At 37.6% G+C, this 60,948-nt stretch overlaps 5 protein-coding genes and 1 non-coding gene across 6 annotated transcripts; 1 reads left to right on the top strand and 5 right to left on the bottom strand.

Annotated features, from left to right (window-relative positions):
• Nucleotides 1-318: 318 nt before the first annotated feature.
• LOC145765218 (translationally-controlled tumor protein homolog) lies at nucleotides 319-25,874 on the top strand. The gene is made up of 6 exons (XM_082577002.1): nucleotides 319-455; nucleotides 17,507-17,577; nucleotides 21,681-21,874; nucleotides 22,351-22,459; nucleotides 23,636-23,764; nucleotides 25,552-25,874. The coding sequence occupies exons 1-5, from the start codon at nucleotides 428-430 to the stop codon at nucleotides 23,753-23,755; spliced, it is 522 nt and encodes a 173-aa protein (XP_082433128.1). The 5' UTR covers nucleotides 319-427; the 3' UTR covers nucleotides 23,756-23,764; nucleotides 25,552-25,874.
• On the bottom strand, nucleotides 7,576-8,203 carry LOC145765645 (uncharacterized). Its single transcript, XM_082577475.1, has 2 exons — nucleotides 7,924-8,203; nucleotides 7,576-7,798 (listed from the first exon to the last, which is right to left on the bottom strand). Exons 1-2 carry the CDS (start codon nucleotides 8,201-8,203, stop codon nucleotides 7,680-7,682), a joined length of 399 nt encoding a protein of 132 aa, XP_082433601.1. The 3' UTR covers nucleotides 7,576-7,679.
• On the bottom strand, nucleotides 10,181-11,997 carry LOC145765349 (uncharacterized). The gene is made up of 4 exons (XM_082577153.1): nucleotides 11,960-11,997; nucleotides 11,285-11,455; nucleotides 10,978-11,130; nucleotides 10,181-10,819 (listed from the first exon to the last, which is right to left on the bottom strand). Exons 1-4 carry the CDS (start codon nucleotides 11,994-11,996, stop codon nucleotides 10,443-10,445), a joined length of 738 nt encoding a protein of 245 aa, XP_082433279.1. The 5' UTR covers nucleotide 11,997; the 3' UTR covers nucleotides 10,181-10,442.
• On the bottom strand, nucleotides 15,102-16,958 carry LOC145765644 (uncharacterized). Its single transcript, XM_082577474.1, has 3 exons — nucleotides 16,669-16,958; nucleotides 15,826-15,940; nucleotides 15,102-15,257 (listed from the first exon to the last, which is right to left on the bottom strand). The coding sequence occupies exons 1-3, from the start codon at nucleotides 16,917-16,919 to the stop codon at nucleotides 15,102-15,104; spliced, it is 522 nt and encodes a 173-aa protein (XP_082433600.1). The 5' UTR covers nucleotides 16,920-16,958.
• A 560-nt stretch (nucleotides 25,875-26,434) lies between the features above and the next one.
• On the bottom strand, nucleotides 26,435-58,114 carry LOC145765217 (centromere protein I-like). Its single transcript, XM_082577001.1, has 18 exons — nucleotides 57,963-58,114; nucleotides 52,757-52,833; nucleotides 43,171-43,283; nucleotides 41,807-41,969; nucleotides 41,006-41,093; nucleotides 35,347-35,512; nucleotides 34,614-34,745; nucleotides 33,067-33,214; nucleotides 32,294-32,408; nucleotides 31,896-31,978; nucleotides 31,487-31,554; nucleotides 30,983-31,095; nucleotides 30,547-30,700; nucleotides 30,028-30,152; nucleotides 28,615-28,695; nucleotides 28,009-28,170; nucleotides 27,286-27,364; nucleotides 26,435-26,703 (listed from the first exon to the last, which is right to left on the bottom strand). The coding sequence occupies exons 1-18, from the start codon at nucleotides 58,073-58,075 to the stop codon at nucleotides 26,617-26,619; spliced, it is 2,067 nt and encodes a 688-aa protein (XP_082433127.1). The 5' UTR covers nucleotides 58,076-58,114; the 3' UTR covers nucleotides 26,435-26,616.
• LOC145765770 (U6 spliceosomal RNA) lies at nucleotides 37,482-37,584 on the bottom strand. Its single transcript, XR_014288644.1, has one exon. It is a non-coding gene; the product is annotated as a U6 spliceosomal RNA (small nuclear RNA).
• Nucleotides 58,115-60,948: the final 2,834 nt, after the last annotated feature.

Here is a 60,948-nt window from a genome sequence, read left to right as displayed (position 1 = left end):
CAATTGATTTATGGCTTCATCAAATTCAGATTCCAGTATTGGTTCACCTTCTTCATTATTAATAGCAGGAATATTTCCTCTCTCATCTCCATACAGGTCGCTAATATACTCTTCCCATCTTTGCGTCACCAGATCTCGGTCGAAAATCATTTGTTCGTCTTTATTCTTGATGCGATTGTTTTGTCTAGCTTTTGACTTTCTAGTCAGAACATAAAGATTCAAAATCAACCAACCAAACTGAATCAACTTTCTTTTTTCAGAAAGACGAAGTTGGAGTCCTTTTTATTTTTATCATTTGAAAGTTTGTGGACACGAGATTAAACTCCCTTTTTTCAGTCCAAAGTTTTTCAGAAAAGGGATTCTTTTTCGTTGCAAGTTTTGGTTGTTCGGCTTGATTTTTGTTAGTGGATTGCTTTTAAACAACAAAATGATCATTTACAAAGATATTTTCACTGGTAAGTGGTGTTAAAAACAATTGTGGTGACTACAGTGATATATTCATATTATAACACATGAACTTTACACCAATATACAGTAGGTGTAACAAGGAAGTTGACACAGCACCCCACAGGTATAGCCGGATGCAACCTAATTCGTACCATGAACAATTCGTACCGTCAGTTCGTACCTTGAAAAGATCAAGAGAGAAAATTAAAAAAGCTGAAGTCACTGATTGCAGTTTCCACAAACAAACAAAAACTCTTAAGATCATTTAAAGAAATTTTAAAATGTTTGCGGAAACTCCAATCAACCCTAACCCTTGTAAAATGTTTGCGGAAACTGCGATCAGCGACTTCGGCAAACTCTTCTTGGGATCATTACCGAAAATTTTAAAATGTTTGCAGAAACTGCAATCAGCGAATTCGGCTTTGTTCTATGTTTTTCTCTCGATCTTTTCAATTTGTTTGTTTGCGGAAACACCCTAGCCCTAAACCTTAACCCTTTTAAATGTTTGCGAAAACTCCGATCAACCCTAACCTTTTTAAAATGTTTGCGGAACTGCGATCAGCGACTTTGGCAAACTCTTAGGAACATTACTGGAAATTTTAAAATGTTTGCATTACCGGAAATTTTAAAATGTTTGCGGAAACTGCAGAAAAACAGAAACTGCGATCAGCAATGTTACAAAATACCGATACTCAGATACTCTAACCCTTTTAAAATGTTTGCGGAAACTGCAATCAGCGACTACGGCTTTTTTTAATTTTTTCTCAATCTTTTCAAGGTACGAATTGACGGTACGAATTGTTCATGGTACAAATTAGGTTGCACCGGGTATAGCCGACTAGCCGTTCCATATCTTTTTGGCAGTGGCTATTTGACCGGCTCCGGTCTTTGAATCTGAAACACTATTTGACCGGTCATGACGTCACTACATAAGCACTTTTTTCTCTTTCAAAGCAAAAGACGATAAGCGCCTTAAGTTTTAAATTCAACACGTTTTCATCAACTGAGTCCGTGGCGCATACGTAACGTCTCGGGCTTCCATTCTAGAGGGAATGAGTTCGATACTATCCGGAAGCGTTCTTTTTTTTTTTCTTTTTTTTTATCTACAAAAGGATACAAACTGATATGAATCTGAATGAATCAACAAGTGAATAAAAACGTTTCAAAACGAATTAAAAAAGTTTTTTCTAGTCTTTTTTTAACAAATTCCTTTCATTTCTTAGCACAAATTCTCTTAAAAAATCACACCTTCTAATAGGCTGTAAGATTACGTTTCGCTGAAGTCCGAAGTTAAAAATTAAATCCAGTCTCATTGTCGCACAACAATCAGTCAAGTTTCAAATCATCATCTCAACCAACCCTTCAAGACAACTTTCCACTTTCACTTTAGTACTTTACTACGCTACGGCTACGCTGAAGAGGTCAGGAGATCGAAACACTGGCCTTTGTCCGTAGTTGCTTTTCATAATGTCTTTTTAGACATTCTTTTTGGGTCAATAATGTCTTTTTAGATACTGGCCTTTGTCCGTAGTTGCTTTTCATAATGTCTTTTTAGACATTCTTTTTGGGTCAATAATGTCTTTTTAGATATTACTTTTAAAGAAATAAAAAGGAGTCAAAAGGCATGTAAATTTCACTCTGTGTGGAGCTACATGTACTTGAGAGGTTAACTGTTATTCTTTTATTCACAAATTAAAAAAACTTAACTTTATTACTCACATTTGGAAAGATTTAAAAAAATGGGTTGTAGGCTACTCAAATTAAAAATTAACGACAAAAATGCACTTTGGGTCAAAATTTAGTTAAAAAAAAAAAGAACGCTTCCGGATAGTATCGAACTCATTCCCTCTAGAATGGAAGCCCGAGACGTTGCGTATGCGCCACGGACTCAGTTGATGAAAACGTGTTGAATTTAAAACTTAAGGCGCTTATCGTCTTTTGCTTTGAAAGAGAAAAAGAAAAAAGTGCTTATGTAGTGACGTCATGACCGGTCAAATAGTGTTTCAGATTCAAAGACCGGAGCCGGTCAAATAGCCACTGCCTATCTTTTTTCTTATATCTACGGCACTTTTACTGTGCGTGGCGCCGTTACTGGGCTTGCATGAAACTATGGTGAAATTATCAGTTACCGTACTACTCACACCAACAGTTAGGGCTGGCACAGCAGTTTGATTGACAGTTTGGTCAAGGCAGACGCTCTAGGTCAGGGGTTCTTAACCTTTTTTGTCTCGTTTACCCCTTGCCAAATAAAAAAAGTAAAATTTACCCCCACCGTTTTGGTGGCCCCTTGTGATGTCATTGTGTCCGGTCAACCATGCGAAGAAATGCAAAATATCTTTTTGTGTCTGGATTTACCTTGGCAAATATCAAAATCAAGCTGTTTGTTTGCCGAAGACACGATTGTTCTTGACCGGCTCCTATGAAAAATAATGTCTACTCAAATGTCCTAAATAACTATAATAAAAGCACACAAGAATGTATAAGTTTTTTTCTTTTATTAACAACTGGTCAACACGCAATTTCAACAGTCAATCAGTGAGACTTTTGTGCTTGCTTTCCACAAACAATTTTGGAGATTCTTGGAACAGTCGTTGAAAGAGCTACTCGCATGTCTTTGGAAACTAAGCGAGATCGGTGTTTTGTTTTAATAGTCAACAATAAAGAGAACCCTGCTTCACATAGATAAGTAGTTGGAAAAGGTATAATTACTTCAAATGCACGCTTAGTCAGCGTAGGAAACTCTTCGACTAATCCACACCAAAACTTGGAAAAGTCACCATTGCACGATAATAATTTGGAACAAAGCGTTGTTAAACATTAAAGATCAATCAATTCATCTTTACAAAGATCATCGTCAGCAATACTTTCTAACTTGGCTTTGAAGGGATGAGTTATCCAAAGAGAAGTACTGTTGAAACTTTCACCTTCAAAGTAACCGTCAAAGTTGTTTTTAAAGGTGGCAAGGTGCAGGCACATTTTGACTTCGAGATCAGAAATCTCGTTGCGACTTCTACTGACTTTCCAATCATCAAATGTTGGAAAAATTTGCGTTAATTCTATTTTGAATTCTTCTACTCCACCAGATCTAATTTTGTCTGAAAGCCCTGAATTTTATCATGTACATCTATAATGGTAACACTTTTTCCTTGCATTTGCATATTGAGCTGGTTCAAACTTGAAAAAAATGTCTCGTCAAGTATCAATCAATCAATCGTTTATTTATCAAAAAACAAAACACAAAAGTGACATAAAACAATAATACATACAATGTTTAGGTTTTGTTATTGATAGGGAGACAACGAAACGACCATACGGTCAACTAGTCAATTGCCACCCTGGGTAAGTAAGCTAATGCATCAATAAATTTGTGGTCGCCAAAGTGCTTAGGCCTACTCAACGGGGATTTGTGTTCTGGAAGAAAAATCTCCATTTCACCATGTAGTTCGAAAACTCGCAACAAAATGAAGTTTGCTTTAATTTATGATTCAGTAAATTTACCCCCTCGGTAAGTAAAATTTACCCCCAGTTAAGAACCCTTGCTCTAGGTTGATAGCTTAACGAAGTCAGAGTTTTTTTGATTGGTTGTGGGTTATTTATCCAAAAGAAAAATTACTGAGATAGTTGGACAGCTCAGTGGAGGCAGGTGTTATTTTTGATTGATTGTGTAATTTTGCTCAGCAAAAATGTGTTATTTATACAAAAAAAGAATAGGCCTTTGAACTAAGGTAGTTCGACAGCTTTATTTTAAGGTAGTGGCTATTTGACCGGCTAAGGCAGTGGCTATTAGGCTCGAGTCTTGCATGCAAAGCCAGTTTGTGAGAGGCTTCTTCCCTACGGACATGAGCAGGAGCGCGTGCTAGAAGTAGGCTACCGGTACTCCCATCAATTCTTAATGAAGAATTCACCTTCGTTGCGCTGATTCAATGTCATCAACCGTTTAAAAATCGAAAGTTTTCCTGCTTGAATGGAAGCTAAGGGATACAGTTTTCACATTTTCTAGATGCACGGGAAATTATATTCTCGAAACAATTGTTCGTGCTATGCAATGACTATTTGTATCGCTAGTTCCTGTGTTACTTTTCGGTGGACAAATATGACCGATCTAGATGGTACTTTCCACATACATCAGTGAATTTCGAGGCCTGTATTGTACACGCTGACTCAGTTAACTAAAACTGCTGATTTAAAACTTACATAGGCACTTTTTTCTTTTTTTCTCTTCTCGTCTTTTGCTTTGAAAGAGAAGGTGAAATAAATAAATATGTGATGACTGGTCAAATAGTGTTTTAGATTAAATGACCGGAGCCGGTCAAATAGCCACTGCCTTGTTTTAATTAAGCTTTGGTAGAGAGTTTGCTGTGTTGAACCGTAGACAGACAAAACAAAGTAACTTTAACAGGTTTAACATGTTTATTACACAAAGCGATTTAATAAGACTAATTTAAACTCAAATTTTTCTACCCGTGCTTACTCCCTCATTGCAGCAATTTCTGATAAGAACATTAGCACGTATCGAAAACGTTGTTTATTTCAATTATAATGTTAGATGTCTCTGTAATAAAACCTGTTAAAGTTACTTTGTTTAAATGTCTTTGTTTTGATTGAGTGTGAAAATTTTATTGAACTAAGAAATAGCAGGGCAGCAATACCAACCTTTGAAATTTGGGTGGCGACGATGTCTTCCCTTCATACATCAGGGCGCGCAATAATTTGCGCCGCCAAAAAAGCTTCATATGCTGCGCGAGCTGTTAGATTCCGGCTTGAGCGTCAATGCCCATGTCGTTCCCTGTGAGTGATTATGAATAACGCTGCGAAAAAGACTTCGCTAGCACATTTTTTGTGGCAAAATCATTGCTGACGTAAAATTATACATTGTGAAATGGCAACTTCATTAAGTTATCAGCCTAGTGTGCTTGCCTTGATCAGACTGTCAGTCAAACTGCTGCATCAGCCTTCAGTGCTGCGTGTGAGTAAAAGTTTCACCATAGTTTCACGCAAGCACAGTAATGGTGTACACATGCATTGACTGTGTAGTAGAGATAAAAAAAGAGCATAGAACGGCTATACATGTTGTGCTGCAAACAAAGTCACTGCCATAACAAAAGTACCATGTATGCATGAAAAAGTTTTTATAAAACATCATCATTAATTTGTAGAGCCATTAAATTGTTCTACAGTGAAAACGTAGTGTGTATTAAAATTAATACCCATAATTACAAATTAAACTATATCATACCCCAAATTAATCTAGTAAATAACTATAGTATACAAAAATTTTTAGGGCTGGTGTAAATGTGTGGGTGCAACGTATTCCGTCTCTTGAACACTTCGTCCCTCGTTTTCGTTCTCAGAAAAGATCAAAAAAAAAAGGAACTAAGCTAATGTCGCTGATCGGAGTTTCCGCAAATATTTAAAAATGGCTGTGGCTATTCTTACAACATATTGTAAAAATAGCCTCAGAGGCTATTCTTACAAGCACCACTCAAGCATTACGTTTGACATCAATATGCGCTCATGCGTGATCAGGAACTGGTATACAAGTCGCCACCCTGGTTAAAAAAGCGATGACGTCACACAGGAGGAATCCACCATAAAATGGTGGAAAAGTGGGGTGAAATTAGTCAACCATGACAAAAAAAAGCATGTAAGTGTCCGCTTTTACCTAATAGCTATGTAACACAGGCCCGAAAAACACCACATATCTCCTTAGAAAAGAGTTAAACTTGACCAAGTTTAACTATTTATCCGAAGAATACTTCTAAAGATACCAGCATTTAATCAATAATATATCTTTGTCGTTTCTGCTTCGATTTTTACAATTGAACCATTGCTGGAAAGCGCAAGCTATCGTTTATCCAAAGGAAGGTCAGCCAGACTCTAAAAGTTAAAAATATTTCTTAGGTAAAGAGTTGAACTTGACCGACTTTAACCATTTATCCCAAAAATACTTGTAAAGATACCAGCATTTAATAAACGCTAATCTAAAGAACATATCTCTGTCTATTGACAAGCAAAAGTTGAGGTTGATAGCTTTTTCACAAAGCGAGCAACCGGGCTTCAAACACAAGCAAATAGCGCCCGATGACTCGTTGCATTTCCGAATCGAAGCAAGTATACAAGTCTCCCCGGTCTGCGATCATTATATGTCTTTATTAAATTAGTTGTAAGTTGCTTGTTTCTGCTTCGATTTTAACAATTGAACCATTGCTGGAAAGCACAAGCTATCGTCTATCCAAATTAAGGTCAGCCAGACTCTAAAAGTTAAAAATATTTCTTAGGTAAAGAGTTGAACTTGACCGACTTTAACCATTTATCCCACAAATATTTTTAAAGATAACAGCATTTAATAAACGCTAATCTAAACAACATATCTCTGTCTATTGACAAGCAAAAGTTGAGGTTGATAGCTTTTTCACAAAGCGAGCAACCGGGCTTCAAACACAAGCAAATAGCGCCAGATGACTCGTTGCATTTCCGAAAAGCTAGGCTATTTACAAAAAGTGAATACCGCACATGTTAAACAAAAACTGTACATATTTTGAGCACAGCACAGTAACTGTTAGGCCAGATCATCACCCATGTGTCCCTCCTCTCCTTGCCTAGATGAGACCTGCCATTTGTCCTCGCAACCCTTTTTGTTTCCCGACCAAACTGAGAAGTTTAGAGTTTCGTTATTTGTTGGATGCAAATAGACGCATGCTTACATTTTTGACCACCTTAAAACACTAAACCAGTTTCTGCTCGACATAGCCTACAGTGTTCAATTTTTGTCCCAGGAATCAACTCTTCAAGCAATACTTTCCCTACTTTGTGTGCACTAACATCCTAATTTATATGCCATTGTTAACAATTGCGATATTCGTGAATTCATTTGAGGCTTTGGGTACCGGAATTAATATACTTATTTGAACTAGCAAATTCAATCCACAACACTTTCCACTAGGCTGTTACTTAACACTAAGCACGCATATGCGCTGCGATTTGTGGCCGTGTTAGCAACTGAAAAAAAGCCTTGGTGTGAAGATCACAGAATTGTTCAAAATGTGAGCTCAGTAGCCTATTACTGTGCTTGCAACTGCATGGTGCTATCAACGTGCAAAACAACTCGGCTCCAGGTCCCCTGCGGTCACAGACACGCATATTATCCCTGAATAGGGGGGTATCGCGTTTGCCATTCGCTCATTGTCGCCTGGTTTGATTGCAAACAAGTCTGTTCTATGTAGTTGCTTTCCTCATTGCGTCCAGTATGTCAGCACAATTGCTTTATCATCGCGAACGCCATTGTCACTTTTCCTCATCCACCTTTCCCAGGCTTGTTCGCGATGAAAGGCACAGAGTAACACGTAGCAATCTGCGGAACAAGAAGTCGTGGGCACTGAGTGGTAAAGTACAGTAGCAACTTAACAGTGACGACACAAATGCATGAGCAATGGAGACAGCACACAAGCAACGAAAATGTTAATGCAATTCACTAACTTGAAAAAACGCTTTCGATGGCCTTGATTTCCGCCTCACATTTATCGGTCATGAAAAACGAAGGGTTCCAGTTTTCTGACCACCCTTTTACAACAGAAAGTGCTTCTGCTATGTCCGAAGCTTGTTCATTTTGGATAATAAACGTAGCAACAACCTGGTAACCAACATTCGTTCTGACGCAAAGAAAAAATAGAGGAAGGGAATACTTGGACGTCTTGTAAGTTGCATCCAAGAGGCAAATGCCTTGGCCGCAACGATGCAACAATCGTATTATCTTCATCTAAGACAGGGGTTTTTAACCTTTTTTGTCTCGTTTACCCCTTGCCGAATGAAAAAAGTAAAATTTACCCCCACCGTTTTGGTGGCTCCTTGTGATGTCATCGTGTGCAGTCAACCAAACATCCACTTTTGTCTGGATTTACCTTGGCAAATATCAAAAACAAGCTGTTTATTTGCCGAAGACACGATTGTTCTTGACGGGATCCTGTGAAAAATAATGTCTTGGAACAGTCGTTGAAAAAGCTACTCGCATGTCGTCTTTGGGAACTAAGCGAAATCGATGTTTTGTTTTAATAGTCAACAATGAAGAGGACCCTGCTTCACACAGATAAGTAGTTGGAAAAGGCATAATAACTTCAAATTAATGCACGCTTATTCACTTCAGCGTAGGAAACTCTTCGACTAATCCACACCAAAACTTGAAAAAGTCACCATTGCACTATAAGAATTTGGAAGAAAGCGTTGTTGAACATTGCAGATCAATCAATTCATCTTTGCAAAAATCATCATCAGCAATAGTTTTTAACTTGGCTTCGAAGGGATGAGTTATCCAAAAAGCAGTAGCATACTCTTTAAACTTTCACCTTCGAAGTAACCGTCAAAGTTCTTTTTTAAGGCGTCAAGGTGTATTTTGACTTCGAGGTCAGAAATCTCGTTGTGACTTCTACTGACTTTCCAATTATCAAATGTAGGAAAATTTGCGTAAATTTCTTTTTGAACTCTTCTACTCCACAGATCTAATTTTGCCTGAAAGCCTTAATTTATGATTCAGTAAATTTACCCCCTTGGTAGGTGAAATTTACCCCCAGGGGGTAAATTTACCCCCGGTTAAGAACCCCTGATCTAAGATGAGTTACAATCAACTAAATTTTCATCTTATGATAGTAGCCTACAGAAATAATATACGGTACTGTACGTAACATTGAAAACCACCAAGCCTACTACGTGAATATGGTAAAAAATAAATTGTCTCAAAAAGATTGGTTGTGACCCAAACCCTGCCTTTGGTTACCGCTGGACATGTCACTTGGTCCAATCAATAACACCACATAGGCGTATGGATTTGGCACACTAGATGGAAAAAATACAAAAGAGGTCAGTGAAGTAGGCTAGGCTACTTTGAATCAACAAAGCTTTTACACCTGAAAACTGAGTGTCTTTAAGAAACGAGATGAAAAGTTGATGAAACAGAACACATTTACATATGTTTATAGCATTTTTTGCAGTTAGTAAACCGTTTCCTCTTTTATGATGCCTAACCTCCACTTTGGTGAAAACACTGTGCTTTGCAGAAACCTTTTCAGAATCTTTGTCAACAAAGAAAAGGCTTATTATTGTAGTATGAATATCAACACTTAGTACACTAGTGAATTACAATGACAGGATGTTAAAAATCAACATTAACATGGCACCGTATGCTCGTTTCTGAACAACAACAAGCTTCGTTCCTGCTTTTGCTTCGTACTCTTCAATGGATCTCATGGCATCTTCAACTGAAGCCAACCACTTTCAACAATAAACAATTGATTTTTTACTGTTATAAACTTATGGATCTTCATCACCCATTTTTTGCCATAAGAAATCAAAGCATTTATGCCATAGCCTAAGATTACAGTGAAGAAATGTAAATACTACACACATGCAACAAATCTGGATTTAGCGAGTATAAGGTAGCTGATAGTTTGAAGCTCCAGTTTTTCTTCTTTCCTTCTACTATAAGTACTTCACCACATTTAGGTTTGTTTTATTCTGATGACAGCTCCTGATGAGTCAGTCAAAAAAAAAACTGCCGCTTCGAGCTACCTTTTACTTGCTATTTTCAAGTTCTGTACCACCATTTGCTATGAAAGAGTTCAACATACGTATACTAATTGTGTTAAGTTGGAAACAGTAAAATAGTTGAATATTGATGAACTGTTGAAGGTCTTGTTGGACCGTAGTATATTGCAGTAACTACATTACAAACCTGTACTAGTCCATGACTTTCAGCCAGCTCTCCCAAAGAATGTTAAATGTCCTAAATGCATCAGAACTTTTAATGCCAGGATTGGACTCATTAGTCATTCAAGAACACATCGTTAGCGTTTTATGTGAGGACCATTGAAGAAACGATTTTTATCAAATGTTACAAGTTTCAAGCATAACGCGTCAAGGCCAATAAGTCTTTTCGTAGTTCACGGTTTACATAACCTTGGTTTAATTGACAAAGCGAGATTGCAGTATCACCTGAACATTCAATGTCACTTCTCCATAAGGTTGCATTTCCTGCAGAACCAAGACTTCGTTTTTGGCGGCATTGTTCTACCAAGACATCTCAGATGGTGCCAATCCAGACACGAGTCGCACATGATGCTGTCGCCTGCATCAAGATCTAAATAACAGGAGATGCACAACCAGCGGCCTTTATTTCGCAAAGTGGTCAGTAGGTTCTCCATCAACTTCCAACCGTCAAAAGAAAAATGTCTTCGCACAGAAGCAATGGCAATGTTTTCATCTAAACACTTCATTGGAATTCTTTCGGGCAACGTTTCAATTTCATTTTCTTCGATCAGTCGATCGCTGAATGGACGCAAGACCTCTTCTACTACCTCAGAATCGACAAACCAACTGAGTATTGCTGAAAAATATGACCATGGGTGACTTTGTTTGATGTAGCCTACGTACGCTTTGACGTAGCCTATCGGCTAGGCAGACCCACAGAAGTCAAAGTGTAGTTTTTTAAACTAACGTAGGCTATAACAAAAATGAAGTCACACAAACATAAATGCAACAAACCTGCTTCTTTCTGAAAAGACGACTTCAGTCTGAATGGAATTGGTCCGCTCTTTTTTTGTCTCTTGCGTGGTAACCCAATGACTGTCAATCCAGCTCCTTTTGGCCTGCCACGTTTCATCATCTTCGGTGGAAATTTAATTGATCCTGCATCATCTGTTAATAAACACAACGAGAATCGAATATAGGCTACAACGTAGAAAACATCACTATTTCAACGTTTTTATTAAAAAATTAATAAACATAATGCATTATGCAATGCAAGAAAAAACAACTAATCAGAAATGAATGTTTCAGAAACAGCACATACTTGTAAAAGACTGAATAGAACTGGACGGTGTCTGCATCATAATCGCACTGGTATCAACGGTCGACAAGACGTCACCGGGTGTGTGCTGTGAACTACTACTTGAGACTGTAGGAAGTGCAATTCCAGGATCATTGCTGGAAGATGTTGCAGCAGCACTTCCAGTATCAGTGCCTGAAAAGGATCACCTCTGAGCAATGAAGAAACAATAGAAGCGTCGCACGAGTCTTTACTGGACAATTATTGGATGTGTTGCACTGTTGCAATGGGGGCCAAACTGACGAGGTTACGGTCCTGGGCGGAACATAATGTCGTATAATCGTAAATACGTGCACTGGCAGTAGATATTGTGATATACCGTATTTTGAGTTGGAAGCGAGCACTTGAGGTGTCAACAAATCTACATTAACCTTTTGAAAACAAGATTTTGTTGCAGCCAAAACATGCTTCTGGCGTGGTTACCGAATGCCAACCAATCCAGTATCTATCAAAATCTGCTAGGTGTTTCTCGATGATTATTTGCACAATGCTGCATCACCTGCCAATAAACTCATTACTTATCAAATAATGCAGACCGTGCTATAATCTTAAGAAACATGAAACGTAGTGTAAGCGCAGCATGCAATGCAAGAAAAAAAAAACAACTAATCAGAAATGAAGCTTTCAGAAACAGCATACTTCTAAAAGACTGAACAGAACTGGACGGAGTCTGCATCATAATCGCACTGGTATCAACGGTCGACAAGACGTCACCGGGTGTGTGCTGTAAAGTACTGTTTGAGACCGTAGGAAATACAATTCCAGGATCATTGCTGGAAGATGTTGCAGCAGCACTTCCAGTATCAGTGCCTGAAAAGGATCATGCAGTTGTTCACAAAAGCAGAATTACTGAGCATCTGCAACCTTGTATAATCGTAAATTAGTGCGCAACTGCGCATGCAGTACATATTAGCCCACATATTGGATAGCTCAACGCCATAAAAATCATTGCTCAAAAAAAAATTGACTGCAAAATCACGACGCAAGTTGCAGTAACTAACCCATATCTCTTCAGATATTTGAAAAAGTAGGCTAGTTTTTCTGATTTAGTAAATAGTGCTAGCATATAGGCCTACCTTTCTGAGTTTGACCCAAAAAGTTCACAACTTGGAATTTCTTTCCTTCCTGCAAGAACTCTGCAATTTGTCGTAAATTATCCAGGTTGTATTGGAATTCATCCATTCCTTGTTCAGATATCATTAACGCAAACTTCTGGGAAATATCTTGAACACGGCGATACTTTTGCTGTTCTGATAAAACACATCTTCTTTGAGGCTTGTTAAGAATCTCAACAGCTGGTAATGTGGATGCAGGACCGTTGTCCAGTGAGTTTCTTGTCAGGCGATGGGATTTAAGAAAATATTGCATTGTCCACCGTTCTGAACAAAGATTGGGATTGTACTCTGACATATGGAGCTGCCTTCTAACTGCCAAGACATGCCTACAAGGTAGCAGCATTGATGATGTGAATCCACAAGGACATGCTGTTGTTGTGACTGCCAATTCCCCATGGACACGAGATTTTACTATGGCAGAATCATTCAAAATCTCTGACATGACAACCTTTTCCGCTAACTTGAATTGTTGTTGCACATGAATATATGCAAATGGTGTCAGTAGCTGTTGGTATTGTCTCTCCGCCACACTTGAAATCGCATCAATTGGAACCTTAAGGAAAGCATTTGACGCTTTGTGGTCACGTTCGGTGGAAAGAGATTGGATACATGCCATCAGATCTTTAAAAAACATGGTCATTCCTGAGTATCTTGTTATGACACTTTTCAACTTTCCATTGATGGATTCCAGTCGATTATTAGTTCTGTTCAAAAAATTAGCTTTCAAGTTGCTCAGTCCATCCACCCATTGATGTCGAATAGCATGCCAGTTATCGTTATAATATGTTGTGACAGCAATTGGGACTGTGTCAACGAATTGGTTATACAGTAAATTATAAGCTGACTCATTTTTGGCATTTGCCAGTTTTCCTAAAATTTCCAGTGATACCTGCCTTTGGGCTGAAGAAATGCCTAATTTTTCCATGAAAACTTCTCTACGAAAAGTGCGAAGAGTATGAAAATAGCAAATTAAAATTTCTGCAGTAGGCAGCATTTTCATCATGGCATCCCGCTCTGTCATGTCTTTGTCAGCCATTACAACCTCCACTTTATCCCAAGCTGGATTGTGGAGTTTAAACTGAGTTAACAGCTTCCTGATAGTCAGTTTGTCTTCAGTGGCTACAAGCCACAGACACACAATTTCACTCTGACCTAAGCCATCAACATTCAGCATCACATATAATGGCATTCTCAAGTCATTAAGTTTGTAGGTTGCATCAATCAGCAGCATTTCGGGATATGCCGCAAAGGTTTCCCGCATGTCTTTCATTTGAAAGTATATCGCCTGCAATTGTTTGTCATCATCTGCAAACACATCTACTGCAGCACCTAAAATGAAAATAAACTGAGGATTAGTACCGTATACCCTACAAAGCAAGAATCTTGACAATCCTGGGCCAGACTAAAATAGCGCAAAACAATTAGGCCTATTAGGCACTCCATCAGATTTAAAAGCAAAAACATCAACTTTTAGTGAAATTTGTTTTCTATTCTATGTTATTTTAATTATTGGCCAGAGGAAGGATGTTTAGGCCTTTGGTAATATTTACATCATATAATCAATGTTCCAACTGAGCGGTTGTATACCACTCTCACCCCATTCTCTAAAAGATGCCACATTGCAATGCTTAGGGTCCGTTAAAAGGATCCATTAGGAGTAAACTTTTACGTAGATTTCAAATTTAGCAATGTTTTCTATTTCTATCCACTCAAAGTAGAATTGTTTCAAGATATTGAAGACCTTTGATTGAATTCCTTGATCCCGCTTTCAATCTTACAATCCCCATAGCGCCTTATGTTGCAACAAAAATCTTTGGAGCATGAGTTTGGGAAAGTAGAATGAATTCTTGTGAAGAAAATGAAGCAAAAAATACTCTCAATTGACCCTTTATAGCTCAATGTTGCAAATTTTCCACACGTTGTAGGGTACTGCTAATGTTCTGTGTTGGTTATACTAGACAAACGTTTTCTGAATAGAAAAACGTCTGAAAATTAGATATTTTTCTTGTGTAGCCTACTATGATGTGCATACTGGTAATCCGCAGTTTGCTTCAGTAGACGGAGTCTATTGACCGGTAAACCAGGCGGTCAACACTTTAAATTGAACTGGCAATGGTGAGATTGAACCCACGTCATCGAAATAATTCATCTGCAGTCTAAACCATTACGGCAAGAGGTCAATCGCGAATTGATTAATTGACATTATATCTGAAATGGTTCAAGAAGAATGCTCACAATATCATGTGACACTCAATCTGCAGCAGCGACCTGTAGATTGCAAATACGCCTACGGTGTTGACCAATGTTACAGGCAACCTGGTAGCCTATTCTTGCATTGCTGCAGTACTACAATGATGCAAAAAATTAGATTTTTCCAAGGTCATGACCCTGACCACAGCTTGCACACACACATCCGGCTCTAGGCCGGAGTCACATCACCTCCAGTACGGAGCCAGAATTTGACCGGAACCGGAGCTCATTCTATCACTACTTATCATACTGCACATAGAAATTAGAAAGTCATCTCTACTACTTAGCATGAACATATCTTGTACTGTATAACAGACAAAAAATTTTTGTCTGTCGACTAACCTTTTTCTTTGTTCATTTCATTAATAAGTTCATCATAGGTGTTTTCATACAAAGGTCTCTGTTTTGCGGCAATACTATGCAGATCTTTTAAGAATAACTGTTTTTCCTGTAGAAGCTGCAATGTGCTTTTGTACCAACTTTTTATTTGCTTTGGTGGCAAGCATTTCTCCGATCACACTGCTTTCTGTTTCATTTAATCTTCGTTGTTTAGGCATCAAATTAAATGCATTCTGAAAAATAATTTATATGCACATAATCAAGAAAACGACATATCTTTTGACAGGTGTCCAACCCACAGAGATGGGCAAGATCACCAGGTTTGGTGAATCGGCGGCTTGAATATGACCAGTTTCGCACAAACTGGTCATATTCAGCATGTGCGTAGTCATGCGCGCAAAGTGAAATGACCACTTTACCGTGTCTTACGATGAAGTCAAGATCAGAAAAACTGTCTTGCAACATTCTTAACATGTTTTAGTACAGTAGCAAACAATATTTGAACTTCAAGTGTCATAATCAAAATGCAATTATACACGAAAAGTAATTTTTTGGATAGAGGGGGTTTTGGACGGAAATTTCAATTTTTTTTACTAGTGGTCTTAGAATGTACTGTTGTATCCTAAAACCTGGGTTAAAATTGAATTTGAAAAAAAAGCCGATTAACCCCCCCCCCCCCTAATGTTATTGCTCTTTTTTATCCTTCACATAATTTCTGATGAAAGCCTCCTTATCATATACAGGGCTAGTGTGACCATAGCTCAAAGGCTATGACTACTACAAAGGGTTATTTCCACTTACTTCATTGAAATCATGATTATGATCATTGACATTACTAATCTCAGTGATGCATAGCGCTTTTCCATCTGACGTTGCATTTACTTTGATTCCAAATGGACAACCTTTGATAAAAGTACTGAAAAACAACAAAGATGAGGTGACATAGGCCGTGTTGAATCACCCATAAGTACACCTGAATTAGCCATAACTCACGTTAAAGTAGCCTACCTGCAAGTCATGTCAAATTGCCCATAAGTTGCATCCAATTACCTATAAGCCCACCTGAATTACCCATAAAGTCACGTTGAATTACCACAAGTTCAGCCGAGCATTCTCATAAATCTAGTCGATTTACCCATAAGTGACGTCAAATTGCCAAAAAGCTGCGTTGAAGTACCCATAAGGCATGTCTTTATGGATAATTTCATGAGACTTACGGGTAATTCGACGAATTGTGCTGATGAGCAATTCGACGTAACATATGGGTAAATTGACAAAACTAATGGGTAATTCAATGCAACTTAGGAATAATTCTGGGCATGACAATTCAATGGAAATTACAATAGACAGCATGCAGGAATGGTTCAGCAGAATATATGCATTTTGCTAAGTTCTAAGCATTCATAAGGAATGTAGGCAATTTGCACTTATGCAAAACTCAATCTATTAGCAAAACTTATTACAATAGACAGCATGCGGGAATGGTTCAGCAGAATATATGCATTTTGCTAAGTTCTTAGCATTCATAAGGAATGTAGGCAATTTGCACTTATGCAAAACTCAATCTATTAGCAAAACTTATGCATATAGGCTACATGAGTAGCTCAACCTATGGGCACCAAGGACAAAACCATCATTACTTACCTTTGATTTGGTCTTTTTCCTTGACTACATGATTTGGGTGTTCTTCCTCCATGCACACAAGCATACTGTATTGTACGATACTTCAACTGTTCATTCCAGGTTTTTGTGGATGTAAGTGCTAGACGTCGTTTTGCGCGTTCAATTGTTATGGAATTTCTCACATAAACATTGACAAAGTTTTCTTTTTCCCATTGCTTAATAGCCGAAGAAAGTGTCTCAAAACTGTAATATAATGCTCCCTTCGTAATCATGATGACGATGGATTCATTGACGTGTAGTTTCGATCAGCAAAATCAGCAACTACCGCGGTTCACTTTACGATCAAGTGTGCAGCACAAGCCAATACGCATGCGCGCGAAATTACGTATGAGCGTCGTCGGATGAAACGCCTGAGCGCATTAAGGTCTTGCTCGAGTAAACAACGTCTTGCTTGAGTGGTGCTTGTAAGAATAGCTTCAGAGGCTAGTTTTACAATATGTTGTAAGAATAGCCACTTCGTTTAAAAATTTTCCCCTTGAATTAATCATTGAATTTTTATGGGCCACCGGCCCACCACAAAATAAGTGTGATTAACCCTAATCTTAATCTGATAACCTTAACCCGAAAGTGAGGTTCGGTTTATCAACTGTTATTTCAAGATACTTACTGGTAGCTATGCTTCAGTATGGCCAGAGCTAAATCCCAAAAACAACAGGCATCAAAAGCAATGCCTATGTTTTTACTGCACGAATTCCAGCATATTTATTTATCTCTTATGAATCCACTTACTTTTACATAAGCTTATTTCTTGCATTTTTACAATCATTAAAGCTTTTTCTAAATTTTGATTTTTTTTTAGATGAGGAATTATTTACTGATGCATATCCAATTGAAGACTTTATGGGTTGCTTTTACAAAGTAACAGGAAAAGTAAGCTTTTTCGTTTTAAGGAGTTTAATAATGTTGAGAGTTGCCAAGTATACTAGTGTTGTAGACCGTATGAAGTAAATATATATCTCCTGAATCCTGATAGAGTCTTATACAAGTTAGCAGTTACAAACTGAGCACATGGCAGTTGAGCAAGTGACAACTAAGCTAGCAACATTTCAGCAAGTAGCTGAAAGTTGGCAAATGATGAACTGAGCAAGCCCAAACTTGAAATGTCACAAGTCAGCAAATTCAATTTAGCAAGCGATGACCATGCAAAGTTGATGCTAGGTGAAAATCTCATTTACTGACTTTGACAATAGCTGATATGCACTTGCTGAGTTGTTGCATGCTGAGTGGTCCGATGACCCTCCATTGAGCGTCAATTCACTAACACCAATACAAAATTAAATTTAGCATTACAACATGAAGTTAAACTTTTTGTGGTCAGATTGCCTCAGATGCTCTGTTTCCTCCAGGGAGCCAAAAGACCTGAAACAGTATCTAATTTCATTCTTTCATGGCTCAAAATGAGTCAAAAAAAATTTTTTTTCACACAAAAAACTTTAAAGTTTGTTCTTAAATAAAGAATATCCAAAATATTTCTTAAGACTTGTGACTTTAAATCACTTCTAAAATCATGTTTGTGGCCAAATTTGCAGCTTGTATTGGGGATATGTTGGTGTTGGTTTAAGTAGGTTAATCTTTGTCTGCCTTGGTCACATTTTCCTTCAATTTTGACTGTGAGAGAGAGATGTTCTAGTTTTTCTTTTCGCGGTACGAGTCCAAGAAATTAAAGTTGTTTTTCAGTAGATTTTTTGTTTGATTAACTTAATTTAAAGCAGTTTGCTTGGTTTTTCTGGCGTTCCAGAAAATCCTCTGCATTTTTCGGAATGCCCACATTTCAAACCCGTTTGAGCCAGACCTTTTTGTGGTATTGTCTTTTGGTATAAAAACCTTCCTGCCAATTTTTAAACTTGCCCACTTTGCTTTTGAAAATTTCTTAAACCAGAGATAGGCTATATTTCAACATAGCGTAGTGCTATTTGCTGTTTCCCATAATCATAATTTATGATTATTATGTCACTGATGCATTGACTCTGAAACAGCTATCATGTTTCAAAGCACATAGGCTACACAAAAAGCATGAAGAGAGGATGCGACCAAACAAGCAAACTCTGCAAAACTGTTTCGAATGTGTGCTAAAAAGGTTGTAAAAGAAGTGTTGATTCACTACAAGAAACCTAATATTCCTACAATTCATGTTAACAAGATTGAGCAAAAAGTTATGCAGCTGAATGAAGAGTACAACAATATGATTTGGATAAAGCCTAATATACGCAAACTGAGTAAACGATTGTCTAATTTTAAAGCTAAACTTGGCACTACTTTCACTTGCTGGCCTAAAGTAAAGATGTGGTGAAATAATGGAAATTTTAGAAAGGGACAAAAACAAGCATGGAATTGATGGAATAGATGAAGATATATTTTATAAAGTTTTTAAACTATATACATGAAAAGCGACCGTATTGCAACATAATATGGAAGAAATGATCTGGCTAGTTGCAAATTTGCTAAAGTTAGATGAACAAGACAACGAAAGGCAGAAGCACAAGAGAAAGAGAGTGTAAACGCCAAAAGATTACTGAACAGGCTTATTCAACTCTTTACCGTGAATCAAGTGAAGAACAAACGTCAGAAGCGGAGGAAATACTTTCATTCTCTAAAAGGTCTCACAGAAGAAATGTAAAGACATGCACAGCAGTTGCTGTGCCTCCAGACCAGATATATTGAAGTGCCCTGTTTTAATTTCTACAGCAGTTAGAAACAATATAAAGCCAACAGCACTTGCATCAACCGTCCAGGCAGTAATTGAAGCATGCGCAGGTGATTCCAAAACAGTGAATTTAAATCCTATGCAGCCATATCGACATCGAGTGGCAACTAACAAAATGATAGCAGAAAGAATAAGAAGTCAATGGGTTCCTCCTTCTGTTGGCTGTAGTCATTGGGATGGGAAACAGATGCGAAACTCACAGTACAAAATTACTGATTGTCTGCCCATTCTGGTTTTCAGAGAAAATGGTGTCAAATTACTTGGTGTTCCGCAGTTGGCAAAAAGTAAAACTGGAGCTGGTGAAATTATTTTAGAGGCAACTGTCAATTTGTCAAATTGTTAGAAGAATAGCAGTGCACAGCATGCATTGAAGCTATGGTTTTTGACACTAGTTGCAAGACAGGACATTTGACCGCCGCTTGCATTTTCCTTCAGAAAAAGCTTAACAAGCAGCTATTATGGTGCGCTTGTCGCCACCATGTTAGTGAAATTATTTTAACGCATGTTTGGAACGATTTGAATATCTGTGCTTGAAAAGGACCTGACATTATTACTGTATTTGTTAGACTTTGTGATACCTTTTCTACAGTGATGGAAAACACTTCCTACAACGATTACAGTACTGTTTTTATTCTGGACCACGAAACACAAGTTACATTATTGATTTCCACGAGCGAATAACCGAAAAGCTTCCAAAAGGAGCAATTTTTGGAGTAAATCAACATAAAAAAATTTTCAAACTGTTGAATTTATTGCGTTTGTATATGTGCCATGGTGGTACACAGCTGCTTTTGCTGAAGATGCTTCAAACAATGATCTATTGTTATTCAAAAGCATGCATAACTTTGACAGTGATAGCCTACCATATCCAAACAAGCTCTCAAAGCATTTGCCAACCACACTTGGAAGAGTGTTTGCTACAGTCTAAAATATGAAATGCTTGAAAAGCTATTTTCATGCAGAAGAAAGTTTCATTTTGATAAAAGATTTGGGAACGGATTTAGCCTACATTGCCACAATGCTACTCTGATTCTTCTTTGGCTTCATTTATTGGTCCATCATCGTGAAACTTCTTTAAAATTTTAAATATTGATACTCAATTTTTGAAATGTTCAGTTGAAGAGTGGGAAGCATGCTCTGCTTTTGAGCAAGCATGTGAAAAGTGAAGAGCATCATGGTTTTCAATCATCGGCGTATGAGCAGATCTTTCCAGGCTAGATTGGAGGGCAGGAAATCATCAGCCACTCAGCAGCAGTGCTGAAAGAGGTGATAGGCTATCCTTTGACTTTCTTTCAGCAGCTAAAGATGAGTAAAAATATTAAGACGTTTTACAAGTCGTGAAAAATGATAGAGCTAGAATACATGATCAGTGAAACTGAAGAAAAAAACTTGCAAGCATGGTTTCTTCACTTAAACTGAAATTGAATTTTAATGTTAATGGTTTGTTGAAGTTTATACTGACTAGGGCATTTTCGCAACTGAAATCGTATGCAAAAATCCTGCTTTTGTAGTACAACAAAACCAAATCGCGAACTCTGCAGTCTTGGCAAAAACAACTTAGTAAAATGGGTTTGTGTGTACAACAGACAGGCTGAACAATTTTCTTCAAAACAGGATATTCAGACTTCAGAGTACGGTATCCATGTTCTTAGCTTAACCCAGTTTGTTTGTGCTCAGCAGAAGGATGAATGCAAACACAATTAATTGCCTATGAAGTGATGAGGCATTTTCGATAAGAAGAGTGCATACAATAAAACTTATTCTTTTTTCAGCAACAACAACAACCACAAGTTTATGTGATATATAACTTCTTAATTGTATACTTGGGTTACCATTCTTATTTAGTTCTTTAATCTTGACTGTTCTTGAATTGCATTTGATGTAATCAGAGTTTAACAAAGTGATTAGGTATGGGCCTGGGGCAGACCGAGCAAAAAATACATATTTTCTATAATTTAGGGCTGATTTTGAAATATTCAGCCAGTGGGTGGGGCATGTAAACGTAGTTAAAAATGGGTAAAACTTTGTGAATGTATTGTGCATACCAAACGACAGTACCACGCAAAGGTTAAGATGAAACATGAAAAGTCGAGGCACCAGCCACACCCTAGGGACCCCTGCTCAAAATATTAGTGGAAGTACTTACAATTATTTTAGTGTATACTTGTAAAAACCAAGCAGTATTGGTTTTTGTTTTGGATTATTATAGTTCTTTTATTTATAATAATTTTTTAATATTTGTATATTTAATTATGTATTATATTTTCAGACAGTTACAAGATCTGATAGTGCCATAGATGATTCACTCATCGGGGGTAATGCGTCTGCCGAAGATCAAGCCGAAGGTTGCGAGGACTCTTCGGCTGTTACTGGCTGTAACATTTGCTTGGATAATCGTCTAGTCAATCTTCCTCAGTATGATAAGAAGGGTGCTGGTGCTTACTTGAAAAGTTACATGAAAAAGTTGGTGTGACTATAACTAAATGAATGCCATTATTTGTTAAAGATTTTTATAACTTGATACTTTGCTGTATTTGGAGACTTAAAGTTTTTAGTTACAGGCCAGTTGGTGTTTGCATCTGTAAAGCTGGGCTTACAAGTAAACGTTTTCAACGTTTCTATGTATATATTGTATATATTTGTTAAAGAACACACGATTTCAGTTTTGTGATGTGTTGCTCAATTTTAGATTTTTATTTCACACAAAAATCTTTATTCCTCGCTCATTAACATTGTTTTATAAATATTAGGTAGACAATATGCTTGCAAGTTGCAACTTTTTTTTCAATTTTCTTAAATCTTGGTAATATCATTTTGTTTCAGTCTTTCATTTCATTCTTGTTTCAGTCTTTCATTTCATTCTTGTTTCAGTCTTCATTTCATTCTTGCTTCAGTCTTCATTTCATTCTTGCTTCAGTCTTCATATTATTTTGTTTCAGTCTTCGAAAGAAACACAAAGAGGATGGCAAGGAAGCCGAATTTCTTAAATGCATGCCGGAATTGGAGGCTGGTGCCAAGTATCTCATGAAAAATATCAAAGATTTTGAGGTAATTGTTTAATTCATTAATGTGCGTTTTGTTATGGCATACTGCGGGGGCTTCCCAAAGTGGGGGTCGCGACCCCTTGAGGGGTCGCGTAACCAACTTCGTGGGTCGCAGAAAGTACACAAATTTTACACAAAGCACTGCATAATAACACTTCTGTGCAAGATGCTGTTAAAGTTATTAACTTTATTAAAAGTCGTGCACTCAATATTAGGCTACCCGTATTTTGTAAATTTATGTAGTGAACCCTCTTTGCTGCATTGTAAACGTGGATTTCAAAACCAAACCCAATGCTTTAAAAAGTTAGTAGTGTTAAAAATTAATTCGTGATTTTTTCAACGGAAAAAAGTTTAGACTTTGTCCGCCGTTTTTGTAAAGACGTTTTTGGAAAGGCTTTTCAAATTATGCTATTTGTCAGGTTTGCTTGAAAAAGGGGAACGAATTTAATTTGTTCTTCCAAGGAGAAAACATCTATGTTTTTACATTGAAATCTAAAGTTGGAGCGTTTATCATTTAGAAACAAAAGATTGAAAATGATTCATTTAAAATATTCTCATTTAGGCCTACTGAAAAGTTTTTGGCTAACAATGGTGTGGAATCAAGAGTTATTAAGCCTCTGGTTATCGACACTTGTCAAGATTGTTGAAAAAGTTTAAAAAGTATTTTCTTCTAGAGTTGGATATTACCAATTTAGATTGGATCCAAAACCCATTTGCAATGCAAAAACAAAGTACCGAGCAGCGAGCACCTCTCTTTCAAATCTCAGGAAAAATTTGTAAACCTATCTTTTGACTCTAAGTTGTGACTTGAAATTTCTGGAAAAAAGTTTTACACTTTTTGGCTTAGCTGAACGTTAGAGCGGAATATATTGACCATCATATGGCTTAGCAGTAACCGCACTCCTGCCGTTAATCTCCACGTATATTATGTGCGTGTCAATGTTTTCAGCGTTGGTAAAATACCGTTCCGGCGTAAGTAATATTGAAACCGCCTATTGACAAACATCCAGCGAAGGCTAGTCTTGCTTTGTAGCAGAGAGCAGTCGCACCTATCACACTGAATAAATGCGCTTATGGTGCGAAAATAGGTTTTTCATCGTTTTTAGCAATTACATTCTAAAGACCAAAATCCGAAAAAAAATTAAACCTCAAAAGGTAACTGATAATTGTTAAATTTCAGTGCTTCGTCTCTCCCAAGATGGACCCGGAAGGCGCGACTTGCTTTTTGAATTACGAAGAGGACGGTGTAACGCCATACATGCTTGCGTTTAAGCAAGGAATAGTTGCAGAAAAGGCCTAAACAGTGAAGGTTTGCTTTCTTGCTTTAGTTGGGCCGAGGTTTCTCGAACTTGTTTTAAAACTTTCTGTACCTAATGGTAACACTGTAAGCTATAACATCTTTTTTAATTAATATCAAATTTTCCTCTGCAGTATATGTTGTTTAATTTGAAACAAAGTAAAAGCTAGAGATGTACCAACATATCGATATCGGCTATTTTTGGATTATCCGTATCGGCAAAATTTGGCCGATAGTGCATATGTAAAAAAAACGTATTTGCTGTGGATTTTTTACAGTCAGCAAAGATGTAGATTTTTTTAAAGTAGTAACTAACGTCACACTTGATATAGAATAATAGTTTCAGCAGTTGCATTACATGCGAAGGAGACTCAGTATCTCCAATGCTTTAGTTTTCCGACTAAGAGAAGTACACTCCAAATTCAGCCGTTAACGAAAGAATTTTGAAACACAACATGCTTGATTGCTTCAGCTCGCAAATGAAGCCTCTCAGCAAAGTTTGTTCTTTCAGTGTAATGCTTTTGTATTGAGTAAAAATGCAGTAAACGCGTTTCGTCAATTTTCTCAGAGCAGTGTTTTCGGGGTTGCTTATCAGAAAGGGACAGTTATGAGTGACCCAAGCTTATTTTTCCTGAAAAGTTGCCCATTGCCCAAATATAAGACATCCTACTGTTTACGCTTTCATGACATTATTTAAGCTTGATAAGTTTATTACAACAAAAGGTTAAAATTAAATCACAAACTATTAGAACCAGTCCATTAAAACGATCAAATTACATGGTTATTTTAAACGTTTAGCAACGCACAAACGGTTTAAATTATACATACATTTTTGCTGCCGGGTATCAAGCCTGACAAAAGCAACAACCGCCGTTGGGTTGAACATTACTTGTCGAATGGGTTTTGTATGACTCCGTAAAGGACTTAGTTTAAATTTTATATGTTTTGATTTTAAATTATGATAGCCTGTTTACAAAGTTTGCACAAAGCCTTTGTTAATTTTTCAGAAACCGCAATTATGTTTTTTTCCTCCATATACTCCAGTCCTCAATCATGGCGGCCTTTTACTACTAAACACTACTATTATGACACAACAATGCAGAGAAAGTAGATGGAATGAATATTTGCAAATAAGGTCGAACTTTTCACAAATACCAAAACTGCTTCTTTTTGCAACGCTTAAGTATCGACAAAATATTGGTATGGGCCTAAAAAAGTAATATCGGTATCGGTACATCTCTAGTAAAAATCGTCAAATTACATAACTCCGTTTTCACTCTCCCAAACTGGATGTTTTTCCCCTACTTTAGATGTAGAATTCTTGTGCTTTGTACACATTCTAATTTGTTCCCAGGAAACATTCCGTTCGGCTGTCATTTGAAGATTTTACTTGCACGTTTTAACATTAGTAGTGACTGCAGTGTGGACGAGTATAATGTATGAGATTCCAAACAAACAACGATTGATTGTAGTAAATAGTCGAATTCAAATAAATTAGCGATTTCAATAATCGCTTGACCCATACCAACTTGTAATGTATGGTATCGGTCAAGCGATTGCGTTTGCTTCATTGCGACTGGAGTTTTCTTGACGCCGTTTTGGGTCGCGGTCAGTGTGTAATAAATTAGGTGCATGGAATTGCTAAAGGAAAGGCGACCGAGAGAAAGGAACTGGACATCCTACTCTCGTTTGTGCCGAAGACTAAGTGCGATAAGGTCCTTATCTTATTTCAAGCTCAGTAACTGGGTATTTTTTTGACCTCAAAGTATTCTATTCACAAGCGGTATGATTTTGTTTAGATGCAGCTGCTTCTCTGGACAACTTCTCCAAGCCAAGTCCACGCAATCACAGAGATCTTGTACTTACAAGCAATAGCAATAAAATACGCCTTAACATGTATATTAGTAATTTCTATTATTTTGGTACATTGAAACACCGAGATACTCTAACACTGCGTTGCAATAAAACATTATCTATAATCACCCATCGTAAGTCATTAACAACGTGTAAATTATCAAAAACTGACCCATCATTCATGTACAATTGTACATATACTTATATATATGATACAGTTGCTTTCGGCCTTAAAGTGTTCAAAGTAAATACATGTATGGGCGAATTAGGTGGTGTAATAATTGTGATCTGCATATAGACCTCAACAATTGCAGAACAGACAGATGCAACCTTGTCGAATATGTTAGTGAAAGAATACACAAAGTGCATTCTGTTGAAATTCGGCATAGACATTAATGGCCATGAAAATTGATCAAATGGTCCATTGCATGAACAATAGGGTGTTTCTATAACCGGAGGGTCAGGAATTTGGCTGAAAACGTAGATTTGGGGGACAGCCTAATCCTAAAAATTCGCAAATTTTGGAGCGTTTCGGTAATTAACCTTTTACATTGATTCAACATCTGCAGACGTTGAATTGAATGCTTTGAAGTCTGAGTACTTATCGCAAAATGGCATTACCACAGAAACGTGCTTTCTGAGTAACTTGACACGCTATTTTGAAGCATGTATGGATGTCATTTGGTGCTGTAGTGCATCTGACTTCTTGTCACGACTTTACGATCTCAACCTATGGAGCTTTGCTTTACGTTGCTATACTTAAAATACTTTTTTTTTTAATATAAAATAATCAAAATTTCATTTTGCACAGCCCTGCGCTTTGCTCGAAATTGCACTGCACTCGTGTTGTCGCAGTAGGTGACGCGCAAGCAAATCAGTCCCTTTTTTTACATTGATTTAATGTCTTTAGAACAAAAATGTACAAAATCAAGCTGTACGATTAGAAAAATATGCATCTCAAAACTATATCAAAGTTGTCATAACAGACACGACGAGTCATGTTAAAACTGTTAACTGCGCAAGGTTTCTATAAAGGCAGCGACATCTTCTAAACCTCGACTTTGCAAGAACTCCATAAAGCTTTCTTCCAAAACGAACTGAAAGGAAAAAGGGTATTTCAGTGAACAAAGTATGCAAGAACTTTACGTGGGTGTAACCCAATTCGTACCCTGAAAAGATCGAGAGAAAAAATTAAAATAAGCCGAAGTCGCTGATCGGAGTTTCCGCAAACAAACTGAAAAGATCGAGAAAAAATAGAACAAAGTCGCTGATCGCAGTCACAGTGATCGCAGTTTCCGCAAACATTTTAAAATCTCCGGTAATGATGCTAAGAGTTTTTGTTTGTTTGCAGAAACTCCGATCAGCGACTACGGCTTTTTTTAAACTTTTTCTCTCGATCTTTTCAGGGTACGAATTTGGGTGCATCCGTTTCTTCACACACAAAAGTCGGGCGTTTAACCTACTGCACTATTGGGCAGATCGGAGCAGATTGATTCAATAAGTCATTGACAAGGGTAGCAATTGTAAGTTGGAATATTGTTACTTTGCCATTCCACCTAATAAAGGTATATGCTTTTTTAATCTCAAATAAACATTAATGGTAACTGCTACTTGATACCTTTTAAACCCAAATTGAAGTTGTAGAATTTTTCCCAGTTAACAGTTATGCCTTGACTCACCTCAGCGACATCAGCTTCATTTTCATGCATGTTTAAAATCCGCAAGTAATTTTGAGAATAGATCAACAAGGCAGGATGTCTGTAATCAATCACAACAAACTATTGAATGAGGCTCGTTCGAGTGTGTGTAACGAAAACATTTCGAAACGATTTATCGTTTCTAATCAAGTCAGCAACACGCACGTTCGAAGAGTTGAAGAGAAAATGAACACGGCTGTTTCAACCCACAATCCTGAATTTACCGGACTGGCAATCTACCAACAGAGCTACAAGGCGTTGTTACGTCGCAAGACATCGCACAATAGTAGAGTACCAGCAACGCGATATGCGCGTTCCATCTATTGGGCGACGCAAGTGATGACAGAAGTTTTTGCCGTATGGTGTGCAGGACCAACACATGACCAATTTACCAGACTGGCACTCCACCAACCGTGCTATTTCTTAGCAGTCGAGTATAGCAAGAATTGACAGCGATAGACACTTGTTTTGCCATGAGGCATCAGTATCGCACCACTAATTCGTGCCACATAGTTCTCAACCGCTGCTTGCGTCAAATGCCGCTACAAGTATGCGAAACTACCAGAATATAATCACTTAGACTTAGAGGCTTTGTCAAGATTCGCAACCAACGAACTGATGTATAATTTCAAAATATACTTTCTTTAAATCCACTTGTTAAAATGAACAACACAACATAGGCTTGGAGAAATTGCTGTTGCTTACCGGTCGACAGCAAACATACGGCATGGGGCTAGTTCTCGCGGATGACTCAATATTGGAATCAAATCTTCCATTTTTATGTTTTGATACAGAACAGAATTGGGAGAGCAGTTAGGAACAAAGGCTCTTCGGCGCCACAGAGTGTCATAAACGTCAACCAAGTATCTGTCAAAAGAATGTTTTTCAACTGAGCGCAATACTGTATTATATGTAGAAATTAACAATAGAAAATATTTAAATCAAAATGACGGCTGCGCGTCCAAGCAGTGAGAGCGAAAGACTAAACTGTTTGTTTGTCATATCTTTATCCTGCATTGCGGGAAAGCGGACTTGAGCGCTATGCATCGGTGTACGCCTTCCGACGTACACCTGACCCACGCTGCAGCCGACGGCAATGTCTGTTTCTCGTTGTCTACTCTACTTATGACTTAAATAAACATTTGTGTTACAATGGTCGTCAGTTCGGCACCCATAGAAATAACACACATAAAGACAATGACGTGCTTTTGTATCTTTGCCTTCTCGTCTACTTTATTTAAATTTCCAATCACCGCCATCAGCCTAGATATCGCAAAAAAAGAAAATAATTATTAAGTTATTTTGACTTACTGGTTTAAGGTCTCGACAGAGCCTTGCATTGAACTGTTAATTATTCCCGTACTGGCTAGTTCTGATAAAGCAGATCTGTGACTGAAACATAAGTTCGATTTGAGATTTTGGAACAACTTATTATATTACCGAACTAATACAGTATCATGGCCAGGTTTTAATGCAGTGAAGTGACACATGTACTTAAGGATGGTTCTTGAAAACACTTTGGAGTTTTGTTGGTGCCAGACATTTAAAGTGTTCCATGTGGTGAAAAAATATCACACGCAAAATAATTAAAATAAATTTGATTTGTAGAGGTAGCTCAAACCCCCTCATTTTTCCACAGGGTAATAAATAGCTCCAACGTACATATCGAATGAACACAAATGGTAGAAACTTCATTTAAGTATCAAAAGATGCAGAATGTAAGATTTCCTATCCAACTTCAATGCACCATGTAGGTCTACTGGTCTAGCAAACGTAGATTTCACGTTAAAGAAACTGATATTTTAACAAAATGCTTATAAGCTTATTCACAATACAGTGTTAGTGATATCAACATAAATCCACTGCACTAAAGTAACTGGCAACTACTAATGTTCAACAAGCGGATTGTTTTTGTGTAATACTGTAGCCTAACATGTAAACATCCGGCAGGGTCTACTTGAAAAGAAGCTGTAGTGTGTTGCACACCCTGTGAGTCATAAGAGCTGGCTGAAGGGTACCCCCTATCCATAACCCAACAATGGCCACTGCCGTGTTAGTGTTACAATGTAAGTTGGTGACAGGTGAGGTTACATTCTAATGGGCTGAAATGGTCATTGCTTCCTGGAGCCACAACACATGACTGGAATTTTGTGGCATATTGTTCCGTGTGGTGTTGTAGCTTCTTCAAACCCCTAGAATAATGGCTGATAATACAAACAATATGTGTATAGGTTGTCATACTTTGAACCCTTTTGAGAGCTAGTTGCTTAGTCTTGAAAAATCATGGTATGATTAAACTAGAAGCAGCCGTGACCTATCCCATGCCACGGCACAGCCAACGCGATAATTTTGTTGCATTGCACGCATAAGTTTAGCATCGTTGGTCAAAATAGTCTCAGGTTCATCTCATGAAAGTATAATTTCGTGTTGATGCGTGGAGTGTATCTGAATATTATGTCGCATATGGTACTGTTTCCCTATCATGCAGTCAGTCATACAGAAAGATTTATAGAGATTAAAGTAAAAATTAGACAATGAGAGAGTAAAAATATAGTTAGGCCTATGATTAACACTGTTGCATAAAGAAAAGTAGAACTCCGATAATTGCGATATTTTCTTTGTCACAGCATTATTCATTGAAACGTAAATCAGTTGTAACGCATGATCAGCTGCGAATAATTTTTCCACAATGCACCGGGTTGATGAAATGAAAATTTTGCTCACTTGAGTAGTATGCGGCATAAAGAAGAAATACAAGGAGCACTTAGTGAGAAGAGAGCTTCCACAATCAACTGCTTAGGCGGCAATACCACAATGTCCTGATGGTATCGGGAGTATATACTGCTTGCCTAAACAAACTCAGTTAAGGTAATGATAAACTGTTTGCATTAAATTTCAAAGTCACCCTTAAAAGTTGAAGAGTTTGCAGACTTGATAATTTTATGCATGAGGTTCATGACAGAAAACGGTCGGGAAGAATCACCTGAAAGCAACTGAAATAAACCAAAAAACATCTTAGCAACTCTGTTAAGCATCAATTGCATCTACAACAACAACAAAAAATGTCCTATTTAAATGACTGCTATATAGACAAAAAGAATAAATGAAGCTGGAGAAAAGATAAAACCTTGAAAGTTGATTAAGTGTATAGTTAGCCAGCAAAATCCTCTTTTTACATTGATTCAACGCCTACAGACGTAGAATCAATGTAAAGAGGTCGGATTTTGGTAGCTGGGTAGTTACCTGGACATGAAATCGCAACATGTAATGCAGCACGAGTAGGTTGCTCTTGGCAGTTTGAACACTTTCAACAAACATCAAGTTGACAAACTGGATGAGCTGAATAACAACCGAGTTGACACCAACGACTTGCGTTTTTTGAGGATAAACGGAAAATCTGAAACCACAAGCAATATAAAGTCGATATGTTAGATTGAATCAAACTATAAGATAAAAGGTACTTGATGTTAACCAGCTATGAGTTATCTTGCACGAGAAAATGGTTCAAATCAAGTTTTGAAATTCGAAAAACGAATTAAAATAAGAAAAATTTTGGATTAAAGATAAAATTCTTATATTGCACCAAACTTAAGCTACCGAGTAGGCTAATTTTTGTTTTTTTTGGTTTAAAATTTACTTGCAGCAACAAAGCCAGTATTAAAATGAAACTTCACCCAACCTTGCTGGGTCATAGTCGTGAGTGGATGCAGTGCTCATTAGTTTTTCTTGACGTCGACGCTCAATGGTCAAGTAATTGCTAAGCAGGTCAGATAATGCGTTCAACACAGAACACTGTGAATTGCAAAAAACATCAGTAGAATACGAACACAGTGGAAAGACGCAACGCATGTAAATGTTATCAGAGCTTGATTATTTATAATAAAAAATTGGAAGGATTACACAGAGAAACACTGGCTTACCAATTCGGTGAAAATGCGCAAAAAGTGGGAAGCTCTGCAAACGTGTTACGTGTAAGAACAGCTCATTTTTACATGAATCAGTAAACTTATGAATATAAATGTTTCAATCAGTAAATTTATAAGTCTGTGCAAAGTTTGCACCTTTAAAATCATCAAAACTTTTATGTTTAATGACCACACTTAATGTACATTTCAAAACAAAAGGGTGGAAAAAAACTTCGCCGAGCTGAATGTATATCAGAAATCAGTTTTTCTTGACTTACTTGGAAGTACACGTGAGAAGAAAGGGTGCAGAGTTTTCGCAATGGCACAAGCACAAATGTGTGCAGATCTAAACGAAAAACATGATCATGCTAAAGCCACTTTCGCCAAGCCGGAATTTTATAACGCATAAAGTTGGTTTAAGTCATACGTTCACACGACGTGTTGCAAACAAATAAAGTATAAAAAAAAAAATTTTCGATTCTGTCAACTTTTGTTGTATTCCGAAACGGCTTTCAAACAAGATGTACGACAAACTGTATGTACAAAACATATTCGAAAGTAGCTGTTAAAGTTGTTTTGGCAGTAGTACTGAAGTCAATTTAAAGTTTAAACTCTCTGTTTTCACTGCTATTTTCTGGAAGAACAAAATTAGCATTGACCACAGCATGATGGCATCAACAAATGTACCTTGAAAAGAAGTAATGCCTAGTTTCGATACAAGGTTTAAAATATAACTCCTGTAGTCAGAGCCATTCCAAGTGAAAAGATATCTGAAAAAAAAGACATTGCAGTCAGCAAATAACAACTCAAAAGCCCAAGTAAATAAAATTCGCCAGATTTTTACTTGTTATGTTTAATAGTTCTTTTGCATCGTAAATGAAGGATCCTTGTATAACTTTTCATTCTCAATAAAATCGAGAAACTAGACCAAGCACAACACGGTCATTTTTATTCCAAATAAGTTAATGATAAAAAAATGTAATGACTAGTGACTACACAAGGATTTCACAAGGTAGATTTATACGATCTGTCTTGCTACGATCATGCTGCTAAAAGCGAAACTCAATCAATTACACAAGGATTACCTGAATAGAAATGCTTCGGTTACTGGTAAACATTCTTGTATGAATCCACTGAACTGTATGACAACTTGCAAAAGCTCAGTACCTCTTTTCGTCTCTCCACACGTTGAAACCAGTTCTAACCGGTAATAAGAGAAGTAATTTTTTTAAGTGAAATTGCATAATCTACAAAAACATAAATCATTGTTTGATTATTTTCATGGATGTCGTGCACTAACATCGTAAACTTGCCAAGTAACTGGCTAGCCAATTATAAGCCTTGCTTTTCTGTATTAGTGCAAAGGATGACAGAGATAAAGATTTAAAATGGTAATTCCCATCATCAACATCCATTTTGTTTTAAAGAATCTTAGTCTTCATCCCGAAACAGCAGGAACTCCCGTAACCTTCTAGAACACTGAAAAGTGGTGGAAGGAATCGAAAAGTACTACAATTGTTGATATAATCGGTGCACGGTCGATTGGTCATAGACATTTGGTCGACAAGACAGTTGGTCGACAGGACGTTAGGTCGACGACGATTCATTTTAGGGTTAGGGTTAGAGTTACAGTTAGGTTAGGGTTAAGGTTAGTTAACTAACCCTAACCCTAAAATGAATCGTTCTGTCGACCAACTGTCTTGTCGACCAATTGTCTGTCGACCAATTGTCCTGTCGACCAACTGACTGGGTACCATATAATCAACCCTGATCAAGTGTTCAAACTGAGGCAATCATACAAACGGTTTTTAAGTAAAAAAGTTCTCCACATGAAAGACTTCGCGATGGTTTCACGAACCTTTATTCAACCAATGATGAAGCCAGAAGCTGAGACGAAGAGCGACTGTGCGATCAGGGGTCACAGCTACAATGTGTTGCAAGGTGACAGAGTGCAGAAGTGTGAATGCTTGGCTTGACAATTGAAGATTACTGAAGTTGTCCAGCAACTGCAAATGTGGTTACAATCAATGGTTAAGAATAGAGTTTTAGAAGTTATCCTTAGGTGATAAATACTTCCATCACTTTCGTATTACTTCCACGCTCAGTCCTTATTGGACTGGGTGTCCGTCTCTGAATTTGTAGGCGTGAGTTTGATAGTTAAGTCCAGCGGTTTTCAACCGGTGGGCCATAGAAAGATTTTGAGGTGGGCCATAGATCTATTGAAAAATTTAGTTTTTTCATTTTTGTTACTACAGTTAATTTTACACTTGTGTGTTTTGTTTAGTTGTTTTGATTGTAGCAACAATGAATGGTGCTGCTGTAATTTGCTGCAGAATGGTAATTTCCATTCTAATTATTGAAATAATAATTTTGGTGGTGTGATGTAATCAATGCCGTTTGTTGCATAATATACGAAAGTTGATTTTCAGCAACTACAACAGTGTGGTTCTTATAGGGAGCCACTTGGCTCAGTAAAGAGAATTTTTTAACTTAAAGTTAGGATTAATCGTGTTGAAACGAATTGGGAAGAAATGTAAATCAAATGTAAATTTATCTCAATAATCTATTGAAATGGTTAATTTATTTATGACTGAGCACATAGTTTTAGATCAAAAACAATAAAAACTATTAATACTACAAAAAGTGCTCAATGCTAAGCAAAAAAGCAGAGCGAATTAAATCAAATATAGTTATTACTATCTGAATCTTTAACAGCATGTTTCACCTTTAACGGATCATCAGAAGGGTCTTATTCAAATAGAATCTATTTGTGTGTGAAAAAATTCTGTTTGAATAAAACCCTTCTGATGATCCGTTAAAGGTGAAACAGGCTGTTAAAGATTCAGATAGTAATAACTATATTTGATGTAGTTTTAGATCAACGCGGAGTTTTTACAACACTTTATTATGTAATACTGACTTTGAGATTAAAATCAAGTCATAGCCAAACTGAAAGTGGTAGCCTACTGAAATTTGTGCAGATCTGTTTTTAGTATTTTTTTTCGTGAATTACTGCGGGGATAAACTGACAATAGTTGTGTCTTTCAAAGAAGGAATAAGGCATTAATGATGAGAACCACTGTAACTACAAGTGGGTCAATAACGTTCAGGAGCACGCATCTCATTGATGCACGGTATAATCTGTTTTGGAACATTTTCTGCTGTTTTTTGTTTTTAAATCTATTTTGCAGTTTTTTTCTTGCATAAATAATTAATAGGCCATAAGAATTTTTGTTCAACGAAAATAGGCCACGAAAGAAAAAAGATTGAGAACCACTGGCCTAGTCTGTTACCGCATCAGCAAAACAACGCCTTGCCAAAGTGAGGTACTAATTCTCATATCACAATATTGTCCGCCGCGTTAGCTGAGTGGTTTATTGAAAGTGAAAGTACGTGGTAACTTACCATGCGAAATGACTTGATTTCGTGCACTTCCATTTTGTCAGATAAAATATTTGCAAATGGCTGCTGTGTTCCTGTGGTGTCATTTACCATAGAGAAACTTGGTGGAGTGATTGTTGGACCTGATTTTTTTCGCTGAATAAAAATAACAGAACTGTGAAAACATTACTCAGAACGCCTCACTGATGTTATGATATTGATGGAAAAAAAGGCAAAGTACAGTACTCTCTTGAAGAAACACTTCTATCCTGGCAACACAATTTAATCCATACACGTCCAATGCTAGCAAGGTTTATGTCAAAATTTTCATTCAATTTGTTTAAATGCAAATTGCTGTCGTCAAACTTAACTTTCGTGATATTGATGTCCTTTCTTTTGAAAGTTTGTGTGCATAAAGGAGACCACCTAACACCCAACATTATTATTTATCTTATTTATCTATTTTATCATTATTATCTATTATTTATCTCATTATTATATTATTTATGCAACATTATTATTTATCACGAGTCAATGCCTTAAATTGTACCAGCATGGTTTTTTAAGAATTTCTTGTTTAAAGCAATGAGGGTTAAACCGCATTTTTTCAGACAGCAATAACCGTTATTTTTACATTGATTTAACGTTTACAGTCGTTGCATCAACGTAAAAAGCTCGAATTTTGCTGTCTGGGTTATCATCTAATTTAAAGACACAGAAAGCGTTAGAAATGTAAAAGTAAAAAAATAACTATCACCTTTGCTGCTTGTGCCAAAGCAGTGGTTGAAAGTAATGCTTCATTGAGAAAATTTAGACCAAATTTTTGTTGCACACGAACAATTGAGGTTTCCCAAGTCTTGTCCAATTTTTTAAAGAATGTTGTATATCCACCAGACATCGAAATCAGAGAAGGATGGTACATTCTTGGAATAAAAAATAAAAATTATCATGAATCCACTAAACTTTTATGGCACTTTCACATTTCTAAATTGCAAAACTTGCAATTCCTGCATCGTTTCAACGTCGCTAGAAGTTGAAATCAGTGCAAAAAAAAACGTTTTTTTAAGCAGGTAAAGTACATAAATTCAACACTGTCCCAGTGTCCCATCATGTACCTTGGTCGTACTACCACATTAATTCGAGTTTAAGATGCAGAATTTTGTTCCAAATGTTTATTCACCAAGTCAAGGTGTAACTTATACACAAATGGGCTGCTATCAAAATCGTGTCTGAAAAGTAGCCAAGTTATGTCGGTTTAAAGTGCCCCTGACAGGTGGGATCCAAGTATAGTAACTTTTTAAAGCATTTCCTAGCGCAGAATTACACTTAGCGAACTTTTTAATCTTAACCTCGTAGCTCGACTGGTTAGGGCGTAATTTAATCAAACGACTGCTCCGCAGCGCCACCACAGGCGAAACTCCATATTTCACTGCTCTGGGACGACTTTGGTGGTATTACGTCATCCTAAGTGGACGTCGTTAGCAACGGATGAAACAAACGATTCCTAGATGTAATTGGTGGATCCGGTGGATCACAGTTTGGTTGGAGTTGGTACAAGCGGTTGCTTTTTTCGAAGATTTATTGTTTTTGCAGTTTAATAAAACTGTACTGGATACATTCCTACAAAACCTAAAATATACTTTAAGTGAAAAATGAAGAAATCGTACGAATCATCATTCATATTTAATTCATCATCACTATTCAAAAATAAATAAAAGTTCTCTCTCTCTCTCATAATGTGCCTTCAGTTGGCCATTGAAATCCTGTGCAACGGCCATCTGGATCTGGAAAATTGTTTCGGATTCGTCAAACAATGCATGACGGCATCACAATCCGATTGTTGCTTCCGAGAGCATCACCTTGTAGTATACACTCCAACACATGCCTGTAGGCATTTTTACTTTAGTGGTATTAACAAAATCATCTTCGGTGAAGTGAACATATACGACTAGTTTTGTATGGCCCATCCCACTTTCGAACACTTGAAGAAAACTTTGATCATTTTCTTCTCAGTACCTTGTTTTGTGGGAAAGTGTGAAAAGAAAGCACACGGTCTTTGTCACTGACAATGTCACATAAACAGCAATTTGTAGGCATTGCCTCAACCATAAATCAAAGGTGCTGTTTGTGAAATACTGTTGTTACACTGCAAATGGCTATAGCCAGATTAGGACAAATAAAAAAGTATGAAAATTGTAGCCCTATGAAACTGCAATTTCAATTGAATTGAGATGCTGTTTGATAAAAGTAAACTCAACCTATTTGATCGAAACCTGATAGTAATAATAAGTTCACTTTTTCATTTCGGTAATTCTTAATTTGCGCATGCTTTAGATCAGGGGTCACCAAATGGCGGCCCGCGGGCCGCATGCGGCCCGCCACGCTGTATCGCTGCGGCCCGCGGAAGGTATCAGCGTACAAGTATAACCAAAAATACTTTTCTTGAGGAGTTAAAAGAGCACGAAGGCAAAAAATACTTTCCGGGAAGCATATTTTCGCTTTGCATACGATTCCACCGACCGACCAATCAGATTGTAGTTCTAGGTGGGGGTTGCTTAAAGCTATTCCAATGCGATGTCCAGCCACACTGTCCCAGTGATTGATTAAAACGTCTGTTTTCGAATTTCGAAAATGTCGAGCATAGGGTTGCTTATTTTAAGTTTGCAAATGTCATGTAAACATTAGTGTGCGTTTCACCGTTATTGTGTTTCACGACCAGTGTTCTCTTTATGCAAGTTTTTGTTGGCAAAATAGGTCGGTGTGCCAACTCAATTTATAATAAATTGGCAAAATATTATATATGAATTTAAAGACTTTTTCTGATTGTATTATGAAAATATTTAGCGTAGTAGGTCTACTGCAAAATGTTTTTTTTTTCTTTTTGTTTTTTAAAGAAATATGGAACGCTTCACGATTTCGCGTGTCATCCTTGCGCAGGGGCCATGCTAATTTTCTCTGTATCGTTCCAATTTTAGTATATCTACTGCCGAAGCAAGTTCTGCAAAATGTTATTAATCAACAAATTCTTGCCACGCTGATAAGCATCGCAAGTGACAGTTGTCTATAATCAGTGACATCAGTGATGACGCAGATATTAAAAGGCAAGTGCGATCTCTTTATGTCGCTGCCAATCAGCTTAGGTCCAAGTTTGGAAATTGCTCTACCGAAGTTAAAAATGTAATGTACCAATCATATTGTATGCCAATGTATGGTTCGCAACTATGGTGTAACTATAAAACTTCTACTTTAAATCGCATACGAGTTGCTTACAATGACTCGTACAGAATTATCCACACTTTGTCGAGATGCGACAGTGCTAGAGTGTATCAGGTACAGAACGACGTGTTAACATTTGATGCTCTATTAAGAAAAAATTGCTATGCATTTGTAGAACGTTGCAAAAGATCAATTAATCCACTTTTGCGCAATGTTATGTCTTCTGATTATTACTTTAATTCTACATTTTATATTCACTACAACAGTATTTTGTACGTTGTTTGATGTAGCCTGCTTGATGTTGTGTTAGTCTGATATTTTGTGTAATGACTGTTAAAAATTTAAATTCTATGGACTTTGAGTCTGATTGCAAAAATAAAAAATAAATAAAAATAAAAAAATAACAAAAGAAAGACGGTTTTGTAGAACCTCTCACAAAAAGGATGAAAAACCAACTCATTGCTTTTTTAAAGGAAAGACTGTTCATGAATTACGATACAATTACGATTTTTGGGTGATTTCTACAAGCATTTGTTTCATGGTGCCTGGTTTCTTTTTCCCTGCTATTGGAGCCTATTTTTCGCTGATATGTTTGTAGGCCACTGTTGTTGCCTGTATTGCAATGTGTCAAACATTTCCTTGTTTACTAAAATTGTTAATTGCAAGATATCTTTTGTGAAGCGAAAACCACTCTTGCTTGGCGATGAATATTCTGATGAAACCGCTCGCCTCGCTATAAGTGCACAAAACAAGTGGCCTCGTTTATTAGGCATTGTTAAAAAAAGTTAAAAGTGTTGTAAAAGGAGCTTGGCCTGGCAGTAGCGTTGTTCGATTAATTTTGTTGCTGCGGTATTCTAACATAAATATGAACAACATGTAACGCTGGATACTGGGTACGAAATGCATTTTTTTTTAGCATAAGAGTCAACCTACCTAACATTTTATTAGTGCGGCCCGCCACAGCTCTCCTTAGTGCCAAAGTGGCCCGCATGCAAAAAAGGTTGGTGACCCCTGCTTTAGATCAACAGAGCCCCACACATTCACGTTTTGCAGTAGCCGTACCATACTTTACCAAGTCATCACAGAGAAAGAATGTATCCTTCCCGCTTACTGTGACGTCACAGCGGTGGTGCCGTTTTTATTTTCGCAATTGAATGAGTGCCAGATTCGCCGATGTCAACGAAAGTTTGCAAGCGTGTAACTTAGTAGCCTGTTGATATTTTTTACGATTTGCTGGTCAGAAAAGTTTGTTAGTGTCATCTTTTTGGTATCTTAGGTAAATTTAGCGAATTTATTTTCCTGTCAGAGGCACTTTAAAGCAGGGTTACTCAACTAATCTTAACAAAGGTCCAGTTTGACAAGTTGAATATTTTTAGCGGTCCGGAGAATAAGTTGTTTCACATCACATCACACAACCACGAAAGTTAAACTATCTTGGAGTGACTATTGGGCAGGGTTGTCGGTATTTTACCTGACCCAAAAAAACCCGGGTGTTTTTTTTTTTAAAACCCACTTAAAAAACAAACAAAAAAAACATAAAAAAAACCCAGAGCATTATATTTGTGCAGTTTTTATTAGAAAATTAAAAAAATGAACAAAAACACTACAAGGCACTTAAAACAAACTTTAAATTAGGACTTAAGGATGTGATTGTGAAGTAAATTTCCAAGAATAAACTGAAAACGCAGTGGATATTGTACAGTACACAAAAATCAAGTAATGCCACTTTGTGTATACTACACTAAAACTCATTTATGCAAGAAGGCCTTATAGTTAAACTGGTGAAAGTACTACTCTACTGTAGTCTGTATATATGATGTGAAATGCAATTTAGGAGGCTATTTTTAAAAAGTAGGCTATTTATTTACCAATTACAGATTCTGGATTCTAATGCATGGCTGTTTCAGAGCATTTGCCCAAATGGGTCTGCTACTATTCGGTGAGTCCGATTCGGTGAGTCCGATTCGGTGAGAGCCTTTTTCGGTGAGAGCCCTATTCGGTGAGTTTTTTTTTTTTTAATTATTGCGCGCCGTAGCCTAATTATCATTGCCGTTATAGGGTTAGGCGTTGGGGGTTTTTGGGGTTGGGGGTTTTTGTGTTTTATTTTTGAATTTTTGTTTGAAAATTATTGGGTACCGTAGCCTAATTAAAACCCCTAACCCCAAACCCAAAAACCCCTAACCCAAATCCCCAAAAAAAACCAAAAACCCCCAAACCCCAAAACCCCAACCCCCAAAAAAACCCAACCCCCTAACCCCAAAACCGCAAACCCCAACCTCAAAAACCCCCAACCCCAAAAACCCCCAACCCCAAAAAACCCCAACCCTAAAAACCCCCAACCCCAAAAACCCCCTATCCCCTAACCTCTATCCCCTAACCCTATAACGGCAATGATAATTAGGCTACGGCGCGCAATAATTAAAAAAAAAACTCACCGAATAGGGCTCTCACCGAATCGGGCCATTCCGTGCCCAAATGGCCACGCAATCGCTCATCCATTACTATATCTATAAATGATAAATATTTAAACATGATGGCATGAATGCTCCTTGCCTTCAAATCTAAAGCAAACGATGCAATAATGTGATTTCTACTAAGGTAGCATCAACTTGGTATAGAAATCAGTGGATGATACAACATCCAACTTGATCTTGAAATTAATGGATGATGCAACATTCAAGCAGCAATAGCCCTAGTAGTAGTGCATTATTTTATTGAGTTATGCAAGCATGTACTGTGAGTGAAAGGCACTTCATTGATAAAAAGTAGTTTTGAGGTGAAATAAGCATGAATCTACCTTTTTCGCATCTTTTTAAAAAAACAACAATAAAACCCAAAAAAACCCGGGCGGGTTGGGCTTTAAAACCCGGGTTTTTCTCAACCCTGCTATTGGGGATTCTGGGAGTCGAAGCCCCCCAGCAACTAGGATAATCACAGTAAAAACTGCTTCCTCCCAGTAGAAATCTGTTTAAAAAAGCCCTGAAACGTGGCAATGAGATTATTCTTCCAAAAGCTCAAGGAGCAAGGTCCACCATCAACAACCAGAAGGTCCGGATTCGGACCGCGGTCCGCCAGTTGAGTAGCCCTGGTTTAAAGTGACGTTGTTACGTAATGCAAGTATGCCCAACGAATTGTGATAGCACAAGCAAATAATCACGTTTGGGCGACTTATGTGGTGATACAGATTTATCTTCACGTACCGATAAATTGAAAGCAGGCCACACAAATGAGGCTGGGCACCAACTCTTCGCTGAAGATGTAATAGTTTAGCAATACGATGGTGGGTAACTGAAAAAGAATACACATTGAGGTGGTAGTTAAAATACAATAAATTAACAAAATGTCTTCACTTAATTTTGTGTCATTTATGTGTGTGTTTTTTTTCTTGCGCAATTAAGCGCCATGTGATTTTGCCTTTCCTCTGCCTTGCCATTACATTCTAATGCGTTTTTCTGTGTATGTACATCAGTTTTGTGATTTCAATTTATGTAGAACATCAGTCAGTTCGTTACTTGAAAAGGGCTAACATGAGTATGGCCGAAAACCTTTGTAATTTTCAGTTTATTTTCATGTTATTATATTATGTTAAATGGTGTGTAGTTGTTAGGTTTTATTTGTCTATGGTTAAAAAAAACACCTCTCTAACAAAATTGTAAATTAAGGTAAGTTGAAAAAATATCATGGGAGCTAAGTTTGTTGTGTCCCTTTTAGCTCTGAAAAACTCCAATAAAAGAATATGTAAACCTTGCAATTTTGTCTGAAATATCCAAATAAATATTTATCTAGAATAGATAATATACAGTTACATACAACATACATGGATGAAAAGCAATCAAAAATTGCTGTAGTAAGTGGTAACGCTATTGCCATTATCCTTTGATAATTAGGAAATTTGTATCTTATATGATAAAGATAATGATATAAAACAAGGTTGTATTTTCCATACCAATTCAGATTATGCTGCAAGAAGGCATTTATTTGTGTAATACAACTAGACATACCATCGCGCTTCCTTGTCAAGAGGAATAGAAGATGACATACATGTGGTGAAAGAGCATCACTTTCAATATAACGAAACAAAACGCCATACAAGCAATGCAGCTTTCTCTTTGATGAAATGAGATCGAATACTAAAATGAGCCAACGGATAAAGAGCTCCTTAATCTGAAAAAAAAGTCAAATTATAATTGTCGTGTTTAAAGTTTTAATTTTGCACTTGATGTATTTAGATTAATTGTTACCCAAAGAGCAAATCTATCATTTTTACATGGATTCAACGTCAGCAGACGTTATTGGCTGAGCTAGAGGGTGTCATGCCTTTTTTGTAGAAAAATCAGAAATATATATGTGCCTTTCTGTTCCTTTGAACAACATGAATAACTTTGATTTTCAGGGAGTTTGTGAAAGTTTCTGAGTTTGCAGTAAGATTGATATATTACGGTATTCAAAAATTGGTTGTGCTTTATAAGGCTATGGTATCTATCTATGTATAATTTGTATATACATACAACTTTATTCTTTTGAGACAGCAGATTGTTGATAAATACTTAACTTAAAAATGCAAACATTAGTCAACATTCTATAAAATTCTATAAATTTTCAATAAGAGTTATAAAAAAACATATCGATCTATAACATAACTTCATCAATATCATCAATCGTCATAAGTGTGTCACGTGTTCAGCAAATTCTTCTAAGCATGTCGCTTTGAAGCTTGTTTCCATGATGAGACGCAATACACCAAAATTTTAGATTAATTTTTTAGGGGTCCGTGTTCGCTTCAAAGGCACTAAAAGGGGCTTTTCAAAACAAAAAGGTTGAGAACCACTGCTTTAAAAGGTATTGCAGTAGCAGGAAATTGGGTCGTCGTCGTCGTCTGAGCTTCTGGGGCCGAGGGTCTATCCTTTTACCACCCAAGATTCACGATGTTCCCGGACTACACTGGAAGGCTGCTAGAGAGCAGCCAGTCTTTAGTTTCATCATCCATGACGCGCAGACCTTCCACTCCGTTAGGTGGCTTGAAGATGGTACAGTCATTGATGATGTGGTCTGCGGTCTGTTCCTCGGCACCACATTCACAGGAGGAGGAAGAAGCCATTCCCCATTGGTGCATGGTTGAGCGGAAAAGGCCGACGCCCGTACGGAGACGGTTGAGGCGCACCCACGCCTGTCTCTGTAGTGTCAGGTCGATTGGGCGTGTGTCGGCGTCGGGGATGAATGAATGGAGTCTGGTGGTGCTTGACCTCCATTCAGAATTCCATTTGGAAATTGGGTGAAGATAGGATACGTGAGCAGGAACACGTGATGTGCATAATGCATGTGGAGTAACAAAGAAAAACACTCTTATTAAAGTCATATTACAAACCTTGAGAGAATGCAGGTCTGCGCAAATTTTTGATACTATCATCAACACTGTTTCTTCTGATACACTTTCTCGTGGTATCAAGGAATAAATAAGTTGACGACATGCAAATTCCCCTTAATGCAAACAACCGTTTAATAAAAATAATACATGCACATTGCACAGTTGCACACAAGTAAAAGCATGGTTGTAATTAGCAAAGCGTCCCAAGTTTTGTTAGCATAGGTTAGGTACTCCACTACTAACTCGAGATGTACCAACTACCAATATTTTTGCCCATAGTGATAATTTTACCAATACTTTGGTATTGCAGGAATACATAGCCATCAATTACGCGGGGGCAGGCGCCCTTCGGGTCTGAGATATGTCTGGCCACCCCGATTTTTGTTAATATTACAGTGTCACCCAGGGATATCTAGAACAACATCCCTGGTGTCACCAATAATTAACGTTAAATTAACAAAGATCCATTCAAAAACTGGAAAAAGAGGCAAACGTAACCTATGGAACCATGTTCACAGTTCTCAAGAAGGATTTGAAGAAGAGCCCATTCAAACACATGAAAAAACAGTTCCTAAATGTCAATACCATTGAGAAACGTCTCTCCAGCGGAATGGCCCGTTTCGGCGAGTCCGATTCGACTAGTCCGATTCGGCGAGTTCCCTATTCGGGAGAGCCTTTTTCGGCGAGTGCCCTATTCGGCGAGTTTTTTAAATTTGTAAAAGGAAATTACCGGGTACCGTAGCCTAATTACAATTGCCGTTTTTACATCATTTTAACGTCGCTAAACGTTGAAATCGTGCAGAAAGAAATAAAAATAAAATGTTTGAACTATTAAATTAAAATTCGTCATGTCAGTTCAGTTATTTTTATTTTTGACCATCATATCAAAAACAATACACGTCAACATAGCAAAGGTAGAAGCGATAAAACGCGAACGTTAAAACGTGCTTGAATTCGTCATGTCAGTTCAGTTATTTTTATTTTTGACCATCATATCAAAAACAATACACGTCAACATAGCAAAGATAGAAGCGATAAAACGCGAACGTTAAACCGTGCTTGAGTTCGTCATGTCAGTTCAGTTGTTTTTATTTCTGATCATGATATCAAAAACAATTCACGTCAACATAGCAAAGGTGTAGAAAAAGGTAGAAGCGACAAAACGCAAACGTTAAAACGTGCTTGTGACCGAAGTAAGTTATTGAGTTGAAAGAAATTTGGCACGGTCGCATCACCTTCAGAAAAAATTAAGATATGAAGGAAAAATAAAACAAAGAAAATGTTACAAAAAAAATGATGATTATTTCTATAAGTTAGTACTTTAGAATAGTTAAAATCATAGGCGCCTAACTATTTTTTTGGCCGTGGGGGCGAAAGCGTGTTTCATCAGCAGCAACGTAAATTCAGCGAAATGTCACGCAGATGGATGACGTAATTATGTCGTCACACTAGGATTCCTTTTATTGCCACAATCGGAGTTATCGCTACGTTCGACCTACCGTTAATTATTATAAATAAAGCTCGACCAAAACACATGCTATGCGTCTGCGTTTGCCAGCGGTTGATGGACTGCGACTCTTTAAGCTAAGCACAACATAAAGTTTAGCAACGAACTAGATTTATCAGCATGAAACAATAGACGAAAAGGTTTACTAAAAGGTATACTGTAAATGGAATGAAAATACCAACTTGATCATATGCTTGAAAATATACTTGTTAAAAGCAAAATCATTCATGTTTACATCAATTCAACAGCACGTCACCTTTAGTAAATTTAAAAGTTGCTGACATCCGTAAACAGCCCTTGAAAAATAGTTACAGAGAGACGTTTGATTAAGTTTTCGACTTGACATTGCTCCCTTTTCACTACAATATCGCAACTTATGGCTGACCAGCTTTCAAGTTTCAATTCGCTGTAATACGCCCGTTTTCGTGTTGCACATGAAACAAAAGATGCGCATATTCCCCGCCTTTGATCGGGTTTCTATGACAACAGACGTGTGTGCGCCATGCAGTTTGCGCGAGTCCGTTGTTGTGTTGATTATGCCGCTTGTGCGACTGTGCGCAATGTGGTTTGTACCAGCCCTTGTTACGTTGGTTAGTGGTAACCTCGGGCCGAAACTTCAAGTTCATTTTCACAGCAACCGATTCACTGCCGCGACAATTCTCTGCAGAGGTTTCGACTTTCGAAAGCGACAGCGAGTCTGTTTGCAAGCGCATTAAGCTAAACGCAATTATGTTGTTTTTGGGTGCATTCAACATCTGATGACATTGAATCGACGCAAAATGGTAGATTTTTGCTATGTCACAGGCAGCAAAATCAGTCATTTTTACATTGATTCAACGTCTACAGACGTTAAATCAGCGTAAAATGACAGATTTTTTTGTCTGGGTGGGATTGTAGCATCGCTACTTGTTCTAGTGATTATTTATCGCGAAGCTGTTGCGGTTTGCATTTAAAAATATTTTCCTGCTGCCGATCGCTAGTTCATCTATTGTTTTGTGTATCAATGTAGCATAAAAAGTTGCTCCCACTCGGAAATATGCGTGGGGGCCTGGCCCCCACGGCTTAGGCGCCTATGGTTAAAATGATTAGTTTGGATCAACAAATGTGTGACTTACAGCTTAGATTGAAAGGAAATTATCGGGTACCGTAGCCTAGTTATCCCGACCAGCAAAAATTTGTTCCAAGAACCCAGTTAGCCTAACAGTTCATTTTTACATTGTAGTAACAGAATGAAAAGGCTAACCAAATGTGTGGCCTATCGTTTTAACGTCGCTAAACGTTGAAATCGTGTAGAAAAGGGTGCTTTTGCTGACTAGGATACGTTGAAACTGAGAAACATTCACAGAAGCCCTACAATACGTTGCATTTTTAAGATAATGTATTCAGGCGTTGAATCAATGTACAAATGAAATGTTATGCTAAATGGGTTCTTGGAACAACTCGTAGGGCTTCTGTGAATGTTTCTCAGTTTCAAAGTATCCTAGTCAGCAAAAGCTTCCTTTTCTACACGATTTCAACGTTTAGCGACGTTAAAGGCATACTAAAGGAAAATTTCAAACCGGAATTAAGCATTAAAATGAGTAAACTGAACATTCAAGAATACATTTCAAAAACAATTACCCAAAAAAATTTGTTTTCAATGGCGCTGGCAAGACCCAAAGTCCAGTGTTTCATTTATTTTCATTTTTTTCAAAATGACCAAAACGTGCAAACACAGCTCAAGAATACGTCATAAAGTCCAGCAATAACAAAAGCCACGTGTTCCCGACAATTTTCACCAAATCAAACGTCATATAAAAACCGTTCAAGTCTACTGAATATTACGTCATGGAAATTCCTAAAACATGAGCCAAAATTGCACCAGCGTTCATAAGAATTGTGTCAAACCTGTTTGGGCCTGTTTAAACAGGAAATATTACATCAGCTTTAAACACCTGTTGGAATGACTTCATAATTGTCTTTCATTATTGCGTCACAGTACTGCATACGTGAATTTGAGATATTGCTATCTATTCTGGTCATTCGTAAAATGATTGTTTGAAAGTTGGCCGCACATTTAACTGTTGGCTTAGTGCTTGCTAGCTGGACAAAGGTTCCGTCTTTTATCCAAGTAATCTGTTCTGTAGTGACAGTTTTTCAGTGGTGTAAGGCGTTGCACCCCCTCGTTTTCGGTAGCCGTGGGCTAATTTTTACAGAAATACACTTTTTGAAAAGAAGTTCAAGTGTGTGTTTCTTCGGTCATTATATGCAGACGAACGGATCCGGGAACTTTATGTTACAATTTTCCCACGAAGAGATTATGGTTTACCGCTGTGACCACCACGTTACCACATCTGATGTTTTGAGCAAACTGTCTGCTGTTTTGATGTTGAAATGTGCTGTTTTGATGTACATACATACATAGCCGACAGTCAAATCGCCCGCAGTAACAATTATTGCGTGATCGGTTGATTGCTAGACTTTATGACGTAGACTTTATGACGTTCTTTACAGTCGCACGCTTCGTTGCTCAGGCCAATCTCGTTTTGAAAGCTCTGACAAAAGCACGCGCACAATGGTGGTCAGACCGCAATGGGGCAAAATTTTATTGAAAATCGTTTTATGGTAGCATGTTAAACACAAAGAACGTGGAAAATCGCCAAGTCAGGTTTTTCCTTTAATACCCCTTTAACACGATAGGCCACACATTTGTTTAGCCTTTTCATTCTGTTACTACAATGTAAAAACGAACTGTGTTCTTGGAACAAATTTTTGCTGGTCGGGATAACTAGGCTACGGTACCCGATAATTTCCTTTCAATCCAAGCTGTAGGCCACACATTTGTTGATCCAAACTAATCATTTTAACTATTCAAAAGTACTAACTTATAGACATAAACATGATTTATTTTATTTATTTTTTGTAACATTTTCTTTGTTTTATTTTCCTTCATATCTTAAATTTTTCTGAAAGTGTTGCGACCGTGCCAAATTTCTTTCAACTCAATAACTTACTTCGGTCACAAGCACGTTTTAACGTTCGCGTTTTGTCGCTTCTACTTTTTTCTACACCTTTGCTATGTTGACGTGTATTGTTTTTGATATCATGATCAGAAATAAAAACAACTGAACTGACATGACGAATTCAAGCACGTTTTAACGTTCGCGGTTTGTCGCTTCTACCTTTGCTATGTTGACGTGTATTGTTTTTGATATGATGGTCAAAAATAAAAATAACTGAACTGACATGACGAATTTTAATTTAATAGTTCAAACATTTTATTTTTATTTCTTTCTGCACGATTTCAACGTTTAGCGACGTTAAAATGATGTAAAAACGACAATTGTAATTAGGCTACGGTACCCGGTAATTTCCTTTCAAAAATTCGCCGAATAGGGCACTCGCCGAAAAGAGCTCTCGCCGAATAGGGAACTCGCCGAATCGGACTAGTCGAATCGGACTCGCCGAATAGTAGCAGACCCCTCTCCAGAGCCAGAATTCTGCTCTCACGCATTGAAGGAGGAGGCACGGTGCCAAACCTTGTGTTCAGCGATAAGAAATTTGATGTCCAGCATAAGTTTAACTAAAGCTTTATTTATTTGACAATAATTTAAATCTATTATTGTCAAATAAATATTTATTATAATATTATTATATAATATTATATGTTTATTACTCAAAAATTGTCTACCATTCGTTAAATACAGTTGATCGAAGTTGTAAAGTTAATTATTGATGACCATTGACCCTGTACATATTTAAAAAAGCATTTATTTAACTATATACTTGTCAAAAAATTGCCATTTTTGCGCTGTTTGTTCAAATGCACAAGCTACCTTTGTTCAAATTCCAAAAACTCAGATTTGTCATTATGTCTTGTGGCAAACATGGTGAGTCAGGTAATGCATAGGAAGTTTGAGCTCATCTGTTTAACGTTGAAGCATAAGCTTCTGAAATGTCTGTTATGACTTTTGGCAATACGTAGTCTAACAGTCTAGACAACTTGAGTTGCGTCTCTGACCATATATTTTAATGGTTCACAATAACACATAACAAATACCGGTAACCAAAAAAGTGTTACAAAAAATGACAATAAAAAGTACGCCTCGATAGCTCATTCACACAAACAAACGATTGTCACTGAAAAAAATTGCAAAATTAAGCAACCACGATTCAACTGTGCATTTGACCAATGCATGTCAAGAACGGCTCTCCATTCAACGGAACCAAAATGGATGGAATAGCAAGTTATGCATCAGCCTTCAAATTCGTTTTCGACAAACCGCCATTGTCAAGACAAATACCGAAGTAATCAAAGAAAAAATGAATCGGGTCGGCAAAAAAAGTGCCAACGCAAATGTGTTCAACTGTTCATTACACAAACCCAAACAACAAATCAAACGCCTGCAGACGCTGAATTAATGTAAAAAAGAGCTATGTTTAATTGCTACTGGAAAAGAGCAATTGTTTGAAAAGCATGTCAAGTAGTGCGAAGGAAAATTGTAACTCCTTTCGTATGTGAACGGTCGACATCATTAAAAACTGGAGAAGTTCCGCCTTGAAAGAAAAATCAAACCATTGAATTCAACTAAAACTAAGCCTATAAAAAATGCGTTTGACTCCCCATGACCTTCTTGGAGCAAGATACTCGTCATGTCTGAGAATTAAATCGAAAAATGCTAAAAAGAAAATATGTTTAATGGGCTGGTCAATAGTTATGGATATAAATATTAGTTTTGATGTTCTCAACATTTACTTCTTCGATTTTCGTGCCAAAAACGTGACACAGTTTAAAAGTACTTATATACGATAAAGATAGAATATAGCAGTTGATGGTAAGTGTATCACTTGTGACTTTATGAGCATTGTTGCTTTATTTGCTCGTGTTTATATTCTGTTCGTATTTTATTTATGTGACCAGTTTCCTGCATTTACGACATCTATTACCGCTATCATTACCTAGCCAACCTTACATCCTTGTTTCATGCAGCCTGTCACAATCAATGTGTAAGGCGTCGCGTCGGGCTACTCTGCGTCTTGACAGAATGTGTTGTTTTCATTATGGAATTCTGGTGCGGTGTGTTATTATCGGTTATGACCTGAAGTAACCTTTGTAAGAGAAATCTGTATTATGTAACGTATTTCTAGAATCGTCTGTAAGCATGCAATTCTGGAATGTTCTGTTGTTTTTCGTAATTTCTGAGCATCGTTTGTCATGACGTCATAAGGTTGTTTATCAGTAAATGTCCTTGCTACTTGTCGGTTTGTTGTCATTAGTCGAATCCGTCACCGTCACGAATCCGTCAATCCGTCATTGTCCGTCACTCCCAAACAAATGGACCAGTCAGACCTCAACGCCTATCATCAAGGCGCCCATTCCATCGATACGCTATACAACTTGTGGATAAGAACTTCAGCTGCATGGAAACATGGGCCCAAGAATGGAACGAGCTGCCACATATCCCTCCCCAGTTTTCAGTTATGCCAGCACTCTCCATCCCTTCTGGAGCAGACCTCTTAAGAAAGGCATGGGTCACATTGAACAGGATCAGATGTGACGTTGGCTGTACTGGAGCTAATCTGTTTAGGTGGGGGTTGCATAATTCGCCGATATGTGTCTGCGGAGCGGTAGAACAAACAATGCAACACATACTCCACGAATGTTCCATCTTACGACCCCCAAGTGGAATCACTGGTATTCGACAACTGGACCCAACTACCGTATCTTGGCTGCACGAGGAGGCATTGCCAATCTAAGCTGCTACAAGTCAAACGAGAGAGAGAAGTAAATGTCCAATTGCGAAATATTTATTATGTAAGAGTCCTCTACTCCTACGTGACATTCTTTAGACTTCTTTAAGCTTCTGCTTGTTGACATTTATTGCAACTTGACAGAACAATGTGACATTACGTAACCTTCTCGATGTTACTAGACCGAAACAACTTTCTATAAATAGTGGTGTAGTTTGCGTAATGATTATTATTGAGTTGATTATGTGATTATGGGAGTTGTATTATGAAGAGTTGATTATGAGAGTTGTGTTATGAGTTGTGGATTGGTAGTTGGTGCAGAAATTATTATTGATTGAGAGTTGAAGAAATCGAATACAAGTAGATGAGAATTGGTGCTGATATAAATTGTGTTCGAAGTTAGAGTTATTTGAGAAGCCGTTCGTTAAAGTCCTCCAAGAAGTTAGATTATCATTTCACTAGTGGAACCATTCGATATTTAATTGACTGCTTTTCGGTTTAACCCATTAAACTACATCATTGAACCTTTCCAAGTCTTTTTCCTGGTAAGAGATAGAAAGAATTCGTGACACAGCCGATAAGGTTTGAGGTCGACTGCAACGATCATGGAATGTTTTGTAATAAGAACAATCATGAACGCTAAATTAAAAATTTGATCCTTAAACTGCTCTACTTGTATACTGAGCAGTGAATACTATTTTACGAAAAACAGTTAGCCAACTTTGTCTCGTAAGGTTTGCATATTGTTCCACAAGCGCTAGCGCATAAGGTTCTGAACTGACAAAAAATCATTAATTTATATATGCGAGCGATTTGAATCACAGCAAATAAACAAGTTCGAAATACAGTTTTTACTTTATTGATTGCTGACACCATTTCATAACTCATAATTTTTTGTTGGCAATGATTTTGCCGCAGTGAAAACATGCAAAATTTGAAAGTTGATACAGACAACAAAACAACACTACAAAAACAAGGTAGTTCAATGGTCCAACTTTTTGGGTGTGCAGTGTGCACTTAAACAATGCACTTCAAGGACATAACTCAAACGCGTCGAAGTTTCGATAACGTTTAAGACTTCACTTCAAAGATAGAATGCAAAACTTTTAAAGTGTAAGAAAAAAATTGCCACCAATATTCAGACAACAAAAGCTGTTGTGCACTGGTTTTATTCTCTGAAACAATGAAAACTATTAATCCTACAAAAAGTGCTCAATGCTAAGCAAAAAAGCAAAGCAGAGCGAATTAAATCAAAATATAGTTATTACTATCTGAATCCTTAACAGCCTGTTTCACCTCAAACGGATCATCAGAAGGGTCTTATTCAAATAAATTCTATTTGAATAAGACTCTTAACAGCCTGTTTCACCTCAAACGGATCATCAAAAGGGTAATAGACTCTTAACAGCCTGTTTCACCTCAAACGGATCATCAGAAGGGTCTTATTCAAATAAATTCTATTTGAATAAGACCCTTTTGATGATCCGTTTGAGGTGAAACAGGCTGTTAAGGATTCAGATAGTAATAACTATAATTTGTTTTATTCTCTATATTTATTTGTTTTCTGGTGATATTGTTGTTGTTTGATTGACTGACGAATTTAATCCTGAACAAACAACATTCACTGCATTGTATTTAATTAAGTTCTACATAAGCATGTGATGGTTTTCGATACGTGTCTTTCCGGTTGCTCGGTCAACATTATGCAATAACAAACTAAATTGTGTGCAAAATGCTGCACGACAATCGTATCCAGCTGATATGTGGGTCCACAACTCCACAAATAGTGGATTATAGTAGTTCAATCAGCAACTTTAAGAAATCACTTTCAGAATCATTGAGGAATTCTCGCCCCCCCCCCCCCTCTCTACCCTGGAAGTAGCTTACTTCAGTAAAAAATGGACACCAATGATAAGCAAAATTATGCTTAAACATCTAAATTTATTATAACAACAAAAATAAACTTTTGAAATTTAATGTATGAAAAATGTTGTGCAATTGGCCCAAATAATCCTTTTTGCAAATACAGTAAAACGACATTCAGTTTAATGAATTTCAATTCTACTGTGTTTGAAATAGGTCAATACAAACAAGGCAACAACAACCTTTTTTGAACAGTAATATTTGTTCATTCTATATATCAAGGCAAAGTGAGATAGTTTTGCCTTTTCAGTAATGGTGATTTGTTTTAGTTTTGTTAAGTTACACTGATTCATACTATGATTTTTACTTTTCATCATCAAAAGTATTTTATTTTGTTTCAACCAAAAATTTATTAACATTGAGCTTAAAAATTCTTTAAGTTGTTTAAGTTGAATAAACAAAAAAATTCCACAATGTTACTCTCACCAAACTTCTGGGTTGCGGCAAGTTCAGCAATGGAAAGTATCTGTTTACGTGACAAGCCAACCTCATTTGCAGCTTGTCTACAAAAAGTATAGAGGAAGTTACGGGATACCAATGGACGAATGGTTTTGGAGAAAAAAAAAATGCTTTCAAATAGAACAACTTATGCATTGTAAAATTTTGAATAATTAGTATTCCTTGCTTCTCAACTGAGAATATTGCTTTAAAAAATCAAATAATCATCACAAGTCAATTACCAATAATACAAAACAGAAACATAATGCAGTGCACTAAAAATTCAATCAAAAGACAGACAAGACTGTAATGAAGTTAGACACATACATTCATACTGTTTTCATGAATCCATTCATAAAGTTTTGCAAAAATTGTAAGGTTTAATGTAGTGATGCAAGCAGTGCAATGTTTTAGAAAACAATTGCACAGCAATTTAATGACTTTTAAATCCATTTTTAATAGAGATGTACCGATACCAATATTTTGGCCGATACCGATCCCGATATCACTTTTTTAGGCCAATACCGATACTGATACCGATATTTTGGCCGATGCTTTGGTGTTACAAAAAGAAGCAATTTTGGTGTTTGCAAGGAAATATATCAAATGCTAAGTTTTACCTCATTTGCATAAATCTATTAAAAAAAGCTTTGAATTGGCATAATTTATTAAAGTATACAAGAATCCAATCTCAAAAGCATCGTTGTGTCATAATAGTTGGTTGTAGTAATGAAAGGCCACCGTAATTGAGGATTGGGGTATAAGGGAAGAAACATTACATCATAATTGGGGTTTCTGAAAAATTAATAAAGTGTTTGCGTAACTCTCCAAATGGGCTATCATAATTGATAATAAGATGTAAAATATAAACCAAGTGATTTGTGTAGTGGTACAAAAGCTATTCGACAAGTAGTGTGCAAGTGCAACCTAAGGGCGCTTGTCATTTGGTTGAAAAGCTTTTGCCAGGCCAAGAGTACCCAGGTAGCAAAAATGCACAATTCTGCATCGCTCCCACCCCACAAAACGCTCAAAAAACCCGTGCAACTCGGCTGCCCCCAGCAAGCCGGCTCCACCAGTCGGCTATTCAACTTCCACCCTTAGCCGCAACAAACTCACCAAGCCCAAACAATGTCATGGCAGAATAAGTAGGCCCAAAAAGAAAGCAATGGGACCACAAATCCTCAATAAACCAATCAAAATGGTGCCGTTGCGCCCAAGATGACAAACTCATTGCGAAGAAAAGAGTGCCCCCCTCGGCCACCAGCACAAGGCTGAGCACTCACCAGCACAGCGAGCTGCCGCGACCCGCCAACCACAACGGTGCAGCTTCCACACTAGCCATTTCAATTCTTGTCGATGTTAATTCTTGCTACAAAACGGCTGCCGAGAAACATATAGTTGATTGGATGGTCTAAATGGCTAGCGTGGAAGCTACACCGTTATGGCCAGCGAATCGCAACAGCCCGCCGCACCAGTGAGCGCCCAGCCCCGTGCCGACAGCAGGGAAGGACACTTCCCCCCACAATGAGGCCGCCATCCCAGGCGCAACAAGACCACTTATTGATTAGTTCAGTGAGGATTCGCAGTCCCACCGCGGTCCGCCCCCACCCCAAGCCCACCCAATCCGCCATTGTTCAAGTCTGGTGAGTCCACCACAACGAAAGGCGGAAACCAAATCACAAACTGACAGAACCAGCCCACCAAAAACAACCAAGCCACACGGGTAGGCAAGCCTTAAAGCAGCCGGCGGCCATGGCCGCTAAGTAGTGCTTGAATGACCGCCGGTGCTACCTCCTCCATCGGCCAAGTTTGGCCGCAGGTTTCTTCTAGCCAATTCTTTAATTTCGCATTAGAATGATCGTGGATTAAATGTTGAAAATATGTAGTATCAAAGAGTGACGCAGAATTAGGCCAGCGCATCATAGTTGCTACTACTGTTGTATTGAATATATCCAGCTGCGATCACCAGCGCTGTAAGTCTTGTTTGCAATTCCCGGTGTTTATTTTAACGAAGTGTTAATCCGAAGTGCTAATTTACATCAGCTGGCAATATTGTCGTTTTTATAGCGATTCAATGTTGTCGGACATTGAATCGTTGTTAAAAAGGAGAACTAGGTTAGTTGACATCCGTGGGTAAAACACATGTCTTCATAGTTGAGAACGCTGTGGGTTAGTGACTTCACACCCTCAATGGTGACATCATAACGGAATAAATGGTCAGGTTTTATGAAAGGCGGTATGCAGTTGAAACAATTTACTGAGCTGCAAGCAGTTAAATCAATTTAGGGTCGTTAGATGGTCCCGCAATACCGGATTACAATCCCGATAAAGCATTTAATGCGTGGTACAACGATTCTATTGCAGGACGTCGCCCAGACTTCAACAACGCTAAGTGATCATTTTAACATTGTTGCAAGTTTAATGCTATTTACTTGTGCTATCGTTATTGTACAGTATTTTGGCCTCCAAGCACGCAGATTTGGCCGCCGAGAAGGAGCTCTCGGTAGGCCACGATGGCTGCCGGAAAAAAACACGAGTTTTAAGGCCTGGGTAGGGGTGTTCAATTTCGATTATTTGAATATTCGAAATTCAATTTGTTTTCGATTTCCGAATTTCGATTTCGAATATCACAACTATTCACCAAACTGCAAAATGAGATTTTATTGAAAGAAACGACATGAAAATTCGCTAGAAAACGCAAAAAAAAGTCATGAAAATTTGCGAAAAAAGAACACAAAATAACGTCTACAGCTCCAGGGCCAGGCCCAAGTTGGTGTTTATGAACACAAGCTGATCGACATCGTCACCCGTCAGTCGGGATCTCAGCTTCGTGAAGGTCAGGCCAGTTTTTGAAAACGATCGCTCCGCTGGAGCCGAGGTCGCTGGGATCCCAAACACTACAAGTTCATTTTCACAGCGAGCAATTCACTGCAGAGTGCAGAGGTTTCGACTCGAAAGCGACATCGAGTATGTTTGCAAGCGCATAAAGCTAAACGCACGCTCCGTCTACGTAGCAAATTATGTTGTTTTTGGGTGCATTCAACATCTGATGACATTGAATCGACACAAAATGGTAAATTTTTGCTGTCCCAGGCAACAAAATCAGTCATTTTTACATTGATTCAACGTCTGCAGACATTAAATCAATGTAAAAATGACAGTTTTTGTTGTCTGGTGTTGGAATGTAGCATCGCAACTCGTTCATAGTGATTACACTTGTCAACAGCCAATTTGCTTCCGAAACGAATAGGGTCAATCTTGGCTAATTTGGGGTCGCTGATCACGAATATCAACTTGAAATTTGTTGATTAGGTCTAGTTTTTGAGATATGGCACCATGCCAAAATGTGCTTTACTTGCTCACGCGGAAAGCAGTGTGCGTTTTTCTGTTGTAGCTTGCATCGGTCAGATAGAGTTGGGCACTTAATATATTTGTTGGAACGTAGATGACGTGTCTATTCATAATATTTTTATTTCAACATATGTTTGAGTTGGGTTGTTTGCTTGCTTCTTTTGTAAAAACTTCATGTGTTTAGCCTTAACTGCTCTTTCTGCAGATGCCTTGTAAATGCATAAATAAAGCAGACATTTTCTGCTACATTTGTGGTGAAATAAGTTTTTTTTCACAAAAGCGAAGTATAACGGCTGTGGTCAGGAAAGCATACCACTTGTATTGTGGATGCAAAGTTAGGTGATCAGGGCAAGAGTTGGGCCCCTCACATATGCTGTAACTCCTATGGTGCAAATCTTCGACAATGGCTAAACGAAAACTGACAACATAAAGCAACTTCCAAGATGCATAAAGTATGACCAACATCTATGGCAGCTGTGTGGTGACTTAAAAGTAGTAGCTCTTGTTATGGGTCTGCAGCTAGGTTATACTAAGTACTGCTTTTTTCTTTGTGAATGGGATACTGATGGGACATTCGAGGAAAGATTCCCACTACATCAAAAAAAGACTGGCCTCTCGTCAATCATTGACTCCAGGGAAGAAAAACGTTCTACATCTACCACTTGTTTAATCAGATAAGATTTTGTTTCCACCGTTGCACATAAAACTGGGTTTAGTGAAGAACTTCGTCAAGGCAATAGACAAAGCAGGAGCTGGTTTCATGTACCTCAACAAAAAAATTCCCCCAATGAGCAAAGCGAAAATAAAGGAAGGTGTGTTTATAGGTCTCCAGATGAGGCCCCCCCCCTAAAAAAAAGTTGCCTCCCTTGCTCTGCGGTCTGGCTACGGCCCTGCCCCCACGGCTTAGGCGCCTATGGATTCGGTAAAAAATGGATAAAACTGCGACAAAGGTCAGCCTACACTTTCTGCTATTGCACAACCTAGCTATCTTCATTCTTGAGAGAAATTTGTGATATTTGGCATTAAAAATGCCAACCTGGCATCCCTGGTGCAGGACTGGCCGTTGGACCCACGAGAACGTGTGATAGTCACGTGATCGACGATGCGCATGCGTCGAAGTCTTTTTTTGTTTGCAAAATGCGACAAGACAGATTTCGCGCCACTTGCGTTACTTTCAACCGCGTTCAGCCGAACGGGCTGCTATAATTTCGAATATGTCCGATACGAAAAACGAATTTCGAATATCACCTTAATCGAATTGAATCGAAATTCGAAATTGAACACCCCTACACACGGGTCCCCCAAGCGTCCAGCAACGCAAAAACGATGCAAAACTACACATTCCCGCCACCTGGGTAGTCTTGGCCTGGTTTTATCCTCTGCTGAGAGTAAAAAAGAAACACATAATTATGATAAATATTGGAGCAACTGAGTCTCCTTCACAACTTAAGAATGGAACAACGCAAAACTGCTGAAACAAAACGTTTTGTTTGAGTGAAAGAATCACTGTAAGCAGACAATGCCAAAAGGTGCGACCATGAATGAAGTCATGGGAGTGTGAGGTATCAAAAATTTGAACAGGTTGTTATTTTTCTACATCAATGTGACGTTAGTTACTACTTTAAAAAATCTATATCTTTGCTTTTGCAGAAAATCCGCAGCAAACGCCTTTTTTTTATGTTTAGTATCGGCCACAGTATCGGCCAAATTTTGCCGATACCGATACTAAAAAAATGGCCGATATCACCGATGCCGATATATCGGTACATCTCTAATTTTTAACTTGTCACAAGCCTGCAACTTTATTTGCAACAATTTTAAATACAACAAAAAATATTTTTACCTGAATGCAATGATTGATTTCCAACATTCTGGTTTGTTTTTTGGTAATATGCAGTCATTATTTTGAAAATAAGTGACCAAACGCTCAACAGCTGCATGGTCAGTTGAATTCATAGTGTAATGTAAAATTTGTTCCACACTTCATTGAAACACATAAAGATGCTGAAAAAAATGTAAAAATCTATGAAAGTACATGAAGCTTTTGCCCCGTTAGCTCAGTGGTTACATGCCCGGCTCAAGATCACACGGCGCAAGTTTGACTCTTGGAGTGTGCGCTTGAGCAACGCGTTTCAGGACTGCTCTCCATTCAACAGCACCTAGTGAATGGAATAATTTCCCAGCAACTACACTTCAACAATCGGAAAACTTCACTCTGCCAATCTCGGTAACCGGCCCTGCGTCAAGAGTAGGGATTGTAGATCATAGGGATGCGAAACAACATCCGCTTTTAATATAATAATAATAATATATGAGATGTTGTAAAGCAGAGTGCTTATTCATCTTTCAATCACGCACAGTAAACAACTATATAATAAAGATAATAACAATATTAAGATTAACAGAGGTATCAACAGTGATACACACGCAAAAGTAAACAGCTATATAAGGTAAAAAGACACACAAAAACAATACCAAAATTTTTGTTATTGTACTAAAGCAATATTGGTATGCATCAATTAGGCAGTGACTACTGGAATGCCTAATGCTAACAGTGTAATTGAACACTAGTGTTGGTACAGTAATAACAGTAGGCTACACAATCACAACAATAAATAGTACACTACAGTATTAGATATTGGCAACAACAGTATAAATAGAAGGTAACGTTAAAAATAGAAAGGTTACGTTTTTTTTTTATTTGCTAAATAATGTACTTTTTATGGGTTATAAGAAGAGTGAAGTTGGTTTTAAAGTAATTTAAGGTTTTTAGTTGAAAGCAAGCCAGCAGTAAAGCGTAAAAAAATGTTAAACTGGCAATTGGCTCTTCTAACGTTGGCGAAACAACGGAGTTACGCGTCCCGTAATGTACTGTCCCTAGTCAAGAGCCTCTACAAGTATGCGAAACTACCAGAAATAACCAATCAAAGCTTTGTCAGTCCGAGGATAAAGATTCAAAACCAACCAACCAAGCTTATTCAAAAGAACCTGTGAGAAACACAAGTAGCCTATTCTTATCTTATCAAACCTGGGTTTTATGGGAAAAACGGGTTTTATTACATAAAATTAGCCAAAAATAAAATTTTGAAGCTATAGGCTACATAGGGCAGTTATGAGCATGCAGCCTACCCTGTGAAACCAATACTGCCCAGACTAGTTTGCGATTTAGTTCGGTAGCTACTCAGCTAACGCATTTTTTTCCATTCCTCCGAATAGTAGCTTCAACATAAATATAAGGAATGTGTTGTACATCGTACCAAATGTGGGGTTAATCACTGAAATAATCGTCATTGGCTGACTTGGCAAACCCATTCTGACTAAATAACCAATGTCTATTTTCAATTTCGCGCAATTCGCGGTAACCAATAAAACAACAAACTTTTTGACAGTGTTGCTACAGTCGAATTAAATTTATTGTTTTTCTCTTAGGAAATCGAAACAACTCAGTTTGTTTTTATTTCTGACCATTACAACAAAAAATAATATATGTCAAACATAGCAGAGGTCTAGAAAAAAGTGGAAGCGACAAAACACTGACGTTAAAACCAGGGCCGAATTACGAGAAAGAAATACCCTTGTAGGCCTAGACCTATTTTTCTTTTGAGGCATCCATCCTTCTCAGTCACGGAGACGAGTATTTCTAGGGACAGTGGAGTACCGGGACGACTCACTTTACTGATTTTTCTTGCGAAACGGACAGCTGGAGGGTCACTGCAAAATAAAAAAAAATTAGCAGGACTGCAAAACGATTTCTTTGCTTTTATGTAAAATCATTCTCATCGAATGAATTGCTATATTTTTCTTAAAACTTTGGGTGCTAGAACATTAGCAAAACCTCGCTGCAGCAATGTGAGACTACCTCCCGTTACCGTTGTTGCGTAAAGTCTACAGCTGCATTATCATGACTTCAATAGTTCTCCTATCAAATAAACATGATATCACATATTTCTTACATTTATTTTAGCGATAGCCTACATACATTTTAGGCTACCGTACCCACGTGGACAGGTCAAAATCGCTGCACTTGAATATGTGATCCATAGCGGGCGCGGCAGACCTCAAGCTGTAGTTGCACCAAATTTTGCATAACGCTATTGTAGCGATCCATTATTGCGTCAGATAAGTTTTCGTTTCTTTAACTGTAGTGAACTAGTTTAACCTAATAGTATTTCCTAAAGATTCTGTAATTTTTCATGCAACCTGCTCCCAACGTAAATAGGAAAAAGGCTGCAGACAATAAAATGGTTTGTTTGCATTTGTAGACAGTCAGACCAGCTCAGCTTAGAAAACATTAAATTGATTGTGTAGCTTTACGTAGCAATTTGGACGACCGTTAAAATGTAATAATTCGTGATAATGTTTCACTATTCGTGATAATGAACCAAATAAATAAATAAACTAGGCTATCCATCCTGTAGTTTTACTATCCTGTAATGTTTAAATTCAATTTTGTTATAGACCTACAATATTATATGAACACCTTCTGATGACTAAAAATTATAATTCGAGTAAAAGTTGTGTGGAAATAATTTAATGGAGTCGAATTAGTTAGAATGTCCGTCAGGCAGACAGAATTTCATTAGACAGCCAATTAACATTTTAAACCACCGCTAAAACCATCCTTACATTTATAACAATAATTGCCACATTATCACGTCGGGGTGACCAATGTGCTCAGGCAGAGCAGACAGAATTTCATTAGACAACCAATTAACATTATAAAACACCGCTAAAACCATCCTTACATTTATAATAATAATTACCACATTATCACGTCGGGGTCACCAATGTGATAATTATATATTACATCACGATTTATTTGCATCAGT

This window comes from Aplidium turbinatum, chromosome 2 (genome assembly GCF_918807975.1).
Source record: "Aplidium turbinatum chromosome 2, kaAplTurb1.1, whole genome shotgun sequence".
NCBI classification, from domain to species: Eukaryota; Metazoa; Chordata; class Ascidiacea; order Aplousobranchia; family Polyclinidae; genus Aplidium; species Aplidium turbinatum.
Note: the sequence above shows the minus strand (reverse complement) of the source record. Positions and strands in the feature narration are given on the sequence as shown.

Coding starts and splice junctions, on each gene's coding strand:
- LOC145765218 (XM_082577002.1), top strand. CDS start 428: ATGATCATTTACAAAGATATTTTCACTG. Junction 456..17,506: donor TTACAAAGATATTTTCACTG/GTAAGTGGTGTT, acceptor ATTTTTTTTTAG/ATGAGGAATTATTTACTGAT. Junction 17,578..21,680: donor TTTACAAAGTAACAGGAAAA/GTAAGCTTTTTC, acceptor TTATATTTTCAG/ACAGTTACAAGATCTGATAG.
- LOC145765645 (XM_082577475.1), bottom strand. CDS start 8,203: ATGAAGATAATACGATTGTTGCATCGTTGCGGCCAAGGCATTTGCCTC. Junction 7,799..7,923: donor CATCGAAAGCGTTTTTTCAA/GTTAGTGAATTG, acceptor CTTGTTCCGCAG/ATTGCTACGTGTTACTCTGT.
- LOC145765349 (XM_082577153.1), bottom strand. CDS start 11,996: ATGCAGACTCCGTCCAGTTCTGTTCAGTCTTTTAGAA. Junction 11,456..11,959: donor TTCTGTTCAGTCTTTTAGAA/GTATGCTGTTTC, acceptor GATCCTTTTCAG/GCACTGATACTGGAAGTGCT. Junction 11,131..11,284: donor TTCTATTCAGTCTTTTACAA/GTATGTGCTGTT, acceptor GTTTATTAACAG/ATGATGCAGGATCAATTAAA.
- LOC145765644 (XM_082577474.1), bottom strand. CDS start 16,919: ATGATTACGAAGGGAGCATTATATTACAGTTTTGAGACACTTTCTTCG. Junction 15,941..16,668: donor GGAAAAAGACCAAATCAAAG/GTAAGTAATGAT, acceptor GTTGTTTTTCAG/TACTTTTATCAAAGGTTGTC. Junction 15,258..15,825: donor ATAATCATGATTTCAATGAA/GTAAGTGGAAAT, acceptor ATTATTTTTCAG/AATGCATTTAATTTGATGCC.
- LOC145765217 (XM_082577001.1), bottom strand. CDS start 58,075: ATGAATTCAACTGACCATGCAGCTGTTGAGCGTTTGGTCACTTATTTT. Junction 30,701..30,982: donor CACGACTATGACCCAGCAAG/GTTGGGTGAAGT, acceptor TTGTGGTTTCAG/ATTTTCCGTTTATCCTCAAA. Junction 28,171..28,614: donor TCTGTCGAGACCTTAAACCA/GTAAGTCAAAAT, acceptor TTCTTTTGACAG/ATACTTGGTTGACGTTTATG.